This window comes from Trifolium pratense, linkage group LG4, assembly GCF_020283565.1.
Source record: "Trifolium pratense cultivar HEN17-A07 linkage group LG4, ARS_RC_1.1, whole genome shotgun sequence".
In the NCBI taxonomy this organism is placed as follows: domain Eukaryota; kingdom Viridiplantae; phylum Streptophyta; class Magnoliopsida; order Fabales; family Fabaceae; genus Trifolium; species Trifolium pratense.
Genome location: NC_060062.1, coordinates 48,042,977 through 48,115,065, shown reverse-complemented (window position 1 = coordinate 48,115,065; position 72,089 = coordinate 48,042,977). Strand labels below are relative to the sequence as shown.

Genomic DNA, 72,089 nt, shown 5'->3' with positions numbered 1-72,089 from the left:
ATCTTGAATTTCAGAAAGGCAAAAGCCGGCTTCTATAGCTAGTAGGGTTCCACAACTTAGGATCAGTTGGTAAGGATTTGATCCTTATTTTAATCAAAAACTTTTTTTTAATCTTAAGATTCTATTGGTGAGAAGATTTCATTTTATATAGTACTACTACTAGCATTTTTTAATTTTTTTTTCTTGAAAAAGAAAAGTAGTTTGGTGAAAGTGATAAAAATAAGACACGGCACTATACTTTGTTCGGATTCATATATAAGCAAAAATTTACTTTTAAATTATTCAACAACTAATGTATTTAGTTTATAGTATACACTAAATACATTAATTATATAAAAAAAAATTTTTTTACTTGTATATAAGACCAGAGGAGTACTGTTTCTCTAATCTAATCAACTACTATATGAGAATACGTCCATCAAGAAATGACGTTTCTTCTGATTATTAATTTTAAGACTGACCAAACAAAACAGAAAAGAAGGCACTCAGTCACCTCCCAATCATATGTAGTACTACGTAGCAAAGTTGTTAGAATTGCATTATCATCATCTCATATCCATAAACATCACATATTAATATTTCAAGTGATTGTCATTCTTAATATCTCATGTCACTAAATTGGGAGGTATCGGGAGAAATGTCTTTTCTTTACTTAAATGTTCTTAAATTTCATTTAAGAGAAATTAACACTAGCACATTCTTCACTCACATTCACATTTCACTGTTCATAGTAAAATTTACACATTCCTAAGTTTCCACTTTTTTATATTTTATTTATAATTTTTTAACAACATTACATCTTACATATAAATAAAGAAAATTCTACATATAATTAAGCTAGTAAAAAAAAAAAATACTATATGGTATAAAATTTGTTTGAGAATAGATAATCTCTCTTTCCACATATTTATACTTTTTCCTATCTCCTTTTTAATAATTAAATGTCTCACCAAATTCAAATACTTAAATGGTGGGAAGTTAAAAACAAATTTGTACATTACATGGATTAATTAGTCGGCATATAAAATCAGTGCAAATTTGTACATTTAAATGATTTTATTTCACAATTTGCATCATGTTTACTTTTTTTTTTTTTGTAGCATTGCATGGATTAATTAGTCGGCATATAAAATAATTAATTAAGTAGGTTGGTTGATCCATGTAGCTTTATTACAAACCACACGATGGGATGATGAGTAGTAAATGAGCACGTGCATGCGCCGAATTAATCTAAGTGAACATTTTAGTACACTAAATATATACCGATACACAGTTGAGATGAATAATTCTGATAGGTCTACAAATTAATAGATTAATATTTGTGAACTCATCAGAATTATTTATCTTAAAAATGTATCGGTCAATATTTAAATAAAATATGTATCGAAGAATTTATGATATTGATATGATATAATAATTAATAAAACATATATTTGTTTACAGGTGGACAGAAGATACAGTCATTACTGTGAACAAATGCAAATGGTAGTGAACTCATTTGACTTAGTAATGGGATATGGTGCTGCAGTTCCATACACAGCATTAGCACAAAAAGCAATGTCACGCCATTTTCGTTGTTTAAAGGATGCAATAACAGCACAGTTGAAACACAGTTGTGAGTTATTAGGAGAGAAAGATGGTGTGGGGACCTCAGGTTTGACTAAAGGAGAAACACCAAGACTTAAATTGCTTGAACAAAGTTTAAGACAACAAAGAGCGTTTCATCAAATGGGGATGATGGAACAAGAAGCTTGGAGACCACAAAGAGGTTTGCCTGAACGTTCTGTCAATATTTTGAGAGCTTGGCTTTTTGAGCATTTTCTTCACCCGTACGTTCTCTCTCTCTCTCTCTCTCTCTCTCTCTCTCTCTCTCTCTCTCTCTCTCTCTCTCTCTCTCTCTCTCTCTCTCTCTCTCTCTCTCTCTCTCTCTCTCTCTCACTCTCATTATTGTTATGGTTAGTTCATTAATACTACATTGCATACCAAACAAGTCATATCATATCTGATATATACCATGATTTGACTCACTTGACTTACGTATCGTGGGATGGATAGCTCAACTGATTGAGTTGGTTAAGATAAGAATTAAGGAATTGAAGATTCAGTGTCAAGTCCCGACAATGACAAAAAAAAAAAGCTAACATAAAAATTTGTCATTCAAAAACAATATATCTTCATATTATTTTAAATTTGTTTAACAATAAATACTCCTTAGAATAAAATGACAGTATGAAAAGAGATCGTAATTATAATCTGAACTACTTTAACAACACAACATTACTTATATTGATTGCGATTATATGCAATATCAAGTATAGTGAAACAATTGATACTTCTATCATAATTTAAAATCTCATTAAGAGTAAAGGATAAAAAAATTGGATGTTGCATCAGTGGTGCAACGATAGAGTTGACGGTTTGGACTTTCCTTTCCAAAGATTATATTTGATGTAATGGTTTTAAGTTGTTGGATTTGAGTGCAAACTGCACTCATATCCAACTACTCTACAACAACTACATTAGAGATTGAATTTGAGAATAAAATTCAATTGCACGCCTTAAATTTAGAGTGTGTTTTGTAATTTTATTTTTAGAAGATTTTGAAAGAATTTAGGAATTTAGATCTCCTATGGCTCCTGCGTCGTAGAGATGCAGGAGTAGAGATTATTAGATTTAATGAGATAAACTTTTTTTTTCTTTCCCTAAGGGTCTCTACAATTGTAGCACCACATAAATATAGGAGTCGAAGGATCCAAACACTCAAAAGCTAGGGTAAGATAACTGATAAGTTGCATGGGTGGAAACCTACTACTATTATAATTCAACAACTCATAATAATAATTGTGATTTATTAGACTTGAAAGAAGATGAAAAACAGTTAATGATTGCAAGATTATGACCAAGAAGTGTATATACATACCGTGACATAATATGATATATTTATTAATTTTATAATAAATTGCAATAAAGCTTAACACAAGGTACGATATAGAAAGATACCGTGATCAATATTTGGTGTAGTATAGAAAAGTAAAGTAGCACAGTTTCTGTTAATTAACGAATTAAGAGGAAAAAGGAGTTGCAGAGGGAAAAGCATCTCCCCCATCCCAAAGAGAGAATCTAAAAGTCATAATATAAGCAACAGTCATTAATATTGCAGACACCCTGGATGTTAATAACTCTCCAGTTAAAAGCTGTAAAGATATAATACTAGCATTTACTGTATACAGTATGTGCATTGCATTTGCATCAAGTCTTTTTTTAGACAAAGTTACTAACACTATTAAAATTCATATGCAACACTGAAATTTTGGGTTTAAACTCAGATAAAAATATTCATTGTTCAATCTAACAATATAGACATTATCAATTAACCTGAAACCCATTTGGGGCGAAACGTTTTTGGTCGGGTAGCCTGTTTTAACAGCTCTACTCACGACCAAGACACCTAGCTACCCAGGAAACAACCGAAGCCAAACTAGTTTGATATCACGGACACGGTCGATATGTCAGAATCACAATGATTCACCGTAATTTTTTCCAAAGTTACACTATGTACGTAGCTTATGGAAAATCATGGTAAGTCATCGTAGTAATTCTGACATATTCACCGTGATACCAAACATTGGCTAAACAAACGAAACCAGAAACATGCTCTATCGAGTAGGGCAACATAAACCACCCAACCTACAAACCAAGTACCACTCGATCCAATGAGCCAATCGTACACTACTCATCGGCCAAAATGCTGGACGGATTCCACCACCCACTCGTATTATATGTAGAGATAACCAGACGTCTTACCGAAAAACCATTACACTGCATGAACTCTTCGTTCACTTGTTTTAATTAATTGCAACTAATTTATTACTAACAACATGATAAAGTAGGAAAAGTGATTGCAGAAATTTACTATACTTGTGGTAAATAAATTGGCAGTTATTATGAGAATAGGATCTTTCTTTATTTGTTGTTAGTAGTAATGAATTCATTGAATATTGATTGATTCATAGATTCTCACGCCAGAGTAGACAGACAGAAAGAAAGGTTATGAAATTTTGATAGTAATATTAAGAGAAAGGTGAATATATGTTTATACAATTAAGGGAAAGGATTGTAATGTCATTTTCTGGTCTCTTTCCTCAGGTACCCTAGCGATGCAGATAAGCATCTCTTAGCAAGACAGACTGGCCTTTCCAGAAATCAGGTTCGTCCCCTCCACTCTTAGCTTTCCACAATCAAATTGAGAGAAGAAGAAGAATAAGACAATTATTTTTTTTGTTAAAATTATATATATATATAATTGATTGATTACATGCACGGACCACATGCATAATAATAAGATAAAATAAAGTAATGAAATATGATGGAAGAGATGTGATGAGAATTGAAATGAGAAGAGAAGGGACCATTTGCAACTTACTCCCTCCGTCCCAAAAAGAATGACCCATTTTGAATATATGCACTATTCATATATATTGTTTTGACCATATTTTTCTACTAATAAATAAAAATAAATATTAACATATAAGATGTTGTTAGATTCGTCTCGATGAGTATTTTCAAAATATCAATTTTTTATAATTTTTACTATTATACAATTAAAGATATTAGTCGCCAAAGTTATGCATTGGCATGCGTGTTTCGGTCAACTGGGTCATTCTTTTTGGGACGGAGGGAGTACATTGTTTTGTTGGGTTTTGTTTTTCTTTGGTTTTTTCCTCTCTTTATTATTTCTCTTCCTTTCATACAAACACAAAAACCAACATCCTCTTTATCATTTATTATTATGTTTCTTCCTTTTTCTTCTTTTTCAACTTTTTTTAAAAAATTTTTAGGTTTCTTGTCTTTTCTTTTGTTTCCTTTTTTACAAAAATTATAGAATTTCATATTTTGAAGTTATAGTCAATTTGGCAAAACAAATTGTAATTTTATTCAAACATTAAAATTATATTGGCATGTAATATAATTCTATCAAATTCACCGATCATTCAAACATACAATAATGCTTTCATCTGATACAGAACTCGTAAACAAATTATCGAAACTTTAGGTATTTTTGAGAGTATCTTTCAATTTTTCCTTATAACAAGCATTTTCTCTCTCATATATATTGGATTCACTTCCCCCCAACTATACAATAGGGACAATAAATAAGGAAAATAAATGATCATTTCTTGATTTTATTGTCTCGTCGTGGTAAATTCCTTTCATGTTTATACCCTCTCTAGTCACCCAATTAATGCAATATTAAGTATTCATATGCAACTTCGTTTTTCTTTTACTTTCACATAGTAGTAAATATTTTCTATCTGAATTATTAATAATTTATGTCTTCTTTAATTTGTACAAAAATTTGTCAGAGGCATAACTTCGCATAACAACTATACTCTATCTTTTTCTTTTTTTTTTATGACTTAACTATACTCTTTCTATTCTTAAATATAAACACCTGTTTGATAAAACATTTAAAATGTATTTGGTCAAAAAATATTTACCTTGGCAAGTGGAAACTATAGTGTACTCTAATTTAAAATATAAGTAGAAGTTAAAATATATTTTGGTTAAAATATACTACATGTTACAGTAATATCTTACCCCATATGTATATGCTTACACCTATAATAGTCAGTGATGATATATGAGGAAGGACAACACAGTGTACAATCCATAGGCACATACAAAACTTTGTCCCTATATCTTAAAATTCTAAGAAAAATTTGTTCATACGCATTCATATTTATTGTCATTTCTTTGTCATATATAACAAGTACTAGAGCTACTTCAACACAACAATTAAGAACAGATTTTAACATAATATCAATGATTATATATTTTTTAGAAAATAGGATACATTTACTATTTTCAATATATTTTAATAAAGTATTGTATCTATTATTCATCTTTTATTATTTTAAAATTTAAATTTGCTAAACATACTATCGGTATCTCTTTGACCGGTTTTTTAAGAGATTCATATTAGATTGACCTAGAAAATAAATAAGTTGCGACAAAATGTATGATAAAATTTGTATTCCTTAAGTATTTTCAAGAATCCACATGAATAATAAATTTAAAAAATTTAAAATATATTTTATATTTTGATAATGTAAGGATTCATATCATATACATGTTAATGTAAGGTTAATAAGATTTTACAATTTATTAATGAAATTGAGTAATTTTATCAATACCATATACATGTTGTAGAGGGACAAACTGAATTGAAAGAAAGTAGTCTTTTATGTTTCCTTTATACTTAAAGCGTACAACACAATTGAATTATTGAATGTACTTTCAACTTTGTTGAAAATTATAACTGGAGGTCAAAATCAATTGCATAGTTCGAGTTTTGCATGCCAAAATTGTGCCATTATTTTAAAGATCATGACTGTCACAGCCAAAAATTTCCTTATCAAACATTCAAATTTTTAGATTTAATTACCTTTTGAGGTGGATTTAAATTTCAAGATAAATTTTACCTTATAACTTGGCTAGAAGAGATTCTAGGTCTAGGTATTAGAAAGTGATTATTCTTTAGAAATGAAGAAGGACCTAGGCCTATGAATAACGGTTTGGGGTGAGATATTCTCGCCAAGATATGGAGATGACCGTTTTGCATTTTTAGGGAATATATATCTCACGTGATCTATAATTTTGGTACTCAGTCTCAAGGGGTTTGACAGAGTTTATCCTTACTCCTTTCTTATATATTTTGGAAAAATTTCTTGACCAGGCCCTCCATATCCTGATGGACCATTCATCGTCTGTGGGCGAACAGTCCACTTAAACAAGTTGGGCCTTAGGCGAATGATACCCCGTATTTTGTCCGGTCCACTACTTTTTCTCATGGATAATGAAATTCTTAGTTTACAATTTTCTTGAGTTAAATAAGATGAAATATATAAAAGTAAATGAGATGTAGACAATTAGACTGCATAGCTAGCTAGCTAGTACATTAAACATGTGTGTTGTTGTTTAAATGTTCAGGTATCAAACTGGTTCATTAATGCTAGAGTTCGTTTGTGGAAACCCATGGTAGAAGATATGTACCAACAAGAACTTAAAGAAGCTGAAGCATCATCAGAAAGAGATGAAGAAGATCATCAAGAAAATAATAACAAGAATCATCAAACCAGTACAAGCAACAACAACATCACTAGTGGTCACATATCTACAACTACAAATATTGCACAAACTCCAACACCACCTTCAACAACAACAACAACACAACCTACTAGTAACAACAAGAGATCCAACAACAATATTATTACTATCAATGCCAATGAAAATGACCCATCACTTACACCAATAATAAATAGTAATAGACAATTACCCTTCTCGGAAAACCAATCTGCCACCCAAAAAACCACCGTATCTGAGGTGGCGCCACCTATCTCCGATTCAATGAATATTGATGACACGTGTCGACATGGAAGCTTTGTTACAGGTGAATATGGGTCCACTTCAGCTGACACACTCATTAGATTTGGGACCACTACTTCTGGTGACGTGTCACTCACTTTAGGGCTACGTCATGCAGGAAATTTGCCAGACAAAACATCACCACCTTTCTCTCTTACAGACTTTGGAGGCATTTAATTTTTTATTTTTAATTTTTAATTTTTATTTTCATCTATTATAATTATTACTTCACATAAATAATAATAATAATACATATTTATTATTTATAGGTGGCTGTTTAATTATTATAAAATCAAAATTATGATATTATTATATACTAGATCATCAAAAGAAAACTTTTTTTTTTCTTTCTATTTTGGTTTCTCTATGATATTCCTTTTTTAGCTTCTTTAATTTGCATTTTATGGAAGGAAAAGAAGAAGGGGATATGGTTTGAGAAATTGTAGCATTATGTGTCATCATGATCTCATCAGCTGGCTGGCTAGCTAGGTGTAGTGATCTGTAAAATTGTATAATAGGGTTTTTTGTACTTAATTAATTAATGAAGGGTTTGTACCTAATTAATTAGATAACACTTGATCTAATTGATAACAGTTTTCTTGTATGTTTTGTAGATAGAATCAATTTGAACTCTGATAGTTTTGATCTTTTATATATATTATATTTATCATTCAAAAAATAAGAAATACATTCAATTTGAATTTGTTATAATGCAAATTGAATTTTTATTTTTAATTTCTTTGGCATATATACCATTTGCATTTTCTACAATGGGTAATGCAAACGTACATTTATCTATAGAGATAGTCTTTAGTTGGCTTGTCAGTTTTTATTAGGATTGTCATTTCTTAAGTCTGTTGGGTTGTCTACTAGGTTGAGGAGTTTTGCTCTTTTTATGGTTTGAATATGCGTGTTAGGTTTGGTTTTGTTTGGGGGGAGTTGACTCGTTCACTACAAAAAAAATTGGAATTTTTGGCCAAACTTTTTAAGGAGAGGAAATTCCTCGAAAATTTTCAAGGAATTGCTCGAGGAAATGTCCTCACAGTGTCATTTCGTGCTTGGATTCACAATTTTAATTTTTCTACAACATAGGGATAAATACTACGTACTAGCAATCATGCTTGGATTCATAAATTTGACAAGAATGATTGTAATTTTGTCAAATACTCAATTCTATTTAAATCATGGGTAAAAACTTCCTTTTGAATTATCCATGCATGTATGTGTCCCAATGTACTAGACTTCTTTTTTTTTTAAGATCCGTAACTATTAAACATTAGGTTCTTTTATTGGCTTATTGCTATTGATATCTTTGATTATCGATAATTTAGTTTTTGGGCTGGACCCAGCCTGCTGAAAATGTAGGTGAAAAAATAAATTAGAACATGGGCTAAACACGTCAGCTATGAATAAAAACCCACATGGTGGTACCAATTCTCTTTTTTTCTTTCCCAAATGATAATTATAAATTTATAATTATGATGATTGAATGTGATTATATAGATAGTGTAAAACAATTTTATACATATATTTAATAGTGGCGAGAATATCATTTTTTTTAAGGTAAAATAATGGGAATACAGGATTCAAATCTTTTACATGCATTATTTTTAACAATTAAGCTATGCTCACGTATGATTAAAAAGAAAATTAAAACTTAAAACACTGCTTTGTATGTTAGCCCATCCAGACTTTGGCAGCTGATGTGATGACTTTCTATTCTTCCTGACTTTCTATTCATGTGGTCCATTTTTGTCTAATATGCCAACCAATTAAATTGTGTCCAAATAAAAATATGCCAACCAATAATTATAATTAATTAATAACGAATATTACTGTATGATAGCGAAGGTTTACAGTATATGTTTTATTTAATTGATGTGACTTACTCAAAAAACAAAAATAATTGATGTGACATTGTGTGTGATATACATAAGAGTTTAATTGTTGTGTACCGTCGGTGTAATTTTTTTTTACACATGTATCAAATGACGCGTTGCCACATCATTTAATAAATGTGACACATCATGTATTTTTAATTACCATACATGATGTGTCGATATATTATTGGATGCATGTACAAAATAACATTAGACTGACGGTGCATATAAATTGAATTATATACATAATACTCCACCTGTCCCGTACTCTTTCAAAAAAAAAAGTCTCTAAATATATAAGTCCCTATTTAATTCTCTAAACATGTTTATTATTATTTTTTCAAACATAATCCTACTTTATATTGAAATATGTAAAATTAACTACAAATAGATCTTTTCACAAAGGACAATATAGTAATTGTAATACTCAAAAAGTACACATTTATTACACTACCAACTTTTCTTATTAAGCGTGAAATTTATAAAATGGGCTTATATTAAAGGACGAAGAGAGAGCAAAATTTAGATAAATACTTGTAAAAATAATTTAAGGCCATGTTAGTTATTTTCCTAGTTTTAAATGATTTGAATATGTTTTTAGTTGTTCTGTTCCATTTTCAGATGTATATCTATAGCTAGAGAGAAAAAGACAGGCCTTAAACTCAAAAAATCTAAATTCAAGTGCTAAGGTGTTTGAATCCTTTATTTTAACTTCTAAATTATTTTTTGGTCAAAAAAAAAAACTTCTAAATTATTTGAATTTTATAAATTTAAATTATAAGACTGAATTACTAGCATGACAAATGTAAATAGGAAGTATTAACGAGTGTTCATGAGCACTTTTTAAGACCTTAAATAGTAAGTTTTTTATATAATTTTTATGAAAATGTGTAAAATCACGCATTGAAAATTGTAGCGTTTAATTTTTTAAATAAATTTTATTTTAAAATAAAATGCTTAAAGAGTGTCACAGGAGCACTCGTAAGCAAGACCTAATAAATAATATCAACCGATTAATTAATAAAGTAAATTTTTTGATCTAATAGATAACTATTACTCACTTTACACTATATATGACAAAACTGCTCACGAACTTAAAATTTGAATGAATAAACTTTACAAAAAGTTTTTATATTTTATAAGGCAAATGTTAAATAGTGCCCCAGGGGCACTTGTTAAGGATTCAAATTTAGAAAATTTTACTTGGAAATTGTGTAGTCAATACAACAAAACTCTATATTTTGATGTTTTCCATGCACAACTTTTATTTTATTTCTTCTTTTGATTTCTTAACTAGTGCCCTGGGGGCACTGGTTAGCAATACCCATTTTATAAATAAAGATTAAGAAAATATGAATTAAACGGGTCGGTAGAGTTAGTAAGGTATATATGATTAATTTTTTTTAAAAAAAAAGGCGGGATGAGGTTGGAGTTAAAAGGGCCTACAAAGAGCACATTCACATAGAGTCAGTCCAGGACCACTAAACATTTATTTAAGTCTCTTTGTTGATGAAATTGAGGTTTTCACAATTTCATATGCCTCAGCTAAATACAGTTTGTGTATAATTTTAGTTTTTTCTAGAAAAAGTATTACTATAAATTAATTTAAGTGTATAAATTCAAAAATCATTAAATTTTTTATTCAAGTAGGTGAAAGTTTTCGGATCACTAAAATTTTTTAAACACTTAAATAAACTCTTGATAACAATTTATCAAATTTGTTCTTGATCAAGGCTTATGCTCGCCAATCCATTCGCCCCAAAAACCCAAAGATCCAACATATCCACTTCTGAAGCCCTTCGAAAACATAGACACAACGGTCAAATTCATTCGGCTTCATAATGCTTGCGGCCAATCATCTACCTATATTATAAAAGAGTATACATAAGAAATTCTCAGTTTGCCTCTTTTTAATTTTTTGCCACATCATTTAATTAAGGTTATTTTGTGTCTTTATTCAAAAGTTAGTAGAATATTAAAATGCTAAAAAAATTCTCAACAAGATTCAAACCTCTGACATTTTAGTTACATTTCTTATTATATTTACTACTAAGTCATATCAATTAATTTAATATATTTTTGTAACCAACATATAATCAATATGAGTTAAATGTTCAATTGCAATTTGCAACCACAAAACCCACTTTATTTGTTACTTCTCCCACTTTTTTTTTCTTCTTTTTATCTAAAAACTCCCACAATTTTTTTTCTTTTTATCTACAAATCCAATTTTTTGTATGTAACCCAAATTCAAATGAGTTTAATTGTTGTGCACCGTCGGTGTAATTTTTTTTTACACATACATTCAATGACGCGTTGTCACATCATTTAATGAATGTGACACATCATGTGTTTTTAATGACCATACATGATGTGTTGATATATTATTGGACGCATGTGCAAAATAACTTTACACTGACGGTGCATATAAATTAAATTCAATTCAAATTACCTCACTTTATACAAATTCAATTTTTATTAAATAAAAATAATTATTAACTGGGCATCGATACATCCTATACATATTTATTAACTGGACATCAACCATCTGCCATGTTTTTTTTGATATAGATAGATTACACTTTTTTTTTTATCTACAAATCCAATTTTTTGTATGAAACCGAAATTCAAATTATCTCACTTTATTTTTTTATTTTTTAATCTAAATTACCTCACTTTATTTGTTACTTCTCCCATATTTTTTTTTCTTTTTATCTACAAATCCATTTTTTTAATTACCTAAAAAAATAAAATATTAATGCTATATTTGTCTACACATATTTTTTTTAATCTTACTTAAAACAAAAATATTTGTCCTTTTATTTTATATTTTAGTTTTTTTTATATTCTGAAAATTTTTATATGGAAAGTTTTCATCTATAAGCCAGCAATACTAATTACTAAAAAAATAAAATATTAATGCTATATTTGTCCGTTTATTTTATATTTGTCTACACATATTTTTTTTGAATTTTTTTTTATATTTTTTGGTAATATCAACTTGATTTATGGACTTCAAGCCAATATTCAATTAAGTTAATTTTTAATTTAACTAAATATATTTAAGAACAAAACTTAGAAACTGTTCCATAGAAACTGTTTTTTTTTTGTACAACCATAGAAACAGTTTTTACTGTGACCAATTAAAACATGACACATAGATTAATTTATTTCATATCACTAATTTCAATTTTAATAAAATTCACGTTGTCAATTCGAATTTCGTCGAGCAAGTGTACTAAAAGAGTAAAGCGATGGAGATCAACAGTACCTATGGAACTGTTTCTAAATTTTGTCCTATACTTAATTAATTTAATATCACAATATGGCGGGAGAAAAACAAAACTGTTTCTAAGTTTTGTCCTATATTTAATATGAGAATATGGTGGGAGAAAAACTGAAAAACTCCTGAATAAATGATGAGATTAAAACAACAAGAATTCTCAGTCATCTCGAGGGAATTGGTCTCTGCAGGGTTGCCCATACGATACTTTTAGTTTAAAAAAAAAAGAAATAAATACAAAGTTGAAAATAGTTGAAAAATAAATGACATTTTTTAGAAGATTGTTTTTTTGGAAGATATTTTGTTGTTGATATAAGGACTAATTAATTTTTTGAGAATTAAATACCCATTTATTTTACCGGAACAAAAAATTCACTTGTCATCAATACATTGGTCATTCTTTTGGAATAGATTGATCATCGATACATTATGCAGAATCTATATTTAGTCTCACGGAACTTGTATTTTACTAATATATTATGTTGTCTATTTTTTTTTTTAATAATTTACGAGTTATATTCATATTAATATGAGAACCTAATTTTTTTGGTTATATCTACGGACCTTATATTTTTACTGATATATTAATAAAGTTGTATATATTTTTATTAATTTTACGAGTTATACTCATAAAATACAGTTTGTGTATAATTTTAGTTTTTTCTAGAAAAAGTATTACTATAAATTAATTTAAGTGTATAAATTCATAAATCATTAAATTTTTTATTCAAGTAGGTGAAAGTTTTCGGATCACTAAAATTTTTTAAACACTTAAATAAACTCTTTATAACAATTTATCAAATTTGTTCTTGATCAAGGCTTATGCTCGCCAATCCAGAAAATTTCTCAACGCACCCACCCACTTTCTCCCCCACTCCCCAAAAAATTCGGAATACGTTTTTCGAATTTTTTATAGTGTAAATTTTACACTAAAAAACAGTTCGGAATGTATTTTCCGAATTTTTTTAGGTGCGCTAGGGAGTGGGGGAGAAATGTTGAGGTGCGTTGAGAAATTTTCGCCAATCCATTCGCCCCAAAAACGCAAAGATCCAACATATCCACTTCTGAAGCCCTTCGAAAACATAGACACAACGTTCAAATTCTTTCGGCTTCATAATGCCTACGGCCAATAATCTACCTATATTTGAAAAGAATATACATAAGAAATTCTCGGTTTGTCCCTTTTTAATTTTTTGTCACATCATTCAATTAAGGTTATTTTGTGTCTTTATTCAAAAGTTAATAGAATATTAAAATGCTAAACAAATTCTCCCAAGATTCAAACCTCTGACATTTTAGTTACACTTCTTATTACATTTACTACTAAGTCATATCAATTAATTTAATATATTTTTGTAACCAACACATAATCAATATGAGTTAAATGCTTAATTGCAATTTGCAACCACAAAACCCCACTTTATTTGTTACTTCTCCCACTTTTTTTTCTTTTTATCTAAAAATTTCCACGATTTTTTTTTTTTTATCTACAAATTCAATTTTTTGTATGTAACCCAAATTCAAATTACCTCACTTTATACAAATTCAATTTTTATTAAATAAAAATCAATTATTAACTGGACATCGATATATCCTATACATATTTATTAACTGGACATCGACCATCTGCCACGTTTTTTTTTAATATAGATAGATTACACTTTTTTTTTTCTTTTTATCTACAAATCCAATTTTTTTGTATGAAACCGAAATTCAAATTATCTCACTTTATTTTTTTATTTTTTAATCTAAATTACCTCACTTTATTTGTTACTTCTCCCACTTTTTTTTTTATCTACAAATCCATTTTTTTAATTACCTAAAAAAATAAAATATTAATGCTATATTTGTCTACACATATTTTTTTTAATCTTACTTAAAACAAAAATATTTGTCCTTTTATTTTATGTTTTTCGTTTTTTTTATATTCTGAAAATTTTTATATGGAAAGTTTTCATCTATAAGCCAGCAATACTAATTACCTAAAAAAAATATATTAATGCTATATTTGTCCGTTTATTTTATATTTGTCTACACATATTTTTTTTAATCTTACTTAAAACAAAAATACTTGTCCTTTTATTTTATGTTTTCGTTTTTTTTATATTCTGAAAATTTTTATATGAAAAGTTTTCATCTATAAGGCAGCAATACTAATTACCTAAAAAAAATAAAATATTAATGCTATATTTGTCCGTTTATTTTGTATTTGTCTACACATATTTTTTTTATATTTTTTGGTAATATCAACTTGATTTATGGACTTCAAGCCAATATTCAATTAAGTTAATTTTTAATTTAACTAAATATATTTAAGAACAAAACTTAGAAACAGTTCCATATAGAAACTGTTTTTTTTTTTTGTACAACCATAGAAACGGTTTTTACCGTGACCAATTAAAACATGACACATAGATTAATTTATTTCATATCACTAATTTCAATTTTAATAAAATTCACGTTGTCAATTCGAATTTCGTCGAGCAAGTGGAATAGAAGAGTAAAGCGATGGAGATCAACAGTACCTATGGAACTGTTTCTAAGTTTTGTCCTATATTTAATTAATTTATTATCACAATATGGTGGGAGAAAAACAAAACTGTTTCTAAGTTTTGTCCTATATTTAATATGAGAATATGGTGGGAGAAAAACTGAAAAACTCCTGAATAAATGATGAGATTAAAACAACAAGAATTCTCAGTCATCTCGAGGGAATTGGTCTCTGCAGGGTTGCACATACGATACTTTTAGTTTAAAAAAAAAAGAATTAAATACAAAGTTGAAAATAGTTGAAAAATAAATGACATTTTTTTAGAAGATTGTTTTTTTGGAAGATATTTTGTTGTTGATATAAGGACTAATTAATACATTGGTCATTCTTTTTAGACCTATATTTTCACTAACATATTAATAAGGTTGCCTATTTTCTAATAATTTTTACGGGACTATATTTATACTCATATATTGAATACATGTACATAAGTTTTGGGTGATTTTTACAAGACCTGTGTATTGTTTTTACTAATATATCAATAAGGTAGCCTATTTTTTCATAATTTCTACATTATCTATATTTATATATATTTTTTGAACAAAATTTATATTATATTAATACGAATACCTAAGATTTTTTGGTGATAATTTTACCCTTATTCTTTTTCTATTTTTTTTTACCAAATATTATATCCTTTCTGATTTTTTTTTCCTGTGCGGACGCATGGGTGTCCTGCTAGTAGCTATAATAGCCACAATTCGTATCATTGATGGGCCACCGTAGGTAATTGTCTTGTCTATCAAATATCAATGCTAGACGACTCCTATCATGGGTCTGCATAAATTCCTTCTCAAGAAGAGCCAAGGTAGAAAATTGTTATCCTAAAACATCTCATTCTTATATTAACTTGAGCATTATAATGTTTGCAAGTATACTCTTATTATCTTTTTTCAACTTTAGCTTGACGATTCTCTGTTTGACGCAGACCGCCAATTATAAATACTTCTATTCAAAATCAATACTTAATTAATTAATCTATTTATATCCAAACACAAATTTAATTAGTTCATTAATCACAAGTTTCTCTAGGCACACTTTTACAGTGTATTCTATATAGCTGGCTAGTGAGAAAATATCTTATTTTTTCATCTCATCTCATCTCATCTCATCATGGTATGACAACATTATTAATAACATAAAAAGTACTACTAGATATAGGAAATTTTGAATGTCTTGATCATATATATGTCCCTTTTCTATGAAATTTCAAATGTGAACGTGTGTGTGTCATCATAATATTTCATGCATGGTATCTAATGAATTTTGAATTTTCCATTTTCTAATAAGGAAATAAAATATATTTCATTAAGTGTATTGTTAACTGTCATATTCTGTATTGTATATTGATTAGGTATATTAATTAGGTGATTTGTTATACCTTTGACCAAGCTATTGTAGGCATAGTTTAAGGAGATAAACTAGGCAATTGTTTAGCAATTCTGATATGAAACAGAAGCTGTACCGTGTATATATTGAGCATTCTGCTACATGAAATAAACACAGAATTCTTCTATAATTTATTATGGCATCAGAGCTAGGTTCTGATGGTAAAGGTTCTGATGGAAAAATATCTACGGAAAGAACAGAGGTGGTAAGAAAGACACCATCTCCGTATGATCTGAATTCGAATGACAACCCAGGCAGCATAATCACCCAAGTCCAACTTCGGGGTGCAAATTATGACGAATGGGCAAAGGCTATGAGGACCTCGTTACGTGCACGACGTAAATGGGGGTTCGTCGATGGAACCATAAAGAAGCCAAAAGAAGATTCATCAGAAATAGAGGATTGGTGGACAGTCCAATCGATGGTGGTGTCTTGGATCTTAAACACCATTGAAGCTTCTCTGCGTTCTACTATTTCCTATATGGAAAACGCAAAGGAACTTTGGGACGACATTAAAGAGCGATTATCTATTGCAAACGGGCCAAGGATTCAACAACTGAAATCAGAACTTGCTGAATGTAAACAAGAAGGAATGTCCATGGTGAACTACTATGGAAAACTCAAGGCGCTGTGGGATGAATTGGGAAATTACCAACAGATACCAACATGCACATGTGAAGGGTGCAAATGTAACATCAGGGCAAAGTTAGAGAAACAAAGGGAAGAAGAGAAAGTACATCAGTTCTTGATGGGACTAGACGATGTATTGTATGGTACGACTCGCTCTAGCCTTCTTGCAACTGATCCGCTGCCACCGTTGAATCGAGTATATGCCACTTTGGTACAAGAAGAACGCGTAAAGGCCGTATCCAGGAGCAAGGAAGAGAGAACTGAGATTGTAGGTCTAGCTGTGCAGACCAGTGGAAGGGCGAGAGGACGCACAGACACAAAAGACAAAGGCACAGTTTGTTCAAACTGCAATCTTACAGGGCATGATACCATGGGATGTTTTGAAATTATCGGATATCCAGATTGGTGGGGGGATAGGCCACGCCATGGAACCAAAGCAGTTGCTCGAATGAAAGGGCAACAACAGGGACGCAGTGCAAGTTCTGGACGCGGCAAGGGCATGGGTGTACGAGCAAACGCTGCCCAAGCAATTACTGGAAAAACAGTTGAGGCTACAACAGAGGTAGACAAGGGAGGATTGGCCGGATTGAGCACAGAACAATGGCAAATTCTTGTGAATATGCTGGATAGTCAGAAGGGAAATTCTAATGAAAGAATGACAGGTAAAGAAGCTTGGATTATTGATACAGGGGCTTCAAATCACATGACAGGAAATTTAAGATCGCTTCAGGAATTGAAGGATGTACAAGGATGTCTTGTAGGAATGCCTGATGGACAGAAAGTTGTTGCAACAAAGGAGGGAACAACAACTCTTGATGGAGGGCTGAAATTAAGCAATGTGTTATATGTGCCTAAATTGAATTGTAGCTTGATATCTGTGACACAATTAATAGATGAGACAAACTGCATAGTGCAATTTACTAATTCTTTGTGTGTGATGCAGGACCGCACTTCGAGGATGCTGATTGGATTGGGTGAACGAATAGATGGGCTCTATTACTTCAGAAGGATACGACATGAGAAAGCTTTTAAAGTTGATAGTGAACAGTCACTTGATCTTTGGCATAGGCGAATGGGGCATCCTTCTTTGAAGATTACTGAATTAGTTTCAAATATTAGTTGTAGAAATAATGACTATGAAAATAAGGCATGTGATGTTTGCCAAAGGGCTAAGCAAACTAGATATAGCTTTCCTTTAAGTAATCATAAAGCAGCTAGTGCATTTGAGTTAGTTCATTGTGACATGTGGGGGCCTTATAAGACCCCATCTTCTTGTGGTGCTTATTATTTTTTAACTATAGTGGATGATTATTCTCGAGCAATTTGGATTTTCTTGTTGTTAGATAAAAAGGAAGCACCTCATGCTTTGTTGAATTTTATTGCATTAGTAGAAAAACAATATGAAAGGCATGTTAAAATGATTCGAAGTGATAATGGAACTGAATTTACATGTTTGCGAACACAATTCAATGAACGTGGAATTATGTTTCAAACATCGTGCACCGGAACTCCTCAACAAAATGGACGAGTTGAAAGGAAACATAGACACATACTTAATGTGGCTCGAGCATTGAGATTTCAAGGTAATCTTCCCATTTCTTTTTGGGGTGAATGTATTTTAACGGCTGGATATTTGATAAATAGAACGCCGACACCATTGTTAAATGGAAAATGTCCTTATGAGGTGTTGAATGGGAAGCCACCTACCTATGAACATCTTAGAGTCTTTGGATCTCTTTGTTATGCACATAATCAAAGAAGAAATGGTGACAAATTTGCTAGCAGAAGTAGAAAGTGTGTGTTTGTAGGCTACCCGCATGGAAAGAAAGGATGGAAACTATTTGACTTGGATACCAACTCTTATTTTGTATCAAGAGATGTTGATTTTTTTGAAGATGAATTTCCCTTTGGACAAGAACCTGTAATCTCAAGTAGTGAGTTAATGACACACATCCAAGATGGAGAGGTTGTTGTTGATGATGAAAATGTTGACAAAGAGGAAATTATAAATGCTGAGTTGCCAATAGAAGAGAGTCATGATGACGTAAGGTGGGGCAATAACTTAGAAACTGAACAGGCTGAAACTAATGAAGAAAATGAGGAGCAGCTTGGTCGAGGCAAGCGTGTTAAAATTCCTTCTATAAGGCTGCGAGATCATGTGACCAATACAGTGCAAACATCAAAGAGCCCATCTACTAGTTCTTCCACATCACAGCATCAATCGAAGGTAAGGTATCCTATTGCTCATTACACTGACTGTGAAAAATTCTCACTGCAGCATCGCAAGTTTCTTGCAGCCGTGACAGCCGACAGAGAGCCTGTGTCATTTGCAGAAGCAATAAAAGACAGCAGATGGCGATCAGCAATGCAACAAGAAATACAAGCTCTTGAAGATAATAACACATGGAAAGTGTGCACCTTGCCAACGAATAAAAAGGCGTTGGGATGCAAATGGGTATATAAAATCAAGTATCATTCCGATGGAACCGTTGAACGATTTAAAGCTCGGCTGGTTATACTTGGAAATCATCAAGTTGAAGGCATCGACTACACTGAAACCTTTGCACCAGTGGCAAAAATGGTCACCGTGCGAATTGTTCTAGCAGTCGCTGCAGCGAAAAGATGGGAGCTCCACCAAATGGACGTACACAATGCGTTCCTTCATGGTGATTTACAAGAAGAGGTCTTCATGAAATTCCCCCCCGGCTTTCACTCCTCTCAGCCAGGTATGGTTTGTAAGCTTCAAAAATCATTGTATGGGTTGAAGCAAGCCCCACGTTGTTGGTTTGCAAAGTTGTCTTCAGCTCTCGAAGATTATGGATTTGTGCGGTCCTACGCAGACTATTCTTTGTTTACATTACAAGATAAAGACATTCAGCTGGTAGTACTAGTGTACGTTGATGATTTAATTATATGTGGGAATGATCGTGACTCGATACAATGTTTCAAAGATTATTTGAGAAGATGCTTTCATATGAAAGATTTGGGAAAGTTAAAATATTTCTTAGGGGTGGAAGTTGCAAGATCCCCTGAAGGTGTGTTTCTTTGTCAGAGAAAATATGCTATAGATATTATTAGTGAAGTTGGTTTACTTGGTGCAAAACCTGCAAGTACTCCACTGGAACAAAATCATCATCTTAGCCTTTCCAGTAGCGAGCTTCTTGTTGATCCTGATCGCTATCGTAGGTTGGTTGGTCGTCTCATTTATCTATGTTTTACACGACCTGAGTTATCATATTGTGTCCATGTGCTCTCACAGTTCATGCAGCAACCGCGAACAGAGCATTGGGATGCTGCTTTGCGAGTCGTTAGATACCTCAAAGGAAATCCCGGACAAGGAGTCCTCTTGGACAGTAATTGTGATCTGCAACTGTATGGATGGTGCGACTCTGACTGGGCCACTTGTCCCCTTACTCGTAGGTCTCTTACCGGATGGATAGTTTTCTTGGGCAACTCCCCCATCTCTTGGAAAACCAAAAAACAACATACAGTAGCACGTTCATCTGCTGAAGCTGAGTATCGTTCGATGGCTAGTACCACATGTGAACTGAAGTGGATCAAGGGTGTTCTTTCCAGCCTTGGGATCAGTCATTCAATGCCCATACAACTCTATTGCGACAGTCAAGCTGCGCTGCACATTGCAAAGAATCCCGTCTTTCATGAGCGTACTAAGCATATCGACGTGGATTGTCACTTCATCCGCGATGAAATTGTGCGTCGCAATCTGCAACCGTCTTATGTTCCTACTCATGCACAACTTGCAGATACATTTACTAAAGCTTTGGGTCGCGTTCAGTTTCATGCCTTGCTTAGCAAGTTGGGCATTTGGAGTCCTCATGCACCAACTTGAGGGGGGGTAATAAGGAAATAAAATATATTTCATTAAGTGTATTGTTAACTGTCATATTCTGTATTGTATATTGATTAGGTATATTAATTAGGTGATTTGTTATACCTTTGACCAAGCTATTGTAGGCATAGTTTAAGGAGATAAACTAGGCAATTGTTTAGCAATTCTGATATGAAACAGAAGCTGTACCGTGTATATATTGAGCATTCTGCTACATGAAATAAACACAGAATTCTTCTATAATTTATTATTTTCAGCTTAGATTCCTTTTGAAACTATTGCACACATTTGTACTAATAGGGTAAGACTATAGTAAGCAACAATTTTTTTCACATATCAAAAAATCAAAATATATAGTATGAGAAAGAGACTGCTTTAGGCCAGGGGAGAGGACCCCAAATATTTAAATTTCTGCATGCGTGAAAAAATAACCGCGAATTGATTTTCCCTAACATATTTTGTTCCTATCCCACCAAATTAATGTCACAAAATAAAACTTTTTAAAGGTATCTTTTGCAATTCCAATGAGATAGTACTATACTATACTCAATTTGATTTTAAATTTTTCACATAGAGTAATAAAAAGCAATTGTAATTTTTCTGCTAGCTACATGTGTGATGTTGACTTGAAATAAATGAAAGAGACTGAAGGAATGTCCCTTACTTTTTTGTTTTTACTTTTGAATTTGTGTTAGAGACAGATTCGGTTTCTAGTAGGACACATGAAATTAAATCAAGTGTCACACTAAAAACAATTTAATTTACAATATATTATGTGATTTATTTTATAAAAAAAAATAAATTATTATTACGTGATTGAAAATTGAAATGACGTACCATAAAATTACTGCAACAGTTACAATAGGACAATGATAATGTTGTAGTTGTACTATGCCTCACTTTTTTCAGATCCAAACGAAAGCCAAAAAAAAATAAGAGCATCTTTAATTTGGCAGAAATATTTCTGCTTTTTTACTTGTACCGGGAGATTGTAGATGCCATCAAATGTACGGTCACTATCATATTAATGGATCATATGAAATTTTGGTTTGAAATTGCATGCCATGTTGTACAATGGTGCGTATTTTGTTTTGCGGTAACAAATTTTTTTTTTTACTGTATTAATTTTATAAAATTGATTTTGGTTTTTTAGAATTTGGAGTTGTTCTTACTAAACTCTATAAAATCGGTTGCTCGTAAGGTAAAGATTGTCTCTACTCTATTAATACATATCTATGCTATCTCATATCCGGTGTGAAACTTCTTAACACACCCTCTTACGCACAATGCTATTGAGATTAGGGCGCAAATATAAATAGTGAATAATCCGATCAGAAACTTGATAATAGATGGCCTAGCGGATCGTGGAAGAGACTTGATACCATTTCAGAATTTGGATTTGGATCTAACTCAACCCGACAAAACTGGCTTGTAAGGTGATGATTGTCTCTACTTTATAAACACATCTTCATACTATCTCACATCGGATACGAGACTTCTTAACATATATTATAGACTAAATACATCAATTATTGAGTTATATCTAAAAACTGTCTCTTATAAAAAAGATCGAAGGGAGTAGTTGTTTACGAGGTTATTCATATGATTATGGATAATTCACTTTATTATGAAGTTTGAATTGTTTGGATAGTGTTTAATTAATAGCTGCCGGCAAAATCTGGGTTGTTGTACGAAGTTTTTCCATTTAGCTATGGGAGATGAGAAAAGAGTGAAGGAGACAAAATATTTGATTTTATAAGATTCGCTACTTAAGTAGCAAACTATTTTTTCTCTGTTATTGCTACTTTATACACTCGTTACTTAATCTACAAGAGAGTAAGAATGGAAGTTTGGAGGGCGCTTGAGGAGCTCATAAGGTGCAAAAAGAAATACTTTTATCAAATTAGACTATGGGCAGCCAAGTGATCAAGGTCCAAGGCCCAAAGCTTTATTCATCCACTTTATCAAAACAAAGTAATTTTTTAAAAATTGTATTTGTCCAAAATTTTGGACTAAAATATAAACACAATTTTTTACAGTTAGTCTTGTTTCTCTAACTTCTTGAAAGAACCAATTCTAAATTCCTAAATTCTAATACATTTTTATTCTTATAGTGGATTACAATTAATTTTATCATTTAGCATGAATATGATATTGAGATTTATCATGGAGTTAAAAGTTTTGGTTAGAAGAATTGAGATTGAACACTTTATAAGTGAGATGATTAATAAACTTAATGCTTTAAGATTTTAGGTAAAAATGTGATGTCAAATTCACTTGTGTGGTTAATTAATACTCGATGTGCCCATCTAATCTAGTGATGATCCCCTTCGTGGCCCAACACATGACAATTGTTTTTTCTAACTTCTTATCTCAATCTCATTCCATCTTGTTTATTTTCTTTCTATTATTAGTTTATTTCATTTTCTTAGATTTTATTTCATTTTCTATCTTACATTTACGGTAAGGTCAAACATCATTGTAGTTGAATCCTATAGGATCCACATCATGTCCTCATCATAGAAAATTTTTAGAAGGATTTTGTCACCTTTCGACCTTCTCGCATATCCTATTAGTTTTCTATTTTATCCTTTTATTAGTTAAGTAACATACGTGTAAAGAAGAGTGTTGCTTTCAATTTTTTATTTTTATAACATCCGCTATTTAAGTAGGAGACAAAAATCATTTTAGTAATTTTATAAGACGTATAAGAAAATTGGTACGATGCCAAAAGAAATTCTCAATTTCTAGATCCACCAAGATACACAGTCAACTAAACAGATGGGCCAGTCTCAAACAAATAAAAGCCCAAGCGCCTATTTAGCCCATTTGTATCACCCACCAACACTTCATGACCAAATTAAAATTCGAGGAACAGTTTATCTGCTAATGCTAAGTGGTCCACTGTGGACATGTGATCTACCGAATACGAATTTTAAAAAATTTACTGTTAGATTGAAAGTTTATATCATATAGATCATCCATAGAAAAATTTAGAAAAATAGAAAATCGTTTGATATGTTATTGAGACCCATCAAGATTAACGGTTTATTACCGTTAATCTTGATAGGTCTCAATAACATATCAAACGATTTTCAATTTTTCTAAATTTTTCTATGGATGACCTATATAATATAAACTTTCAATCCGGCAGTGAATTTTGTAAAATTCGTATTCCATGTTATTTAGTTTATCATGTTATAATTCATCAAAAAGATCAGATGTCATAAAATATTTGATAAAATTGTGTAGTTAATTAAAATTTGATATATAACTTTTATTTTTATTGGGTACAGGTACAAAATATATGATTGATATAATGTAGAATAAATATAATCCTCGTGAGTTTAACTCAATTAGTACTCGCTCTGTCCCAAAACTTTAGTCTTTTTGGCATTTTGCACGGAGATTAAGAAATGATAAGTAAAGTCATTTTTACCCTTACTTTATTAAGAAAGAGAAAATATATTTAATTAATGTTTTAACTTTTGTAAGGGTACAAATGGTAAAGTATCACTAAATGTACATTGGTTTCTTAAAAGGACTAAAGTTTTGGGAAAAAATTAAAAAACTAAAAAGACTAAAGATTTGTGACGGAGGGAGTATAATAATAGAAACTAGTATAACCGACCCGTGCAATGCACGGGTTAATATTCAATGAAAAATATGAATTATTAAAAGTTTATATTTAATTGTACAAAATTAGATTAGTGTATATGATTAAGTTTAAAGTCAATTAGTTAAAATATTAGTTTTTTAAGTTTAATTATGGTTTTTTATTGTTATTTTTGTAAGTATTTTTTATTTTATTTTTTTAGTGATGCCAACTTAGTTTGGACTATCTAGTTGCTCCTTAATGTCAGGATCCTTTTGATTAGGCTAAAATTAAAAAATTTCAACTTTTGAAGGTGATCTCCCGCTCCCCGTGTCAAACAATATGTATTTTCTCTCCCGTTGCCGTAGAAATTACAAAAAAAAAAAAAAACAGGACTCTGTATTCATATATGAGTATAATTGGTCCACGTAAATTACAAAAAAAAAATTAGGCATCTGTATTTTTATGTATGTAGCCTCTTCTAAAAAGAGAGCAATACAAAACTCTTATTTTTCTCTTCATTTTGTTATTACTTCTCATTTGATTTTTAAAATTTAGATTTGGATCTTGCTAACATGTGTTTCATGTGTCCTAAGAACACATGTTAAAAAACTTAAAGGCTAAAATGCACTTTTGGTCCCCTATGTTTCGGAAACTTGCAATTTTGGCCCCCTATGTTTCAAAATAGCAATTCTAGCCCCCTATATTTACTCCCTTTTGCAAAAGGTCGATTTTGACCAAGTCAATGCTGATGTGGCAAGTCACTTAGGTGACTCAGCTGCCACATCACCTTTTTTTTGGCATGTTATTATTTTAAAAAAAATAATGAGAAAATCTTCTTTGTATCAAAAAAACAAAAAAAACTTAATGCTATATATTATATCCAAAAATAGGAAACACAGTACAAAATATATGATTGATATAATGTAGAATAAATATAATCCTCGTGAGTTTAACTCAATTAGTACTCGCTCTGTCCCAAAACTTTAGTCTTTTTGGCATTTTGCACGGAGATTAAGAAATGATAAGTAAAGTCATTTTTACCCTTACTTTATTAAGAAAGAGAAAATATATTTAATTAATGTTTTAACTTTTGTAAGGGTACAAATGGTAAAGTATCACTAAATGTACATTGGTTTCTTAAAAGGACTAAAGTTTTGGGAAAAAATTAAAAAACTAAAAAGACTAAAGATTTGTGACGGAGGGAGTATAATAATAGAAATTCAACCCAAATATTTTCATTATTCACTTTAAAGTGGAATTTTAGTAAAAAAAAATTCTTGTGGAGACTTTAGTAAGTACTATTTAAGGCCATATATGATCTCTTTTCATGAGATTTATTTTTAGTGGAGATCGAATCATGAAAAAGAAAATTGTGTTTTCTTGATTTTCACTTAAAATTTGAATGAATTTCTATCTTAAACCCTTTAACCAAAAAAATTAAGAATCAGATTAACATGCAAACTATCTTTACATTCAGATTAGTTAAACACTAAGAATTCCATTCCACTCCTTTGAAAGAGTAATACAAAAAACCAAAAAAAGAAATTCATCAATTCAGTAGTGATGTTTCCACATAGAAAACCACAATCAACTCATAAAATCACAAATAAGACGTTTCAATACTAAACTTTTTTGTCAGCTGCTGTAGGTTAACACATTTTCTGCTGTCAACTTAATCTCTACAATCCCTTAAACTCAGTTATATAAAATGCAATTCCACTACCATAATACCATCAAAAGTATATTCATGAGTTTCGTTCGATCATATACTTCTTTATTCATCTTTCTTTGACACCGTTGAACTATCTGACACGGCATTACCTTGATTTTCGACATACGGCCTAATGAAAGTTCTACGCCACCACACCTCAAAAGCTCTTTGAAGATTAGGACAGCTATCGCCTGTTTTCAAGAAACTTCCAACCCAAGAAAGCAAAATACTTTGTTGATCTTCCAAAGGTAAGGTGAGAATTGTCCTTCCGATTCCTTCCTCTACAAGTTTCCTATCAAATGACCTGCATCCATGCTGTAACCAATTGTAGTCGTTCATTAGCGGCTGCAACCATGTCTGTAACAACAATTGTCGTGTTTCCTTTGATGGTAACAACTCCCCTCTACCGATGCAGACAAATAGTCTTCCGGAAATGCAGCTAACGTGATAACGAGACACAATCGGCAGATTTGCATGTAAGACGGCTAATTCCTGCTGGTTTGCCCATAATAGCGCAAACTCATCAGCTCCTTGTTTGTCAACCAAAATATCGAGCAACCATGAAAGGTTATCGGCTTCTAGAGCTATATGCTTTACTACGAGATCTCTTTCATTACTTGGTTTCTCTGCAAAGGTTGGTTCTGCGGCCTGCTTGAAGAGAGATAATAATGAATCTAAGCAGCTTCTGCATGATCTATATATCATGTCATTACAGGTGTCAGTGGAACGGGCGTAACTCGGAAGACTGTTGTTCTCTCTGAGGAGCTTTAGAACTATGGATTTCATCTCTCGGCGACCTTTTTCCTCATTGCTTTTTAGAACAAGTTCGATAATGTGGGAAAGTGTGTCTTTCGGGACATTGGAAACATCAGAAGAAACTCGTTTCAATACAGGGTTGATTCCGATTCCTTCCCCTTGGAGTTGTAGTACAGTTGAGACCACTTTTTCTTCTTCTTCATCTCCAACCCATGGGACAGCCTCCAAATACTCTAAGCATGATTGGACACACGAGCTGAAGCCAAGGAATTCTGCAACCTGAGAGATTCCGTATGAAGTTAAAAATCTATCAACGCATTTACTCGTAGATTCTGTATTTCATTATGTAGTGACAGATTAAACATAATTACATCAAAGATGTACATGAAGAAATGGGGATTAAACATTAACATATTCCATTCAGTGGGATCGCCTTAACTTAGACGATATCTTTGTTCATTCCGAACTTAATGCTTAAAGTTTTTGGAAACAGATCTAGTAGCATTTTTAAGAAATTCTGAAAAAGACCAAAACATTGTTTTTCGTTGTTTCAAAAAGTACATTTTCACTAGCTTGTCTTCCATCTCTTCTCCGTCACAATTGTTCAATAGACGAGTCTTTTATCTTCATGTAAGAAAAAGCAATTTAAAATAAACATCAATAATAGAAAATGTTTTAACAAAACGAGCCTAGCTTTCTTTCCACTAAGATATGTGCTTTTGTTACATCCATCCTTTCTTTGGGCAAGTACTTCTTTGATTTTGCTAAAAAGAATGTATTTAACAATGAACACCAATAAATTTGTCAGTACCTCAGTAGTTTACAGATTTTTTTTGGGAAAATAAAAACTCATGCGACAACATGATTATATTTATGGGCATGTTTGGATTGGTTTGTTTGAGCTTAACTACTGACATAAACACTTGTGAGACTATTTGGGAGAACTTATGACATGTTCATACGTTGTTTTCAGCTTATTTCCATAGGTTCTCCAAGATAGCTTATGAATGCAACTCATAGCTTATACAAAAATAATTTGACTTTATTTCTTCTTGTCTAATAGAAATAGCTTATTCATAATAGCTTATATGATAAGCACTTATTATATAAGCTTCAAATTAAGTTGTTTATCCAAACGAAACCTATATCATGATAGTCACTACAGTATTAATACATGGAACACTTAACTCTTCAATGCAACTGTTGATCTCTATGTGTCATCAGTAATAAGTAAATAACATAGAAGTATGTAATACAAGTCAGTTTTGAAGACTACACAAGTGTTTTTTGTCTTAATTCTCCGGTTCTCGGGAGAAGGGGGCCCTAGTAATTTGGGGTTTGGTTGGGAGATGAGTAAGTCTAGCCAAGCATTGCTTCAGTCAAGATTCAAACTTAGGTTCTCTCAAACGAGTTGTCCTTAACTAGAGTATTCAAGTATTTTACTAATTAACCATAGCTTAAAAATAAATTATCCCATTCCAAGTGAATATTCAACAAAAGCTTTATTGTATCATCATATATATACTCCCTCCGTACCACAATATATGTCACTTTGGAAAAAAAAATTGTACCACAATATATGTCGCTTTATATTACCAATGAAGCATTTAATGCTATTTTTCCTATTATACCCTTAACTATTTATTACTCTCTCTTCTTTCAATTCTTCAATTTATTTTTTTGATACCATAAATGAAGGACAATTTTGTAAATCAACTCATAATCTCTCTTTTCCATACAACATTAATTATCTTTCTTAATATGTGTAAAAGTGCCAAAGCGACATATATTGTGGTACGGAGGGAGTAATTGATATTCACATCACAAATTAACTTCATATGCAACTCTTTATAGAAACACTTCCACCCTTAAGACTAGAGTGGAGAAGAGATCATGTGGCCAAAATAATCAAGGCCTCCCAAAAAATATGCATCAAAAAATTGCCTTAAAAGTAATTATTCTTGAAACAACTATAATGCACATTTACTCATTCCGCCGCATAAGCTTCCATTTCATAATCATAATGTTTTTACTGCACTCGATTACAGTGAAAATATAAAAAATAGTACAAAATATTCATATTTCCTAAATTCAAACTTATATATGTTCCATAACAAATGAATATGCAGTTGCTAGTGGCATTGGGTAAGTAAATGCGACGAAAACTAAATCATACAAGCTGAAGAGCATGTATTAAACCATATATCAAAGGAAACAACGATAAGGGAGCATGAATTAATTAACTCAACAAAAAGAAGCGTTAAAATAAATTAGAGTATAGAAAATTACCTTAAGAATCCGAAGAATGCGAGAAACATTCTGTTTCATGAGCCGCTGTTTCATCTCCTTGCAATACATCAAACCAACAGCTTCAACATATATCTCAACATCCTCACAATCTCCGATTTGTAGAGAAGACAAATCTGATTGTTCCGAAAACTTTTCTGAAAAGAAACTACTCTTCTCTATCAGAACATCCCGATGCACACTCAATTTAACAGAAAAACCCTGCTTCCCTAATAAAACCACCTTCATATCACAAGTTCCCGGTTCACCGAACTCAATAGCTACCTTTCTCGGCATGGTTTCGATTTTAGGTCTAGAAGATACCCTCTCACCAGCCAAAGATGTCCCAGCTGAAGCCCTTTCCAAACCAATACTACATTGTTGATCATCAGAAACAACCAATCTAGACGATGCAGATACAGATGCAGAACCTCTTCTCTCAGTCACTTGCACTGGAACCGGCTTTTTCTGAACACTATTTTTCGGTTGCGGTTGTGGTGGTGACGAAGACGGTTTAGTTTTATTCAAAGGATTTTGAGGCTTATGACTTTTCTGAAACACAACAGGTGAAGGACAACACCAAAACCCTTCAGGAGTAACAGCTATTGGAACATTCTTAATCTTGGTTTGTCCTTGATCTACCCTATTAAGCCTAATATCCCCCATGTTTATGAAAATCGAAAAGAAACGATTTTTAACCAACTTAGAACAAGATACTAAGATTGCATCAGTGAGAAAATGATGCTGTTGAAAAACCAGAAATAACCAAACAAGTTTCAATTTCCTATGTAACAAACATTAATTGAACTAACTATAAAGTCAAGTCAAAAGGGTAAGAGAGAATATTTAGCCAAATGTTGTTCCTTTATTTCCGAAAGAAGAATTCTTCCCTTGAATAAAGTGATTTTCCTTCATAAAAATCAACACTTGTATAATCTCTGAAGCTGAATCTGCTTAATCACTGTAATATTTCATAAAAACATTAGCAACATTAATTTTTTATTTTATTTTCTCAAAAGGGTCAATCAAAAAAGAATCAAATCTCATTCAAAATAGCAGAAAAATAAGCAGAAATTAATTAAACACAACCCAACTTTAATTAAAGCATTTATTTTCAAAAGCATAACCAGAGTTATGAAACTAAACTACTAGTACCCTTTATTTAACTATAGATCAGAAGCATAGAAAAACTAAATATAGGAAATAACAGAACAAAAAAACACAGAAAAAATTGTTCTTTTTATAGAAACTAGTAACCACAAAACAAAAAGATTGAAACTTTACCAATGAATGGTGTGGTTTGAGCCATTGAACAAACTGAATAATTGTTCTGAAACCCTTTCAGTGATGAAAATGATTGAAGAAAAGCATGAAAACAATGAGTGAATTGTTGTTTGTTTAATTTGAAAAGTAGTGAAAAGAAAAACACCACGAGACCCGAAAAAGTAAAAAGGGAATGGATTATGATAGCTCATGAACTGTGTTTTCTACTTTAACAGTTCCATGCTTTTGATTTTTGATGATTATTTTTTCCATTTGTTGTACCTTTTGTGGGTCTATGAAAATTTTCTAGTATTGAATTGGACCACAGAATTATTTCACTACTACATCATTTGTCTTCTGTTTTTTGATTTTTTCTTTTTTCAAAGGTTTTTCTTTTGTTTTGGGAACAAAAACAAAATAAAAAATATATAATGTCCTTTTTATTTTTTATTTCTTGTTTTTGTGTTTTTTTTTTTTTGTCTAGTTAGAAATTCACCCTCAATATATAAGTGAGAATTCAAATTTTGCTAACGAATATTTCTCATCAACCGAGTTATGTTCACGAATATTACTCTCGTGGCTGTTAATATTTTATGTAGAGTAGGCACAAATTTTTTTTGAACATATATGACACAACACAGCACACATAATAATAGTGGTGGGTAATTGACAGTGAGCATGCCTTCAAATTTATTCCATTGATTGAATTTTATATTTATTTATTTATTTATTTTGTATTAATGTTTATGAGATTCTTTGTGTCTCAGTTGCTTTAGGAGACAGTCGTTGGATTTTCTAGGCTGGGAGTTATGATCATGAGTAAAGATGAAGTATGCTATAATGTGCAATGACTAATAACACCCTCTTGTGAAGGGAAGTGAATTGCAAGCTGTTACCGTGTTCAGTAGTTAATTGTTATTGACTGTTCTATAACTCCTTAGAAAAAAAAACACAAAAGACTGTTCTTTAAAAAATACAATAAACTCTTAGAGATTAAAATTGAGAGACAGAAATAGGGAATAGAGAAAAATACGAAAATTGATGAATGAATTTGAACAAATTTTAGTCTAAATTTATTCATTGGTTTTCGTGTTTTTCTCTCTTCCATATTTCTCTCTCTCAATCTAAACACACCCTTAGAGATTAAAATTGTAAAATTAGTCAAGTAATACTGTGTAAATTAGAACTGTCTGATATTTTTTTATGGTTACTATCATTTACTCCGTTCTTTCCAAATTATCTAAACGCAAATGAGCTAAATAAGCTGCAGAAAGGAGTGTCGCGCTCTGAAACCACCTGATGAGTGAGTAAACTGAATAAAATGGTCTGCAAGATGTTGAGGAGGCACTGAAGACACGCCAATTCACTATCTAACTGACGACCAAAGAGAATCAAAGATGCTACAAGAAATGAATAAGTTTTGAGCCGATTCTAAGCCCCCCCGCATCCAGCCACATAGAACTAAACATTTGGAGAGATAATTCATCGACTTGCCAAATTAACTCTAGTCAGCAACCTGTCTCGCAACAATCTCCAAGCAAGAATAGACACCTTCAATGGGACCTGTTTGTGCCAAATATGATCTCCAGCGATGTCTACAGGCATAAGCGAATGATAAGTTAGGATCTGATTATAAGCCCACCGGACTGAATACCGTCTGGAAGGATCAGGCTGCCATTGCCACAAATCTGGAGATTGAACCTGCAAAATCAAGTTTTGAAGTAGAGCTTGACACTCCTCCAACATCTCCTCCTTCCACGCCCACAAATGTCTTCGCTAAACCCACGGAGCCCCTCCACCCCCCTCCTAACGAAAACAAATCGGCCATCGTACTCAACTTATGAACCGCCAAATCAAAAAGACGCAGAAAACTTACGAAAACGTCTCAAACTCCCATCTAACCAAGTATTTGTCCAGAAAAACGTCTCCAACCCATCCCTCACTATCTCCCTTCACCAGGATGACTGACTCCTCTCCCCGCTCTCAAACACCTTATCTCCATCCCATAACGAGTTGTCAGAACCCTGAACCACAAATCCCCTCTATCCACCAACACCCTCCAACACCATTTACCTAAGAGTGTAATATTGAACTCCCTCAATTGCATAACCCCCAACCCGTCATACTCCTTATGTAAGTCTTGGATTTCTCACTACCATCCCAAAAATTTATTCAAAAAGAATCAATAGAAGAGATAGTACCTGATGAAGCTTTGAAAAAGGAAAATGCATAGACAGACAAAGAGGTCCGTACAGACTTTAGGAGAATCGGGCTACCACCCAAGGAAAGGAAGCGACTCTTCCACCCTGACAATCTATTGCGAATACGAGTCAACATCGGTTTCCAAAAATCCAGACATCTCTGATCACCATCAATTCAGTACGAGTGAAATCTTTATTATATATTATTTTAATCAAATTAATGTCAATTAAATTATTATTTTAATCATAAACATACATGGTTGAAAATGAAAACATAGTACTCCCTCCGGTCCTTATTATAAGGAACAATTTGGAAAAAACACACATACCAAGAAACCTTATCTTTCTTAATAAAAATTCTAAAATTTTACAATCTATTCCAAAACTAACCTTGGTGTATTAATTTATCCTTAGAGAATATATCACTCTAATTAATGCATAACTTTGGAATGGATACAATTTAATAAGGGTAAAAATGGAATTGTAAAAATAAATTTAATGATTGTTTCTTATAAAAAGGACCAATTTTTTTTTCCAAATTGTTCCTTATAAAAAGGACCGGAGGGAGTAATATCTTAATTTTTTAACGACCAATCTGATTTTCATTTTCCCGTCAAACAGATCGCAGCCCGACCTGGACACATTCCGATTTTCCACGCAAACGTGTTTTGTTTTTTTTTACTTGCAATCCTCTCTTTTGCTCTCACGGGTTTCCATCATCCTTATCTGTAAGTCCTTTTAATCTTCAATTTTGGATCCATCTTTCACATTCTTCATATCATAGATTCTAATATTATACTAAGAATTTTGGATCCATCTTTTCATCTTTGTACAACTGTGCTAGATTAGATTAGATTCAATGTTCATATTGGAAAATCTCTTTAGATGAGTAAGAATGCAGCAATCAAATTCCAAGAGTTTAAGGAACTTAGCTCCAGCTCTGAATCTGTTTCCAAACTTGAAACCCCCTCACAAAACCCTACTTTTCCACCAAATATGTGTTCTTGTTATCACATTTCTTGCATATGCTTCTTTCCATGCCTCTAGGAAGCCTCCAAGTATTGTCAAGAGTGTTCTAGGACCCACTGTTCCAACCAATTTAACTCAACTTCAACTTTTGAATAATTCTGGTTGGCCCCCTTTTAATGGAACTCGTGGTACTCACCGCCTTGGCGAGGTTGATCTTGCATTCCTTACTTCCTACTCCATTGGAATGTATTTGGCAGGTCATGTTGGAGATAGGATTGATTTGAGGTTGTTCCTTGTGTTTGGGATGATGGGTAGTGGTATTCTTACCATACTTTTTGGGTTAGGGTATTGGTTAGAGGTTCATGTGTTAGGGTTTTTCGTCGGTGTTCAGATTGTTTGTGGAGTTTTTCAGTCAATTGGGTGGCCTTGTGTTGTTGCAGTTGTGGGGAATTGGCTTGGGGAATCAAAGAGGGGTTTGATAATGGGGATATGGAATTCGCATACCTCGGTAGGGAATATCATTGGTTCAGTTGTTGCTTCCGGAGCTTTGGAATTTGGATGGGGTTGGTCTTTTGTTGTGCCTGGAGTTTTGATCATTTTAGTTGGAGTTTTGGTGTTTTTGTTTCTTGTTGTGAGTCCGGAGGATATAGGATTTGCGCGGTCTGGAATGGACATTGAAATGAGTGTTGAAACAAACAGTGCAGAGGATCTGCAGAAAGTTGAATCAGAGGAAGCAAAACTTATTGATCCTGAAAATAATTCAATTTTAGATTCTTCATCTGCTATTGGATTTTTAGAGGCATGGAAGATACCTGGAGTCGCTCCGTTTGCTTTTTGTCTCTTTTTCTCAAAATTTGTTGCTTACACTTTCCTGTATTGGTTACCCTTCTACATAAGGCATACAGGTAATTATTCTTTGATGCAACTATATGATATGAGATAGAGTTATTACCTTTACATTATTTTTCATGAATCATGATGTTCTTTCCTGAATTCGTTATTTGGCGATGGTTGCAGCGGTTGCTGGTGTAAATCTATCTCACAAAACGGCTGGATTACTTTCAACGATATTTGACATTGGAGGAGTCCTAGGAGGAATCACAGCCGGTTTCATTTCTGATATGATTGAAGCTCGCGCTGTTACTTCAATTCTGTTCTTGTTTCTATCGATTCCAGCTCTTCTTTTGTATCGTGCTTTTGGGAGCATCTCTATGTTTACAAACATCACATTGATGTTTCTTTCGGGATTTTTGGTGAATGGTCCATACTCACTAATCACAACTGCTGTGGCTGCCGATCTTGGTACGCATAGTGGTGGGAATTCTCGGGCATTGGCTACAGTTACAGCAATCATTGATGGTACTGGTTCTGTTGGAGCTGCCCTTGGACCACTTTTAGCTGGTTATGTTTCAACTAGGGGTTGGAATAGTGTATTTTTTATGCTTGTTTTATCTATTTTCTTTGCTGGTTTATTCTTGATTCGAGTTGCAAGAACTGAGTTACGAGAGAAGCTTTCAGGAAAGTGATTTTAGTCTAGTCCCTTTATTGACGTTACACACATATTTTGCACAGAATATAACTTATTAGCTATTGATGAAGAAATTTTGGGAATGCTTCATTAATGTTTGTAACTTTGTATCATGCTGTCATTCTTTATTCCCTGATTATAAAACTATATGAATGTATATGGTGAGATAGTTCAATACCACACTGTTCAAGGCAAGCCGTAGTTTTGTTCCTTACGACTTCTCTTGTCCATAGAATTTTATCACAATAGAGCACTTGATAATTGGTTTCTGGATACATTTTTTTGCCAGAACAAGTAAGAATATGTTGGAAAATATGCATGAGTAGAAGAGTGAAACAAGTTGCTTATTTGATTTTTATGCTCTTCATTCAACCCTCCAAATAATAGAAGAATGAAACCATTTTCAGCTGCATGCTACCTTTTTCCTTCTTTGTGATCCTAAAAAATAATATGAAGTTATAGTTCCAATCCAAATTGTAATTTTTTTGTTGTCATAAAAAGTGAATATACTCTGCACCTAACTGCAAACACTATATATACATGAATATATGTTGCATATATATATATATATATATATATATATATATATATATATATATATATATATGGGGGCTGCTAACTTAGACCCAGTTGGGTCTAAGTTAGCAAGGTGCACCTTTTCAGTTGGACCAAAATACCCATTCTTTTTAATTAATTAACCAAATTACCATCAATGGACGCGGATCCAGTGTCGCGCGCGTACCGCAGTACCATGGTTACAGGCCGTTGATTTCCATCAGACAGCCAAGATCTGATCTCATCAAGACTGTCTGATCAATCAGACAACCCAGATCATCCGAATCCATCAGATTCCAGCGTGTGCACCACACTGGATTACAGCCTGGAGAGAGAAGAATCTACTTTTTAAAAGCAGGACACGTGTCGCTGTCTGATTGGCTGGGCGTGATTTTTTTTCATTTAATACTTTGAACTCAATTATTTCGTTGTAAATTAATTTTTTATTTATTTTTTTTATACCAAAATTCATAATTTTTTTTTCTCTACAAATAGAGACTTGGTTCGTTTGATTTGGACACAGAAAAAAAAACCCAATTTTTCACTACCTTAATCTCATTTTTCACTACCTTACATCAACTCACTGAAACCATTCTACCAGCAAAATGGTTTCATGGTTTCAGATTACAACTCTCTGAAACCATTGTACCAGATAAATGGTTTCAGAAGCAAACACAATTAATAAATTACTCACTGAAACCATTCTACCAGTAAAATAGTTTCAGAATACAACTATGTGCAACCATTCTACAAGCTAAATGGTTTCAGAAGCAAATAACTAATAATCAACTTACTGAAACCATTCTACCAGCAAAATGGTTTCAGATTACAACTCTCTGAAACCATTGTACCAGATAAATGGTTTCAGAAGCAAACACAATTAATAAATTACTCATTGAAACCATTCTACCAGTAAAATGGTTTCAGAATACAACTATGTGCAACCATTCTACCAGTAAAATGGTTTCAGAAGCAAACATTAGTTTTTAATTACCGTTTTATCTCATTTAATTAACTAAAAATAGTTTCAGGTCTCCAAAAATTTCATAAAATATACCAAAAGTTCCAGGATATTATCTACTATTTTCCTGGTATAATGGTTTCAGTGAGTTGGTTGAGTGGTGCGTGTTAAATTACAACACACAAGTAACGTATTTAGTAGACATAAAATGAGATTAAGGTAGTGAAAAATTGCGTTTTTTTTTCGGTGTCCAAATCAAACGAACCAAGTCTCTATTTGTAGACAAAAAAAAATTATGAATTTTGGTATAAAAATAAAAAATTAATTTACAACGAAATAATTGAGTTCAAAGTATTAAATGAACAAAAATCACGCCCAGCCAACCATTGTGTGACACATGTCCTACTTTTAAAAAGCAAATTTTTCTCTCTCCAGGTTGTAATCCAGTGTGGCGCAGGCGCTGGAATCTGATGGATCAGGATGATCTGGGCTGTCTGATTGATCAGATAGTCTTGATGAGATTAGATCTTGGCTGTCTGATGGAAATCAACGGTCTGTACCCATGGTCCTTCGGTACGCGCGCGACAATGGATCTGGGTCTACTAATGGGTATTTTGGTTAATTAATTAAAAAGAATGGGTATTTTGGTCTAATTGAAAAGGTGCACCTTGCTAACTTAAACCTAACTAGGGTTTAAGTTAGAAAACCCCTATATATATATATATATATATATATATATATATATATATATATATATATATATATATATATATATATATATATATATATATATACTGTAAGTGTAACCTATCACATGGTCAGAACAAGAATACAGTGTCGTCTTCTTCAGGTTTTTTGGTCTATTTAGAGATCTATTCTTAATTGGTTAGGTGTGTATTGCATACTCCCGTCCCGAATAATGTGATTTCTCATATTGTTCGATTTGGTGGGGCACATTTGTTTCGTAAAGAAGTTCATGTTTGCTTTCAAACAATTTGGATGCTACTCGTTGGTTGATTTAGGAGAGAAATAATGAGGTTTTTGGTCAAAAGGTGGTGGCTAAGATAGGTTGATCGATAAAGTCGGTTAAAGGCAAGAAAGAAAGACTTTAGTTATGATTTGAATCTTTGGTTGTGTAATCCGTCTGCTTGTCTCTTGGAACGAGAACTAGGAATGAAGCTGCATTTTACGATGTTAAATGTGGAACAAGAACTTGGATGTCAACACGGTTCCCAGTCTGCTGCCGCTGATCACTTCATACTTCATAGCCACCATGGCTAGACCAAAATTGCAGGAAAAAAAAAAGATTGAAGTTGCAGACTTACTTAAATAGGATCAAAGCAACATTTAAACATTTCGGAGTGAATTATCCTGACAGCATGTCATACATTGTGGCAATTCAACACAATTAACTACAAAATGAATCCTAGTTGGTCAGTTTTCAGTGTTGAAAATATACAAACAGAAGCTGAAATAAATAACTAAGAAAATATACCAGTTAGCTTATAATTTTAGTACACATACATATCAAAGAAACAATTAGTATAATTATGTTTAATTATGAAAAGCCAAAGAAGTAATATGGTAAAAAGTACACACTTTTTTCAAAGCAATTTTGAACTGTGAATTTGTACCCCTCAATTTGAACATATAACAGGAAAATAGTTGCAAATGAAACTCAGAAACAAGATATACTAAGGTAAACAATCATAATTTTGGAGCAGATCATTATTCATTTCATAACTCAAAAGCAGTCACAAATCCAATCATCACAATACAGTAACATACAACAGTCGCAAGTTTTCATATGCATATATTAAAAGTGACTACAACAATGGAAGAAATAACTATACACATTCTCAAATGGACTCATCCTGATACCAATTCACGGCAAAGTTTATAGCCTTCAAATACAGCCTTTCTGGCAAATATCCATACCTCTCTTTGAGCGAGGCCTCAAGATTGTCTTGGCAGCATTCAGCACAAGCGGCGGTCGAGGATAAAATATCAAGATTATTAGGCTGAGGTTCAATCTTCTTTGCATGACTTCTTCTATTCAAATTAGATCTCGCACTTCTTCTGAACCTATTTGATGCTAAAATCAAAATTCTCATCTTAGTAGTCTACGAAGCTCTCGTTGATTTTCATTTGATTGTGTGTAACTTTAATGAATCTGGTCAAATCAGCTTGCTACCGTCCCATGAGTTTAGCTAGGTTGGTAAGAGTTCCGCCGGTTTAGCTTGATTGATAGGCAGTGACGAAGCCATAAAATTTTCGTAGTGGGGGCAATATCAGTATTACCGTTTGAATTATAATTGATAGATGTGTTCACTCTCATTACAATAATAAAAACAAGGTTAAATTCATTCATGTATCTTTTAAGTTTTTATGTAACAAATATATCTTTACGTTTCTAATTTATTGCACCGTTACCCTTCTAGTTAACCTTTGTTACCTTGTTGTACACTTGTACTGTGTCCGTTAATATTGACTTCCACCACGGTGTGTATTTTGATGAAAAAAACACATATGTTGGAGGATATTAACTAGAAGGGTAACGATCAAACAAATTTTTGAAACGGAAGATAATTGGAAGAATAACAGTGCAACAAATTAGAAACTTAAAATACCTATTTTTTTTACCTAAAAACTTAAAGAACCTAATTATTACAAACGTGAAACTTAAAAACCCTTACATGCATAATAAATTTATACGATGAAAAAATAATTACAATAAGAGAAAGACAATTGTGATGTGTGTAGTTGTTCTTTGAGTGGTCTATATAACATTTGATCAAAGTACATGTATAGTAGTACTAAGTATTTATCCAAAATTTAATGAAGGCACCAGCCCCCACAAGCTACAAGTAGCTCCGTCCCGGGACATTGGTTATGTATATAAGGGCCGGGATTCAACCCCGAAACACCCCATATATTCAGTTAATGGTAGAATTTCTAGTCAATAGATCAATTGACCCAAAAAAAATAAGTTTGCTACCCTCACTACAATAGATCGTTGACTATTGACTAGTATTTTAGTAGTTATGCACTTTGTTTTATACGGTCTCTGATTCATCACCATTTGGAAAATTAGTTGCGATCTAAAGTAGACCCTAGTTTGAACTTTGAAATCTCAGAGAGAGAGAGAGAGAGAGAGAATGACAACATCAAGAAGAAGGTTATTCAATTTGTGTTCTTTCATAATGTCTACACTTTTTGCATACTCAGCATCTGTTCAGTTAAATGACCATGGTAATACACTAATACTAGTACTTTATAATTTATATAATTAATTTGTCACCAAAATCTTTGAAATCTGGCACGCAGTGAACACAATGCTGCACAAGATGCTATAGCACACGTTGCAGCAAGACAGTCGCAAAACACAGTAAATAAATAAATAAATTGCAGAACAATAAATAAGACAGGTAATTGTTAACCCAGTTCAGTGCAACGTCACCTACTCTGGGGGATACCAATCCAGGAATGAATCCACTATAATAGCTCTAGTTCAAAGCCCTCGACCAACACCCGGTACTTGACTTATCACCTAGACACTACCCGTGCAATCCTACCTAAGAACCTCTTAGATAATGAGACCCCGTCCCAAATTCCCTCTAACAACACGTACCATGTTGCTGTCAATAATAATAATCAGGATGGAGACACTCTCCTAGAAACTAGAACACACTCTTGCTTAAAAGCTTATGAGTGAATCACACACACTAACTCCGTGCTTAAAAGCTTAGGAGCAGCTTACAAATAACAACACAAACACAGTCCTAAACTTGCATCAACACGATACAAGAAAGGCTCACAAAAAGAACACACTAAACCTTAAAAAAACTCACGCTTTAGTAATACACGGTTTAGAAAATACATGAAAATAATAGCTTGAGGCTTCACATATTTATAGTCTTCAATGTCTTGATGGGCAAGCTAGGGTTGCAGACAGAAACCCTTGCAACAGCTGCGGCCAAACCTAGATTAAAATTGAAAATATGTTTTGTGTTGTACCAAACAAAAAAAAACGAACAAAAATATAATATAATTATATTTTTGTTTTTAATAACTTTCCTTAGGCCGACTTGGACAATTCTTGTGCAGTAAGTCTCGTCTTGCATATACACACGTGCTGGAATTAATATTTGAAGCAAATCTTGAACGAGATTGACAGAAAAAATTCTGCACTTTAAAACAGAGCATCAGGATGCTGTACGAGGATGCTGCAGCATCTTTGTCCAGCATCTGGCAAAGTTGGCTTTTACAAAATGTAGCCAAACACAAAACCCAACAATCTCCCCCTTTGGCAAATTTTGGCTAAAACAACTTTGGCCCAGTGCATGGAGAGATACTGTCTAGACTTTCCTTCGAGTCAACATAAACACACAACTAGGAAAGAAAGTAGAACAATGCTAGGCTATTTAAACTTTCCTTCAAGTCAACATGAGCACACAACTAGGAAAGAAAGTAAAATTTCATCAGATGAAAAGGTAGCTAGCATGTAAGCATCAGAGGCATGCAACAGCGGAACATAACACATCTTAGCCTCAAAGTACAGACAGAGAGAAATAAACTCTCACATAGTGGATTCAAGATAGGAGAAATAAACTCCTTCATATTTAAGCAATGCCACAGAGGATAGGAAAAATAAATTCCTATATAAACATGCATATCATAAGTAGTAGAAAAATAAATTCTACCTACTATAAATTCTACCTACTCCCCCTCAACATATGCATAAACTTCACTCCCCCTCAAAACTTGCATATCACATAGAACAGACATGCTATACTAGATGCTATAGCATTATGCATCACATCATGCACAACATATTACTCCCCCTTTTTAGCCATAAATTCTGACAAATAAAGTCAGTATCACATAGTAGGAGCAAAATACATATTTCCACAGAGTTATCAGATCATAGAGAACATAGAGTGCAGAGAGAATCAGAGCATATGAACTCATAAAGTGCATATGACAGACCATCAGGGCATAGAAAACCTGGAGTATCGGAGCCAAAAGACATGGATTGTAAATGTTACAAACCAGAGAGCATCAGGGCGTAGCCCACAAAATTAAAATCCAAAGGGACATGCAAATAAAGCATAAGCAGGTCACATAGAAGGACTTGCGTCAGAGTCCTCCTCCTCTACCTTAGTATCACCACCTGCATTATCATCAAGAACACCAGGATTGACATTGGAAAACACCTTGAGGTCAACAGTCATTTGCTTCCTAGGCAAAACATCAGTTTGACTGGTTGACAGATGATGCAGCACAGTCTTCAACATATGTACCCTCAGACAGTCTAAAATCAAAAGACAGATCACAACCTCTCTTATCAGCCTCAGTACATATGCCAGGATGTTGAGCCAGAACAATATCACACATCAGTGTAGGGAAGGCTATAGGCATCTTCACAGCACATGACTTACCATGCAGAACAGTTTCATCATGAATATAAGAACCAAAGGCAAAAGGTGATTTGGTCCCTACAACATATATAAACCTAGCCAAACCTGTAGCCACAATATTGGAATGAGTAGTTGGAGCCCATTTGCAGTTTTCATCAATCTAGCTGCATTAATCAAATCAACAAGCTTTTGACATTGTAAAAAAAACTTCACTTAAATTCCTTTCCACAGCAAGCCTTCTTTTTAACACAAATTTCCACCTGTCAACATTTTCAAAACGATGAAAGGAAATGTTATCAATGGGTACAGGGGATACATCTTGAGGAATCCTCTTTTTCTTCACAGACTTCTTTGAGGATGCTGCAAGAGATGTTGTAGCATGTTGGTCTTCCTCAAACTATGAATTACTAGAGGAAACAGTCTTCCTCTTCAAAATCTTCTTCTTTGGCTCAGAGGGCCCAGTAATCTTACTCCACTATCTTTTAAGACCATAGATTTTCTTTTCCTTGGTAGTCTTGACAGGAACATTAGAAACAACTACATCTTTACCAGCATTGCTCCTTAACCTCCTAGTACTAGGAGCAGGAGTCCTCTCTGTAAAAGTGAAATTGTCCACATCAATAACATTGGAATCTGCATTATTATCTTTCTTAGCAGATTCATCATGCACAGACAAAGTATTCAAACTCTCATCAGACTGAGAGATCACAGCAGTGTTACTATCAGAATACTTCCCTTTATCAGGGATAATAACATTATCTGGAGATTGAGGTACAATTATGTTCTCCAAATTTTCCTGTGCTGCAGATGTTGTAGCATCATGTGCAGCATCCTTCTCAGGAACACTCTTCTTTACATGTTCCAACATAAAGTCAATATCATCACCAATAGTAACATCTTCTTCTTTTCCATCTCCTTCCTTAGAATTTGTTAAATACAGCAGGGGAGAACACCACATAACTTCTACTAACAAACACTTTCTCACCACAAGAAACACCTTTATCATCAACAGACACAAAATTGTTACCAAATTTTCAGATGTTTCAACATTACCCATAATAGCGTGCATTACTAAATAAATTGAAAAGAAAACTGCACGCCACACTTGCAATAATTGCTATAACTCTTCAGATAGGCAAATCCCAAGTTTGCCTCGCAATTTTTCAAATTGGACCGCATCTAGAGCCTTGGTAAAAATATCAGCCAGTTGTTCTTCAGTGGCAATATGCTCAAGAGTTATAATACCTTCTTCAACAAGATCTCTGATAAAATGGTGCCTAATATCAATATGCTTCGTCCTACTATGTTGGATAGGATTCTTTGAAATATTGATTGCACTAAGGTTATCACAGTACAATGCCATAGCATCTTGTACCACATTGTACTCCAACAACATTTGTTTCATCCATAATAGTTGAGAACAGCTACTACCAGCAGCTATGTACTCTGCTTCAGCTGTAGATAAAGATACACACTTTTGTTTCTTACTGAACCAGGATATAAGATTGTTGCCTAAAAAGAAACAAGCTCCTGAGGTGCCTTTTCTATCATCTGCACAACCTGCCCAATCAGCATTACAATACCCCTCTAGCATAGACTTGTTCTTGTAGACCCACTTGGTACCAATCACATTAGTATTTTCTGGTCTAGGAACTAAGTCTCAAACTTCATTCTTCTTGAACTGATTTAGCTCTTCTTGCATAGCATTTATCCAAAACTCATCAGTGAGGGCTTCCATCACATTTCTGGGTTCAAACTTAGAAACAAAACAAGCATTAGGAACTAAGTCAAGTGTCCTTCTAGTAGTAATTCCATGACTAGGATTACCAATAATCAGATCTGTAGGATGATTCTTTTGAGTACAAATGGATGACCCTTTCTTTGAAGTAGCAAAGATTGGTTCAGGTGTAGTAATCTCTGTATCATTCTTGAATTCCTCAATAGTTTCAGAATCTATACTACCTGGGATAGATGCTGTAGCATCTTTTGTATCATCTTTCACAACTTCACTTGAAATATCATCTATTACTAAATTTATAGATTCCATCATGGTTTTGGTTCTGTAGTTATATACTCTGTAGGCTCTGCTATTTGTTGAGTATCCCAAGAATATGCCTTCATCACTTTTAGGATCCATTTTAGTTCTTGGTTCTCTATCAGACAAGATATAACATTTACTTCCAAACACATGAAAGTACTTAACAGTAGGTTTTCTACCTTTCCACAATTCATACAGAGTAGATGTAGTTCCAGATCTCAAGGTGACACGATTATGAATATGACAAGCAGTGTTCATAGCTTCTGCCCAAAAACCATGAGAGAGTTTCTTTGCATGTAACATTACTCTTGCAGACTCTTGTATAATTCTATTCTTTCTTTCTACTACACCATTTTGTTGTGGTGTAATGAGAGATGAAAATTCATGGATGATGCCTTCAGAGGCATAAAAGTCAGAGAATCTAGAGTTTTCAAACTCCTTTCCATGATCACTTCTGATCCTTAACACAACATTGTTTTTCTCTCTTTGAAGTAGAATACATAGATCTTTGAATACGTCAAAGGTCTCTGATTTCTTTCCAATAAAATTTATCCAGGTATATCTAGAGAAATCATTTACAACAACATAGGCATACCTTTTTCCTCCTAAGCTTTCAGTTTGCATAGGTTCCATCAAATCCATGTGTAGAAGCTCAAGAACTCTGGTAGTGGTAAGATGCTGCAGCTTTGGATGTGGCTTCTTGGTTTGTTTTCCAATTTGACATTCACCACAAATGCTTCCTTCTTCGATCTTGAGATTTGGCAAGCCCTTGATGGCTTCTTCAGGTATAGCTTTCTTCATGCTTCTTAGGTTGAGATGACCAAGTTTTTGGTGCCACAATTTTATTTCATCTTCTTTCGTGATTAAGCATGTCGACACATTTGCCTCTTCTTGGGGAACCCATAAGTAGCAGTTGTCTTTTGATCTGACGCCCCTCATCAAAATTTCACCCTCATAATTTGTAACCAAACATTCAGACTTGGTGAAGTTTACCTTCATCCCTTGGTCGCATAATTGACTGATGCTTATTAAATTTGCAGTCAATCCTTTTACTAACAACACATTGCTTAGTTTAGGCAAGCTATTACTGTTGAGCTCCCCTATACCAACAATTTCTCCTTGTACCATTACCACAAGTTACAAAACTAGTTGAGTAAGACTTTAAATCAACAAGAAATTTTCCAATTCCGGTCATGTGTCTTGAACAACCACTATCGAAATACCAGTCTTCCCTTGATGAAGCTCTAAGTGATGTGTGAGCAACCAGAGCAGTAATCTTCTTCTCAAGTTGAGTACCATCACTGGTCTTCACATTCTTACCTTTAGGTTTCCATTCTTGTTGAGTGGAGGCAGTTGTGGAAACTGGTTTAGGCTGATGATGCCTGTTAAGGTATCCAAACAATTTGTAACAAAAAGGTCTTATATGCCCTTTTCTACCACAGTAGTGACATATCCAAGAGTGATGTTTTCTTTTGTTCTTTGACAAGGGATGCTGCTTATGATGCTGTAGCATCTGTTGAGGCATCTTTCGCTTATGAGTTTCTTTTGGATGCATGTACGTGAGATCTGAGCTGTAACCTTTGTGTTTGTTGACATTCTCATAACTAAGCCCAATATGTTTAGGCTTTAGAACATTTTTCTCTAAGATTTCTTCTAGTTGACCATCAGCTTTATGAAGTTTATCAAGATGATCATCATCTTTATACAGCATGTCAGAGAATTTTCTCAAACGCCAAATGTCAGCATTTAATTTTTCAATGACTTCCTTAGCTTCATCAAGATCAGAGGATAGATAATTTACCTTCTTCTGGAGCTCATCCATCTTTGATATATTTTCAAATTTTTCTGCCTTCAATTGATTGATGGTTACCTTTTGTTTCTCAATGACTCTGCATATTTCTCTACTCTTGAGGCAGAGTTCTCTGTAAGAATCAGCAAGTTCTTCGTAGGTTACCTCTCCATCACAAGATTCTGTATCAGATGTAATAGTACCTGTTAAGACTGAGATATGTTTGGCGGTCACAGATGCTGTATCATCTTCTGAGTCATCATCATCAGACCAACTGACAGTTAGTCCTTTCTTCGTTCTTTTCTGATATGTTGGACATTCTGGTCTGATGTGACCATATCCCTCGCATTCATGACATTGAATATTCTTGTTTAAGCTTGACTTTTCATCACTCTTAGGTTTTCCTTGATTCACAATACTGCGCATAGTGCCTGGAGCATCATTCTTAGAATTTGGTCTGGGTCTTTTGTCCATTTGTTTTAGAACTTTGTTGAACTGTTTTCCCAGCAACTCCATAGCTTCAGAGATACTTTCATTAGATTCTTCATCCTCCTCCAGATCTTCTTCATTATTTTTAGATGAGAAGGCAATGCTCTTATTTTTCTTTTCACTTCTTCCATTTGCAGCACTTTCATAAGTTTGGAGTGATCCAACAAGTTCATCCAGCTTCATCTGAGATATGTTTTTGGCTTCTTCCATAGCTGTGACTTTCATATCAAATTTCTTTGGAAGAGATCTGAGCATTTTTCTTACTAACTTTTCTTCGGGAATTTTCTCCCCCAAAGAATCAAATTGATTATCATAATCTAGAATAGTCATATGAAAATCTTGGATTGTTTCCTCATCCTTCATACGTAAATTTTCAAACTGAGTAGTAAGGATCTGTAATTTAGACATCTTTACCTGAGGAGTACCTTCATGAACAGTTTCAAGAATCTTCCAAGCTTCCTTTGCTGAGACACATTTTTTGATCAGCTTGAAGATGTGTTTGTCTACCCCATTGTATAATGCATATAATGCTTTTGAGTTTCCCAAAGCAAGCTCATCTTCTTCTTTAGACCAGTCCTCCTCAGCTTTTAGTTCAAGTGTTGGCTTTCCATCTTTGTCCATGACCACAGGGGGGTCCCATCCTTTCAGAACAGCTTTCCAAGTTTTGCTATCCATAGATTTTAGGAAAGCAATCATGCGTGATTTCCAATAATCATAGTTGGAGACACCAACGAGAAGCGGTGGTCTGCTTACAAGCCCTCCTTCCTTTTCAATGTTGCCAGACATTTTCCCTGGAGCTCACCCTATAACCAGAAAGGGTGCCTGCTCTGATGCCAATTGAAATCTGGCACGCAGTGAACACAATGCTGCACAAGATGCTATAGCACACGTTGCAGCAAGACAGTCGCAAAACACAGTAAATAAATAAATAAATTGCAGAACAATAAATAAGACAGGTAATTGTTAACCCAGTTCAGTGCAACGTCACCTACTCTGGGGGATACCAATCCAGGAATGAATCCACTATAATAGCTCTAGTTCAAAGCCCTCGACCAACACCCGGTACTTGACTTATCACCTAGACACTACCCGTGCAATCCTACCTAAGAACCTCTTAGATAATGAGACCCCGTCCCAAATTCCCTCTAACAACACGTACCATGTTGCTGTCAATAATAATAATCAGGATGGAGACACTCTCCTAGAAACTAGAACACACTCTTGCTTAAAAGCTTATGAGTGAATCACACACACTAACTCCGTGCTTAAAAGCTTAGGAGCAGCTTACAAATAACAACACAAACACAGTCCTAAACTTGCATCAACACGATACAAGAAAGGCTCACAAAAAGAACACACTAAACCTTAAAAAAACTCACGCTTTAGTAATACACGGTTTAGAAAATACATGAAAATAATAGCTTGAGGCTTCACATATTTATAGTCTTCAATGTCTTGATGGGCAAGCTAGGGTTGCAGACAGAAACCCTTGCAACAGCTGCGGCCAAACCTAGATTAAAATTGAAAATATGTTTTGTGTTGTACCAAACAAAAAAAAACGAACAAAAATATAATATAATTATATTTTTGTTTTTAATAACTTTCCTTAGGCCGACTTGGACAATTCTTGTGCAGTAAGTCTCGTCTTGCATATACACACGTGCTGGAATTAATATTTGAAGCAAATCTTGAACGAGATTGACAGAAAAAATTCTGCACTTTAAAACAGAGCATCAGGATGCTGTACGAGGATGCTGCAGCATCTTTGTCCAGCATCTGGCAAAGTTGGCTTTTACAAAATGTAGCCAAACACAAAACCCAACAATCTTATTAATTTTAATTTTATGATGTATGCTTTATTTTTCTTCTTAATTTTCATAGATTGGTATTTTTGGTTTCCACTCTATTCAAGTGCCTGCCTCATAAATCTAACAAACTGCATCAAAACAACCAAACTGAACAAACCAATTGCAACAATTACTCTATGGGTTGGAATATTATTGTATATCAAAGTTGTGCTTGAAGATTTTATATATGAAATAGCAGGGTTTTGGTCACTAGATCTAAGTGAGAGAGTTGTTAGGGAGAAAATTGGAAGCATATTAGTTATTATATCTACAATTTTGCAGATGAAAGCTGCATCTAATGTTCAAAAGAATATTTCAAATATAGTAAAATATGGTGAGTTTTAAGAGGTTGAATTTTTTTGGTTGAATCTCAATTAGTTAAATTAATTAACTATTTGAATGCAGGGATGCTGATCTTGGTGTGTTTCAGCTACATGCTACTTTTTGTCTTCTTTGTGATTCTAAGAGGAGAAATTAAGTTATAGTTCCAATCCAAATTGTATACTTTTTGTATATAAACTTGGTATCTTTTGTGCACAACTGTAAATATTCGTTTGTCGCTTAATGGAATCAACCACAAAGTTTGAGTGAAAAGACATGATGTTTTTAATCTTACAAATTAAAGAGCTAAATTCAGACACACCACTACGTAAACTATGAATTTCATCCGCAACATTCTTCGAGTCGGTTTAAAAAATGACGTTTGTGAATCCTCTACGCGTCACCTCCTTCATAGCTGTCAGCAAAGCAATTGCTTCTCCCTCTATTATAGAGCAATTTCCTTGTACCCATGAGGTTCCGGCCATCACAAACTTTCCGGTATGATCTCGTATACACCATCCTACTGTGGAATGCTGCATCGACGTTGCATTTATGCCACCCTGTTGCGGTTTCAGCCACTGAGTTGCAAACTGTTGTTGATGTGATCGGTGAGCAGTACTGCTGTTCCGCGTGAGCTGGACTGTTCAACTCATTCCAAATGTTCAATGCTTTCGATCCTAAAACCTATCCCGGGTCCTTTGAACTATTCCACACTCTATTGTTCCTATTATTCCATAAAACCCACATCAAGACTGCAAATTTTCCAGCCACTTCTTTATCCCCATAATGACAAATATCCATAATAATGTCCTTCACCGTGTTAAATTGTTGACAGCGGTTAGCTATTATTCTATCCATACCAGCTGTTTGTCGCGCTACTAAGCTGTCAGTACAGTGAAACAAAGCATGCAAATCATCCTCATTACAATGCGCACAAGTAGGACATATCAACGGACACGATACACACCTTTCTTGAAGACAAAGACGGGTTGGAAGACAACCTTTGCATATGCGCCACAACAGATGCTTTGTCTTCGGTCGAGCATTCTCCTTCCATAACCATTGCCATTCCTCTTGGCCAAGGCTCACTCCTTGTAATTGTGGTGATTTCATCCATAATCCATCCTCAATTCTTAGCCAAGGCTCACTCATGACTTTGATTTTGGTACCATTAAATGAGAGAAAGAAGCTCACCATTAAATGTTGAGTTCTCGTAGTCGTAGGTATACCGAAATACCTCTTTCTGATTTATATCAATTGTCATGAATATCTAATTAATTTTCTGATTTATGCTTTTTTTTTTCTTCTTAATTTTTGTAGTTTGGTACTTTTGGTTTCCACTCTATTCATGTAGCTGCACCATTCATCTCACAAACTGCATCTTATCAACAAAACTGAAAAATTATTCTATGGATTGGAATATTATTGTATAGCAAAGCTGTGCTTGGAGATTTTGTATATGAAATAGCAGGGTTTTGGTCAATGGATCTAAGTGAGAGAGTTGTTAGGGAGAAAATTGGAAGCATCAGTTGTTATATTATATCTACAATTTTGCAGATAGAAGATGCATTTTATGAAGTAAAATTTGGAACAAAAACTTGGATGTAATCGCGGTTCTTAGCAAGCAACCCCAGTTTTGCTGCCATCGATCACTTCAGTGCCACCAATGAAGACCGGAGGCTCTCTGAAGTTTTTAAAATGCCGAGACCAAAATTGTGAAAAAAAGATGATTAAAGTTGCAGAGTTACTTAAATACCAAAAGTGCATTTAAACATTTTGGAATGAAAATAACATATTGAGTCCAGATCAGATCTCAGTACAATTTGAACAAATAACATAAAAACAGTTGCAAATGAAACTAAAGGAACAGATAATAAGGTAACATACAGATCATTATTATGAAGTAACATACAGAACCAAATAAACTCATCCTGATGCTAATTCAATGCAAAGTTTTGTAGCTTTCAAATTGAGCCTTGCTGGCAAATATCCATATTTTTCTTTCAGGGAAGCCTCCAGATTGTCTTGGCAGCATTCAGCGCAAGCAGTCGATGATAAAATATCAAGACTATTATTAGGCTGAGGTTCAGTCTTCTTTGCATGACTTCTTCTATTTGAATTAGATCTAGCCCTTCTTCCGAACCTATTTGATGCTTCGACCCAACTAGGTAGATTGTGCTCCATATGAACAGCTTCACGATGGCGATTGAGATCAGAAATTAAATCAAATTTCAAACCACAAAACCTACAGACTAGCTTCTGTGAACCACTTGGAATAATGGAATTATTGTTTAAAGAAGCTTCATTTCCCTGCTCAATCATTTTAAGAGAATCCTCGCCGGTAGAGAAAGTAAGTTGAGCAGGAGCTTTCGGCAGTTTCAGTTCAGCAGGGTGAGCCGACATAACATGTAGCCACAATTCGTCCATATTTTCAAAATCTCTACCACAAGGGATACATATTAAAAGTATGTAATGGTCGAAAAACTGCACACGGTGCCTCTCCCGAACATGTGATTCTAATATCTGCTTGTTGGTGAAGGTGTCAAGGCAAATTGCACAAGCATAGCTTCTGAATAACCATTGTGCTTCTTTTTCATGATTTTCCATCCAATGGTTGCCAAGTGTTTTATCATTAGAAAATTCTTCAAAGCAAATCTTACACTGAATACCATTCTCATTATCGAAACAAGAGTCTTCGGTGTGATCATTACCGTGGCTAGGAGAGCCTATCCACTGAAGAGCCTTAATTTCATTCCGATCAGTACCAGAAAGCATAAGAGTTTCACCTATGATGTTCCTTGCGGAGAAAGAATCATCCCTGTTGATGACAGACACCGGGTTGATTTCCAATGGAATTTCCGGATGTACTAAGACCATGTCAGTGCAGTTTTCTTCAAATTTCCTTTTAAGAGTGCGAGTGCGAGTGCGAATGCGACACTTTGAATTTGATGTTTGGCCCTTCTCTACATTGTGGAGATGTTTCTTGCAGAATGCACGTCCATAAAGGGAACGGTGCTTACATCTAGCACCGGCAATAGTTATACCTCCACAAATTGGGGTACGAACGTGAACAGATTTCCCTTTTTTACTTGAGAAATGCGAACAACAGTATATATTATTCCTAATTGCCTTTCTCGCACACTGCCTTCCCTTGGCTTCGATGTAGGCTCTGCATTGTCGATCTGTAGTATCAGGCTCTTCAAATATTTGAATAGCCAATCCATTAACATTATCATTATCATTGTCATTCTCATTCTCTTGCAGTTGAACTTGATTTTCTACCTGAGCTGGTACTTGCATTACAAGTAATGAATCGTCACTAGATTCATCGTCAAGTTTCATTATATCATATTGAGAATTTTCCATACAAATCAGTTTTTCCATGTCTTCTTCACTGTTTCATTAAAGATCATTCCATAAAAAGTTAGATAATGCAGTTTCTATTATTACATAGTAATTAACAAAAGAGACTGAAAATGAAACACAAATGAACTTCAGATTTTAATCGATCGCTATAATACATTGATTTTATGTCAAACATTTAACACAATTTTGTGACATTGTTAGTTAGCTTATATATCAGCTATAAGTTAGTTTATCAGATATAAACTATCTTATAGATTAATTTTACCAAAGAGAGTCAAAATGAACAAGTTTAAATCATTAGGAAGAATAAATACATAGTCACAATGTTGCAAATGCAGATCAAGAAAAAATAACAGTTTGTTTAAATTTTTCTATGTTAGTGTTGTTATACAAGCATTTTTCTCCACTAGTTACTGATAAATTGCAATATTTATGTAACATTTGAATAAATTTTAATAATAATAATATGATTACTGTTGTACCAAAAAAATAAATAATATGATTTCTGAAAAAACAAAATCTTATTACGTTCGTCTAACTTCATAATAAAAATTTATTCCCAAATAAAATTTTAATAGTATGGACTCGCAACCAAACCAAATCTACATTATCAAAAGTTGTCTGTTCGGTAAAAATAAGCTATAAGCTAGCTGATAGCTGATAAGCTAGCTGATAACTGAAAAGCTAGCTTATAGCTGATAGCTGAAAAACTAGCTTATTTAAATTAAAGTGTTTGGTAAAATTAGCTTTTAAAGTGGTTATTAAATATAAAATTACATAATTGATAGTGGGTAGTTTATTTTTTAGAGTGGATAGTTATTAAATTAAAGGGTAAAAATGGAATAAAGTGTAAAAAGCTATAAGCTATAAGCTCAAATGCTACTTGAAATAACATCTGAAAAAAAGCTATAAGCTAGTACAAAAAGCTTGTTACCAAACACCTCTAATTTTTTGAAACAAGCTTATAAACTCATATAATAAACTATAAGCTAGCTTATTTGTATTACCAAACAGAGCCTAACTAGGTGCAAAGATAGGTACAGGTAAAACTCGAATTTTAAATACCGGGTGGGGTGAACCTGCCTTGCACCCACCCCCGACCGCCTCTGTCCTACTTAAATTACCGTATCACTCTTATATTTAACATAGTAAAATATACATAAAATGAAAGTGAGCTTTGAAACATGACTTTTTTTCATTTTATTTAAAGAAGAAGCTTTGAAATAGGATCTTTTTTTTTAGAAAAACTTCTTTTTAAAATGATAGTTTCTACGGGGGCGGGGCTGGAACACGTTCCCTGCTGGGGGCGGGGGTGAGTGGTCAATAGTTAACCACGACAGAGTTTGGGGGCGGGGGTGGTATCGGGAGGCGGGTGCGGGGATGGTTCAACCCGACCCCGCTCCGTTGTCATGCTAATTTAGTCTTTCAATTGTTAAAGATTATAATCAGGGAAGGATTCGAATACGTGTCATACTGAGGATTGAAAAATAGTAAAATAATAAAATTAATGTATTTATTTATATAGATTATTTTTGTTTACACTGTCAATGCAAATTTTTTTTTGTTACTATGTTATAAGTACGAAATTTTCACTGTCGTTTAACAATGACTGATCTCCGTTGAAGAATTTGTAAAGTACATAACAAATTTTTTTTGGTCAAGTAACCTAGTGGCTAGAAATTTCACCTTGTGAATAAGTGATGTCGGAGTTCAAACCCCGGCTCTTGCACATATAATGTGACGTCCCTAATTATAAATTAGTAGTATTAGTTTTTTAAATAATGTGTGATGATTCCAAAAAATATCTAATAGTTCCAATTAACATTAGACATGAAGATTATATTAACATCCAATTTAATAAGCGTACTCCCTCTAGTCTCATATATAAGCAACTTTTCATTTTTTTGATTCATTCAATAATTGATGTATCTGGACCAAAAACTGACCAGATACATCAATTATTCAATGAATCTAAAAAGTAAAAAATTGTTTATATATGAGAGTAGAGGGTGTATCTCTTTGAATAAGTGGATTCTAAAACCCAAATCTAATCCTCTTTATGAATCAATGATCTTAAAATGAGTAATAAAAATGAGATATTTTTCTTTTAACAGGATTAAAAATGAGATCTTAAAAAGGGTTATTTAGGTCAAAAAAGAAAATTATCTTAAAAAGCATCATGAAAAAAATTTACCTTTAATCTTTTGCACATCCAAAACGGCACAGTACTGTTTACAAAAAAAAAAAAAAAAAAACGGCACAGTACTCAGCTAGATCGTGCTCAACCTGTAACACAGTGTGATAAACCCTAATTACATCCACAATATATCAAATTGAACAAAAAATAATTAAAATAAACTTTGTAATTAGATCAATATAAACATTGGGTATGAATTATATCATTAATATTTATGTAATCAATTACATCATCATGAAAACTACTTATAAAATATAAATTATTGTTTTTTTTTTTTGTTTTTTTTAATTTGATAATAATAAGGATAAAGTATACAAAATATCTTAGGGTGAGATAATTTCACCATTACTATTGAAAGAAATATAATTGTAACATAGTTTAGATAGAAATTGACTAAGTGTATGTTTAGTATCACAGTGAGTATGTTAGAATTACGGTAGCTCACTTTAATTACGGTAGCTCACTTTAATTTTGCAAAAACTAGTAGCATCTGCAAAATTACAGTAGGTCACTGTGATTCTGACATACTTTCATAGAATTAATATATGGAACTTGAAAAGAGGGCAATTGTAAAGAATGTACCTCAAAATATTATTTATGCAGAGATTAATTGGAACTTGGAAGTGTATATGTAGCTAATTTGATGAAATATGAGTTTGGATGGATTAGGCTTTGGCTATAAATCATTCACCTAAGCGCATAGGTAACAAAAAATAATCTAAGCTTGAGAGTATAGAATACTATAGATGTAAAATTTTGAGAATGGAAATGGAAAAGATTTGGTTGATTGAGATTGGAACTTGGAAGTGTATATGTAACTGAAATGATGAATGATGAAATATGAATAGAGAATTTGGATGGATTAGGCTTTCTCCAGGAGGAGATTCTTGGATCGTAACAAAAAATATATATTGTTGATAGATTTATTTTGCAAATGAAATGAGGAGATTTTTGGATTGTAACTAGCTACTATGCATTACCCTCTATGATATTTTTTTTTAAAATAAAGATATATATATTATTAGTAAAAGAATATATATTATTAATACATATTTATTATTAGTCAAAAAAATATATTATATAGTCAAACAATATTATTAATACAGTCAGGGACGGATTCAAGGGGTGGCAATGGTGGACTTCGGCCCCTCCCTCCCACCCCTAATGTTGTATAGACTATATATATAAAGTTCTTATTTTATAAATAATTATTATTAATAGACTATAATTTCTATGTATAATCATAGTGTAAATTAATTCTGATAAATAAATCAATGTAAAATAGTTTTATATCGGTATAATTTGATCCCTATTTATATAAATTACAATTAAATTTTATGTAATATTTATTAAAAATCCGTCCCTGAATACAGTGACACTAATGTTCGATAAGAATAATTAGTTCAACTTGTAGCGGAACAAAAAAAAAACAAATAGTAGCCGCACTTATATACAGTGGCTTGAGTTTGAACTCGAGACTTTACATTTATAATATGTAAGTCTTGCCAATAGGCTATTAAACAAAAAAAAAAAAAATACAGTGACGATAATGATTCAATATATAATTTGAATTAAAGTGAAAAAGTCAAAATATTTACCACGAAATAATTGCCCATCTGATCTCAATTATAAATTACAAGAATAAAAAAATTTATAAGAAAATATATAACTTTTGAGATGTCAATATTAATTTATTATTTAAATAATTTTTATCTTTCATTTAAAAAGTTTGTATTTTTAATAATAATGGGTGTATTTCATAATTTACAATATTTTCTCTATGACGTGCCAACTAAATATATTTTCTTTATCAAAGGTGTCAACTCAATAGTAAAATTTTGACTTTGTATTCACAAAAACTTGAGTTCATATCTCCTATGAATTATAAAATGATTATTTGGGTCATTGTTATTGATGAATAATTTCTCCTTGCTCAATTGTTCTTTTGTAAAAATGTCTCATAAATTTTTATAGAGATATATTTAGAAAAAAGTTGAGAAAGTTTTTCAAAACAAAAAAAGGAAAAAGTTGAGAAAGCTATAAAATTAAATAATTTCACTAATTTTGATGATTTTGAGATAGAGATAACATTATGAATAACATAGACAATTAATTGTTTTCTAATTATCAAATCTGGATGAAATACGTTAGAATATTTTTTTCCCATCTTTAGTCACTGTTTTCACACACTAGGTATTTCTTTCACCACCGATTTAATCCGATCCAGTGGTCAATTCTGGTATCAAGTATGAGTATAGTAAATTTTGGTTCACATAAAGAAGTCGTAAATATTTCTCAAATATTCTTTCCTTGTACAACCGTTTCATGGCTCTGCTAGGGTTTTGAGATTGCACTCATCTTCTTCCTTATGCCAACTCTTTCTATCATTTGGATTCTTGTTAAGCGAGAGTTTAAAGTCCTAGTACGGTTCCTTCGACAACGGAGGGCCTATTTGTCTAGGGACCGGTCTTGACGAGGATACCGACGGTAGGCTGAGAGCACTAAGCTCTAACAATGGGGGATGAGGATGATCAACAATGGCAGCCTGTGAAAGGACGTTACAGAAGGAGAGACAATAAAAAACCAGAATTGACATTGCGACTGCAAAGAGACTGAATTGGGAGAAATATACGCGATCCTTACAACGTATTTTTTTACAAATTTCCAGGATAGTTTTGGTGCCAAGGCGATGTTCAATGCTTTTCAACACTATGGGGACATCATGGAAGTTGCTATCCCAACAATAAAAAGATTTGGCTTCACCCGTTTTGATCGGGTTGCAGATTTGCGACGATTTGAATATGAGTTGGACAATATTATTATTGGGAGAGACAAGTTATCTGTTAACCTATCGTGAAGGTACTAGGAGGTATGAAGATAGAGGCGATGAAAGGAATGATGCAGGAGGTCATCGAAGAACAGAAGCAAAAAAGGATGGGCAGAACAATATCGATCAAAATCTCGGAGCGAGCAGCATCGTGACAAAAGCTTAGGAAGGATTGAAAATTGTGACAACAGCAGATCTAGACTCACAGCAAGAAACATACATCATCACCCCCATTATTAGGCATGGCAACGGAACCCGTACCCGCGGGTACCTGCCCGAACCCACCCCGAGTTTGACGGGGAAAAACCGATTTGACTGGGTTTGAGTTTGGGTTTGGGTTTTCCCCGATTTCAAAACATGGGGATGGGGCGGGTAACGGAGATATTGGTACCCACCCCGAACCCGTCCCCGAACCCGCCCGTTTATATAAAATTACTATATTACCCCTATTTATTTATTTATAATGTCACAGATCATATAATTTATCTACTTGAGTTAGGATTTTTAATGAACAATGGTTCTTAGTTATTTGTTTTTTTAGCAATTTCAGTGAACAATGATGTAGAACATTCTTGGTTATGTGGTTGTTTTGACGGTATTTTGGAATATTGGTTTGTACCGGTACTCTTTATGGTTTTGATAATTTTGGTTTGATATTTTGGAATATCATTTCATTTGTATGTTTAATGCATTGAAATTTTGGTTTGTACTTTATTATTTGAATTTTTTTGTATTGTATGTATGTCAGTGTTCGGGAAAATTTTGGGTTTGGGTAAGGTTCAGCAGGGCAGGGCAAGGTTCGGGGATACCCGAACCCATTTGGGCATACCCGAACCCATTTGGGACGGGGATTGGGTTCAATTTATCATCCCCGTCGGGTAATGGGCGGGGAACGGGTATTTATCAATGATTCGGGTATGGGGAACGGGGAAGGTAAAAACCGTACCCGCGGGTACCCATTGCCATGCCTACCCATTATCAACAATCTCGTGAGGTAGTGGAAGACACATATGCACAGGCGGTAAGGAACGGTAATACCAATAGGCAAGCAGGAAGACCGACACGGGCTGTATTATCATATGAGGTAGAGGTGAATGATATGATGAGTTTACATAAGGCTTTTGTTGGAGAAGTAGCGAAACCGGGAATGACGTATAACATCCAAAATGCTTTCCACTCACAGGGGTATTTTGGTGTTAAGGTAACTCCGCTAGGATCCAATTTGGCGTTATTACAAGGACAAGAGGATGGAGAGGTTCAAGCACTGTTGGAAGATGCGAAAGATTGGTTGAACCAATGGTTTAGGGAGATTCGCCCGTGGAAACCAAAGGAGGTTGATTTGGACAGAATTGTATGGTTACGAGTCTAAGGAATTCCTGCAGATGATGCAACGAGCAAGAAACTGTCCATGGATGTTGCCCGACTCTTAATCCGTACTTCATACCAAAAAGCGGTGGATGAATTTATTGACGTGAAGATCAACAATGAGATTTTTCATCTCCGTGTTCTTTAGGATTCTTATAGTCCTATGAGATTAATGGTACCTCAACCCCAAGTCCACGATGAGAGACTTTTTTCGGAGGAGGAGGAGGAGGAGGAGGAGGAGGAAGAGATGATATTGATGGCGGCGCGCGGTGGAGGAACCGGAGAGAGAATCATAGGGGGAGGGTGAAAATTTTATGGCATTAAATTCCTTCATTAATGATAATAATTCTCCGACAAGGTTGTCTTTTCACAGCGCAACGACAACGATGCAGTTGTAACTAAGAGAAGCTCACCTTCCAATTTTTGTGTAGACAAGAAACAAGCATGTTCCATCTCGTCAGCCGGCGACATACTCTGTTGTAGTTCTATCAATTCTTCGGACATTAGAAATTGTAACAAAAAATTTCGGGCGAAGTTTAAGCAGGAAGTAGCGTCTAAAGTTTGGCATGGAGCTTTAGAATTGGGGGTGGAGGTGAGTACGGCGGCAGGGAAGAGCAGAAAAAAGAATGGTATTGTTGGCAATACGGAGGAAGAATGCATAAAAGAAATAAAAGGATAATGAAAAAAGAGACGAGGACGAGAGAATTAGAAGGGAGCATCAACAATTTTTCCATTAATGAAGATTGTGTCTTTGAATTTAAGAGGATGGGGAGGAAGTGCAAAGATGAGATGGTTGAGTTTATTTCTTCAAAAAGGAGCATTTGATGTTTGTCTTCTTCAGGAAACAAAAAAAGCAACTTTTGAGGATTATCTCATTCATAGTTTATGGGGGCATAAGGATGTTAGATGGGTGGTTAAAGAACCGGAAGGTCTTTCAGGGGGCATGCTAGTTATATGGAACTCTGATTCTTTCATACTGCGCAGTTTTGATGGAAATGGTTTTTTAGGTATTAAGGTGGAACTGGATGGAGTTGTTATGTATATTGTTAATATTTATTCATTGTGCAGCCTTTGTGGCAAGTAGAAACTTTGGGAAGACCTCTTGGTTTTCAAGCAACAAAGTGGAGGTGGGGAGTGGTGCATAAGAGGAGATTTTAATGTAGTTTTACACTCGTCGGAGAGACAAGGGAGTAGTGCAGACAGTAGACAAAGCAAAAGAATTCTATTTAACCACTTTGTGGAAGAGCTGGAGGTGATAGATGTTCCGGTGCTAGGAAAAAAATTCTCATGGTTAAGTTTCGATGGTAAATCTATGAGCCGAACAGATAGATTCTTGTTGTCAGACGATTTCATCACCATACCTGGTATATCAGGCCAATGGATAGATTTTAATTATTCATATTGTTTGGTTTTAGTTAATAGGTCGTTTTGGGAGCAATATTAATGTAGCTTTCATGATTGGTGTAACAATCCCTTAATATGCTATCATAGCATTTAAGGTGACCTCTTTTGAATTGTAAGGGTTGAGTACTTCTTGTACTCTTTATAATTTAAATTTTGTTTATAAAAAAAAAAACCGTAAATATTAATGGTTGCTAGGTCATTTAGAAAATTAAATTCATAGTTCTAAAAGGAAATTGGTTGTGTAGTTATTTCTATTCAAATTTTGGATTATGTTTCCTTTTTTTTTTTGGTACAATGGATTATGTTTCCTTAGATCACAAAAATACTCCCTCCGTCTCAAAATATAAGCAAAAAGTGGTCAACCAAAGTGGATGTATTTGGTTAAATTTTTTTTTTTTTGAAGAATTTTAGTTTATATATAAAGGAAAAATAGATATATAGTTCACTCAAAATATAAAGGTGAAAGTATAATTGTTGGAGTAGTGGATAAAATTTTCTAAACGGTGAATGAGCACCAAAACACATGTTTTTAAATTAGGGACCAAAAGTTCATATGACAATCTTTAGTTCCTAGAATATTCTCTCTACATTAATGACTCGTGCCTATACTATGACCATGGGTGTGAGAAATGATTCAACCATAATAATTTTAGGTTTTAGCAACAACAATGCTAGGCAGATCGAGTTTCTCTCGATGCAGCATTGGGTCTTCTGATGGTCCTCTTTAATGCTTTTGGCCAATTAGCTAGGCAGATCGAGCTCTCCATATCAACTTGATAATGGCGACTGAGATTAGGTAATAAATCAAATTTTTAAACTTCCAAACTTGCCGACTAACTTATGTAAACCACTCGGATTCTCGGAGTTATTGTTTACATATGCTTTTATTAACAATACAATCAATCAAAGGAGAAATATAAAACAAAAGGAGGCTAGGTTTCCATTAGAATAAGCAAAAACATATGAGTACAATATAGTTTTTTTTTTGAAATTTATGAGTACAATATAGTTACTCTTACAATATATAGTAAATATAAAATACTAAATTATCCTAAGCCCAATTATAACAAAAGGCCGAATGATATAATCTCAAACTATTCTCTAACAGCTTCTTCATTTCCTTGCTCAATCAATTTCTGAGAATCATCGTCGGTAGACAAAGTTACATGCTCAGGAGCTATCGACAACTTAAATTCTGCAGGGTGAGCCGACATAAAATGTAATTGTAATTCCTCAGTCTTGTCAAAATGTATACCACAAGGGATACATAATAAAAGAAATAAGTGTTCCTCAAAATGCACATGATGTCTCGCGTGAACATGTCTCTCCAGTAGTTGCTTGCTTGTGAAGGAATCAAAACAAAGAGCACAACAATAACCTCTAAATAATTCTTGTGCTTCTTTTGTATGATTCTCCATCCAATGGTTAACAAGTATTTGTTCATCCGAAAAATTCTCTAAGCAGATCTTACACTTAATAGAATGCGTATTTGCATGACGAACCTTAAGTTTAGGCCTTTGTGTGCCAAACTGAAGGCTTGCTTGTCGCAAACTATTAGAACTCGAAGCATGCTCCGGCTGTGTGCCATTGTTGCTAGAAAATGAATGAAATGTAGCAAAACTTTTCATCACATCATGCTTCCATGTTTCCCATTCAGAACTCAATTTTAGTTGCACAGGTGCATTCCAGAGAGCTCTGACATCTTTCCATAAAATTGAACCATTCAATTCCTGAACAAGAGGATCCATTGAATATTCATTTAAACATGAAAAACAATTCATTGTTTTTTCAATTATTAAATTAGATGCCAAAATTATATATTAATTACCTCCTCAAGCAATTCTATTGTCTCTGCACTATTTGCATTCTTGCATCTTTCAGCCCAAGACTCATAAGAATGTAGTTTCCAATTAGCCTTTATATATTGCTGCATTATGTTCTGTCAAGGGTAAAAAATGTTAATAGTATTACAATTTTTTAGTCACTTAATATGGAAGTTAAATATTAATTGAAACCATGATAATTGTATTTATGTAATGAAAATTTAAAATATATATTTAAAAAAGAAAAAATATAGCACAAATTACGTGTTAATCACTTAGATTGTTGTCGTAAAAGTTGTCAGATTTTAGTTGTTCAAATAACATAACTGAAAGGAAAGAAGAAGAAAATACTTAGGAATTGGAACTTACATTTTGTAGCTTCTTAACCATTTTTCCAAGTTCTGAATATGTGTGACACTTATATGCTTCCATACCAAATTGCTTCCAAACAATCACATTTCGAGCAGATTCTATCAAAGCCTATATATATGTAATGTAAGAAAATAAATTAGAAAATATGGAGATTAAAAAAAATAGGAAATTAAGAGGAAAATATCAGCACCAAAAAACTTACATTATAATGAATTAAATGCACAAGATGAAGCATGTCGCCGGCAAGCTTTTGCATTATAAATTGTCGCGCAATAGTGAAGTCTTGTACAAATTTCAATCCATCTTGATGAGTTTCATATGCTATAGGTTGAGGAAACTCATGAATTGATTGAACAAGAAGCATATCAACCCAGAAATAATTCTTTGTTTTTGGAGAAAAAATGACAAATTTTTTGTTCTGATTATTATTAGTTGGTTTGTCTCTTATAATTGTTAGTGGACAATCAGCCCTTGCACATTTGATGCCTGCATGCCACTTCTCTTCACACTACACAGAACAAAGAAACAAAATTAATGTATTGCATTTTAATTTTCCTTATTTTCTAATTGCTCAATGAAATATGCAGGAGAGAAATTTGATTCTTGACAGCGCATTTGTTTGTTAAAAGTCGTTTGGTAGTTTTGCCAACGACTCGTAACGAAAAAAAGCGCTGGCAAAAATCAATTTTCTTGTAGTGAGGAGATCTAGTCTATAATACTAACAAGATATATCAATTATAAAAAGAATCGGAGGGAATAATAAATATATACCTCAAGCTTGAACCACACAGCCATAGGCTCATCCACCTCCAACCATTCATAAAATGACAATGCTAATTCTTCTTTGTTGTTGTTTCTTGATGCTTCACCATGAAAATATTGGTTAGTAAGAACGTTAACATTCTCTTGCACTTGAACGTGATTTTCTACTTGAGATGGTACTTGAGAAATTGGAGTACGAACGTCAACACATTTGCGCTTTTTACTTGAGAAATGTGCACAACAGTATATATCATTACTAATTGCCGTTCCCGCGCATTGCCTTCCCTTGGCTACAATATACGCTTTGCATCGTCGATCTGTAGTCACATGAGCTGGAACTTGCATTACAAGTAATGAATTGTCACTTGATTCACCATCAAGTTTCACTATATCATCTTGAGAATTTTCAAAGCAAATCCGTTTTTCCATGTCTTCACTGTTTCATCAAAGATGGTTCCATAAAAAAATTAAGATAATGCATTTTTTTTTATTACAATGTAATTAACAAAATGAAACACAAAATGTCATAAAACTTTAAATTTTAATAGAATGCTATAATAATATATTGATTTTATGTCAAACATTTAAATAGTTTTATCACACAATTTCGTGTCATGATAGTTAGACCGTTGCAATGTCAATTTACTTATAGATCAAAATAACTGTTTGTATGACTTATAGATCAAAATTATATACATGCATTTTCACCAGTAAATTATATACTGATAAATTTCAATAATAACTTAGGTATCATCTGAATAATTTTTAAAATAATAATTAGAATTATGAAAAAACAAAATAGTAAAATTTATATATATAACTTCATAGTAAAATTTTAACAAAATAGTAAAATTTATATATATAACTTCATAGTAAAATTTTATTCACAAATAAAATTTTAACAGCATAGACATGCAACCAAACCAAATCTACATTATCAAAAGTTGGAAGATCGTGCATTAAAAGTTACTTGACCGTGATAAAAAAACATATAGTTTTAAATCTTATAAATTACAGTATTTACTAGTCTCTCAATTGTTAAATTTATATTTTGTTTAGGCAACATATATAGTTTTGTAATTTTTATCATCTCCTGAGGTACTTCTTGTGCTTATAAATTAGTTTTTTAAATAAAGTTTGCTGATTTTAAAAAAAAAAAATTTATAGTTGAGATTTTCAATTAACATCAGACATAAAATAATTAACCAATCTAATAATTGAATCTCTGTGGATAAGTGGATTGTTTTTCAAATCCCAAATCTAATCCTCTTTTGACGTCCTTAATAAAAAATGAGTAATAATAAAAGTGAGATCTTTTTTCTCCTAACAGGATTAAAAATGAGATCTTAAACTTCACCAAAAAAAAAAAAGAGATCTTAAAGAAAAGGGTTATTTAGGTCACACAAAAAATTATCTTAAAAAGCTTCTTGGAAAAATCATTCCATGGAAAGTAATACCTGAGAAACTTATTTCTGGAATTCAATTTTGATACCTTGAAATAAACGCCCTCTTAATCTTTTGCACATTCAAAACAGCACAAAATTCAACCAGGTCATGCTCAACCTGTAACACAATTATAAACCCTAATTAAATCCACAACATCTGTAAAGCTATAAAAAAAATCTAAAATTGAATTTCATTTGTATTATTAATATTTATGCAATCAATTCCATCATTGATACATGAAAACTACTCATAAAATATACTTACTGTTGTTTTTTAATTTGACTATAAGATTTTTTATTATAAGGATAAAGTATACAAATTAGCTTAGGGGTGAGATAGATTCACCATTAAAATTGAATGAAAATTTATACCCAAAATAATTGGGAAGGCTATTAGCACAACCCTAGACCCTGAAACCCTAATTACTTCAATTCAATTGGGAAGTAGTTGTTTATCACTCTTACCTGAAGTCAACCGGTGTACAGATGGTTATGGTTGTAAAATGAGATCTGGGTATTAATTTTTTTTTAGTGTTTTGTCTGAGTGCTTTTAGTCACTTGCTGGCTATACTAATGTACTGGGAATATCTTCCCCTCGTTTAATTCGGTTGTAATCTCTTCTGAGTGTTAGCCCCTTTTTATATTAAAAAAATAAAATCAGAGAATTAATATATATGGAACTTGAAAAAGGGAGTAGTTGTAAATAATGTACATACCTCATTGAAATAATTTAAGCAGAGAAATGAATTGGAGGGCTTGAGAGTAAAATTTTGAGAATGGCAATGGAAAAGATTTGACTAGGATTGGAGCTTGGAAGTGTATATTTAACTGAAATGAGGAATGATGAAATATTTGAATAGAGAGTTTGGATGGATTAGACTTTTGCCATAAATCATTCACCAAAGTGCGGATGAGATTCTTGGATCGTACAAAAAAAATATTTTGCTGGCAACTTTTTTTTATAGATTTATATTTTGTAAATGAAAGGAGGATTCTTGTATTGAACTTGACATTCTATGTATTACTCTATTAAATAAAATAATAATAAAAGATAGAGAAAGATATTTATTATTACTCAAAAAAAGTATTTGGTCAACAAATAATAATTATTAATACAGTGACACTATTCCATATGTACCAATTCAATCGGTAGCTACAAGAACACTAATATGAAATGGCTCTAGTTTGAATCTAAGACTCTATATTTAAAGTGAGAAAAAAATATTGTGACACTTATAATTCGATATATCATTTGAATTGTCTTTAAAGTTACCACAAATTGACCATTTGATCTCAATTATAAAATAGAAGAATAAAAAAATTAACTAATAAAAAAAATTATTGTAATTTTTTCATTTATTTCAAAATATCAAATCATATAAAACTGTAAAATATTAACCATATGCATTAAAATTAATAAAAAAATATTAAATGCTGTATTATTTTTAATTTTTTATAATGAGACCAAAAAATATTTGATAAATTTAATTTTAGGTTTAATTAGTCTATTGATCCCTTAAAGATATTTTAGATTTCACAATGGTCCCTTAAAGAAAAAAAGTCCAGATTGGTCCCTTAAAGACACATATGTTTCTCACATTGGTCATTTCCGTCAATTTTTTTACAAAAAACGTTAGTTTTAGTTGACTGAATATTGTGGATGTCATTAAGTGTAATTGGTCCACCAAAAACCTTATTAATTTTTAAAATTTTAATCATTTGAATTTTTTGTTATATTTGGAGTTAAAATTTGACGGAAATGACCAATATGACAAACATTATGTCTTTAAGAGACCAATCCGGACCTTTATTTTTTCTTTAAGGGACCAAGCCGGGCCTTTTTTTCATTAAGGGACCATTGTAAAACCTAAAATGATTTTGAGGGACCAATAAACTAATTAAACTTTAATTTTATCACGAGAGGAGATAATAGTACTTGTACTTTTTACACTTTTTTTTTTACGGTTTTACAACTCTTACCTATTAGATATTACCTATAAATAATCCTTATTATAAAAATAAGGGTAAATTCTAATATGGTGGATCAGTCGTGAATAACATTATAACGAATACGAATTTTACAAAATTCATCGTTGGATTGAAAGTTTATATCATATAGATCATCCATAGAAAAATTTAGAAAAATTAAAAATCATTTGATATGTTATTGAGACACATCAAGATTAACGGTTTATTAAATAACGTAAATCTTGATGGGTCTCAATAACATATCAAATGATTTTCAAAAAATTTTAAAAAATTTATGGATGATCTATGCGTTATAAACTTTCAATCCAACAGTGAATTTCGTAAAATTCATATTCCGTAGATCACTTGTCCACGGTGGATCACTTGTGAAGGTGATCCATCGTAGCATTAGCTTAAAAATAAGGCAAATGCTAAATGAGTCCCACTTGTTTTGTCTTGAATATTGATTGAAAAGAGATAAATGAATCTGTTAATTAAAATATAACAGCATATCAAATGATTTTGGATTTGTCTGAAATTTTACACAAATGATCTATATGATATAAATTTTCAATCCAACAGTGAATTTTATAAAATTTATATCGGTTAAAACGTTATTGAGAGGTGTAACATTTGGTGTCAAATTAGTTTATTTAATTTGTTCCTGACCCTATTAATAAAAGTTAAGAATATGAAACGCTCATCTCTCACGCTCATGTCTCCCCTTAGATTTCTCTACTATTTTCTCCACTTTTCATACCAACAACCATGAGTTGGAATCACAGTAAAAAAAAAAAAAAAAGAGCAGAAACTATGATTTTGAAGCATTCCAAGTGGAGTTTCGAGTTTCCAGCAACTCATCAAATCGTTTATTTCTCCAATTTTTCAGTCATACTATCCGGCGCGGTGGTTCTACACTTTTCGGTGATTAGTTTTTTCTTTTTGCAGATAAGCTCCGACTGACAACGGATCTAGGTAATTCATTGTTTGTGCAAGCTGTCGACAACGTTGCTTGTCGGCCGGAATTTTTATTGTCGTCTCCCCACCTTCATTCCGATCTCTTTTGTCAACAGAAAAGGAACAATTTTTCTGCGAAGAGTCAACAAATCTCAGTCGTATTTACTGTTAAGAAAAAAAGTGTGCTATAATCTTTTTTATTTAATTTGTAGCTTTTTTTTTTATAAGCAAATTTGAATTATAAAGGAGTACAAGGGGTACTCAAACTCTTACAATTCAGTATGAAACAATTATATACTTTGTAAACATGCAATAGGATTAGAACACCAATCCGAAAAAGAATAGATAGACTTACGTCCTGCTCTTCCGCTAAACCATATTCATGAAATCGTCGTAATATTATCAACCAACCTAGGAACAACCGTCACCTCCCCTCGAAATATAATATTGTTCCGCAATTTTCATATGCACCAATTAGTGGTCATCCAAATCAAATGTCGAATTCACCCACCTTTTTTTGACTTGACAAGATCCCCACACTTATGAAAATGGTTCAACCCTTCCTCACCAATAGGAAAACCACAACCCATCCATTTGAAAATTGCATTCCACACCATTTGAGTGAATTTACATCTATAGAAAAGATGAGAACAAGTTTCTACATATTGAAAACAGAACACACATATAAATTCATGAGGATTTGTAATAATACCATTAGATGCTAAAGCATCCCGCGTTGATAATTTCTCCAATAATAATCTCCACCTGAATATACTCACTTTTGAGGGCACATCAGTTTTCCACATCTTTTGAATGGCCTCCAGCAACCTTGGATTAGTTGTTTCAGCCGTACCAATTTGTGCGAGTAAATTATAACAAGAATTGACCGAAAACATACCTTAAGGTCCAAAAATCCACCGCCATCTGTCAGCACAAATTGGATTCAGATTAACATCCATAAGTAGCTCTTTCAGCATAACCAGATCATGTTCTTCCGATTGCGTTAAAGCATCACGTCATTCCTATTGCCATATCATTCCCTCCCTGCCACTTAACAATCTGTCTGCAACCATAGCATGCTTCCTCAATTCTTTTACAAAAAGATTAGAAAATAAGTCTCCAAACGGAGTATTACCGCACCACTTTGCATTCCAAAAACTGATCTCAGTGCCATTACCCACCACACAGCTAGTACTTGAGCGAAACCAACCGGGCATGATGGACTCTCCCACACTTATCACGTCCCTCCACCATAACGAGTCCTTTGAACCATTAGAAATTGGTACTCTACTCAACAAAATAGAAGACAAAGAACCGTAACGGTGATACAGCAAAGCAGACCAAATTGCCTCTTTTTCGTTGATACCCCTCCATTTCCACTTACTAAGGAGTGCTATATTGAAAAGTTCCAAATTTTTTACCCCTAATCCACCATGATCTTTAGCGCGACACACTTGCTCCCATTTTACCCAACAAAACTTTTTATCTTCTAGTCCGCCACCCCATAAAAAATTTCTTTGAATCCGCACCAATTGTTGGAGGACACATTTTGGAGCTTTGAAAAAAGAGAGAAAAATACAGTGGTATACTTGCCAACACCGAATTAATTAACGTAATTCTACCACCATATGACAATTGTCGACCGCTCCAACTACTTAATCTCTTCGACATAGCATCCACCACCGGTCTCCAAGTCTCTCTACGCCGAGGATTAGCGCCCACTGGAATGCCCATGAATTTGAAAGGGATACTTTCTGAGCTGCAAGTTAAGAAAGAGGCACCAGCCAATAGAAACCGTTCATCGACGTTTATACCGTATAACTTACTCTTAACAAAATTGATCTTCAAACCTGACACCATTTCCAAACCTCTCAAAACATATTTAATAGTCCATAAATTGTTCCAAGAGCCTTCCCCCACCAAGATCGTATTATCCGCGAATTGAAGTATCTGGAATTGAATCGAATCACTTACTTTGTAACCTTGAAATTTACCAATTTCTACCACTCTTTTAACCATGTCTGTTAAACCTTCAGCGACAATAAGAAAAAGAAAGGTGATAACGGATCACCTTGACGTAAGCCTTTGTAGCCTTATTTTTTACTTCTACCAAGGTTAAGCAAGTGGGACCTATTTAATCTATTGTTCCTTAAACATTGCCCTAGAAATAATTTTGGTATTGTTTTAGTTTCATTTAAAAGAAAATATACAACTTTTGAGATGTCATTATTAATTTATTATTATTTAAACAATGTGTTTACTTTCATTTGAAATGTTTGTAATCGGTGTATTTAATATTGTACAATATTGTCTATGAGGTGCCAACTCAATATATTTTCATTTCCGAAAGGTATATTAATTATAAAATGGTCATTTGTGTCAAAATAATTTTCGTAGTTGCTTTTTTTAAAAAATTTCATAATTTTCTATAAAGATAAGTTTAGAAAAAAGTTGAGAATGTTATAACAATAAAAATAATTTCACTAATTTTGAGATTTTCTTTTATTATTACTCAACTAACTTTTTTAACATTGATAATAAAAGTAAATTATTGTTGATGTTATATTTTTGCCAATGAATGTCTGTCACCAGATATAATAATATGATTTCTAAAAAAACAAAATTTTATTACTCAACTAACTTTTTTAACGTTGAAAAAAAAAAACTTTTTTAACGTTGATAATAAAAGTAAATTATTGTTGATTTTGCTTTCCATGTGCTATATTTTTGCCAATGAATGTCTGTCACCGGATATAATAATATGATTTCTAAAAAAACAAATTTTTTTTTTGGTACATAAACAAAATTTTATTACGTTAATTTAATTTCATAGTAAAATTTTATTACCAAGTTGAATCATAATATCATTAGATACGGTTCCAGAGTAAAAAAGAAAGAGAGATTTTTATCATTAACTTAGTGCGTGTTTAGAAAATAAGTTTTTAATGATATAGATGATCATAAACCAAACCAAATCTACACTATCAAAAGTTGGGTGATCGAAACCAAGATATTGGTTTTCAGTGGTTAATGAATTTTTCTTGAAATGAATCGTTCGAAAAACCCGAGTTTCATTCTTGGTGTGAACAATTTTTGTTCAGACTTTACTTACTTTGCAGCGAACTTTAGATTATGAGAGTCACTTTCCCTAAAAAAAAAAAGTTAATCTTATAGCTTCCGGCATTTAATCTTTCAATTGTTAGATTTAGGTACCGTTTGGTCCAGCTGGTTTTAGGTGTTAAAGCTCTTTTAAAACTAAAATTAAAGTTGTTTGGTAAATCTTACTTATTTTTTTGTTTTAAAAAAGTTAAAAGTTAGTTTTTATTTTTATTTTTTATTATTATACCACAATATTCACACAAACTAAAATATTAAAAAGAGACTAAACTGGTAAAGCAAAGTAATATATATGATTTGGAAACCACCTTGCAACTTTTCATCATAGCCAAGAAGGAAGAACACACCATCCTAAAACTCGAAATAAAAAATATACTATATTAAAAATGAAACATTAAAATGATGAACACAAAAAAATTGCACTGCTATAGAAATATAAAGTTTGGAAAATGAATTCTATTCAAGAGCTCCATAGCAGTGTTATTTTGGGAAAAAAAAAATCAAAAGAAAGCAAAAGTGTAAAATTTAGGTTTTAGGATGAGATCTTAGAAGAATAAATGTGACAAATATGAGAATGTAGTGTAGGCAATACTAATTAAAAGGATATTTATAAATGATACATAAGAACCATAGGTAAAAGATTGGCAACTACGATATATCTTTTAGCATTCAACATGATAGTTAATGGTATCTTTTAATTTTTTTTATAAATAAGTTAGTGATAATTTTGCAAGGAAAATGAGTAAGCACTAATTCTTACATTGATGCATTAAATGGTTAGTTACCATTGAAAACTCATTACATCCACAACCTCATGATTACTTGCAGGACCAACTAGTAAATCATAGGACATGTTTTGTGTATAGATTTTAATGTTCATCACTGAAATAAACATTTGGTAAACTAGTTTGAAAGAACAATTTACAAAAGAAAATTTAAATTAAACAAGATTCACTCGAATGAGAGAATTTGAAACGATAAATAGCAAAAGAAAGATTAAAATTGCATAAAAATGTAAAAGTTTTACAAAGAAAGTAAATGGTTCACGAATTCATACATTTTCTTCACTTCACCCTTTTCTCTCGAACGCATGGATACTTTAGGTTTGTGAATTTTGTATATGAATTGTGACCCTTATTCCAACTAAAGGAACTACTATTTATAGGCACAAGAATAAACAACTGCTTGTGCAAACGTGCTTCGCCAGCTTTCCAAACCCATGAACCCACGATCTCTTGGTCAAGTTTGAAGAAAATAACCGCTTCTTTAGCTTTAACTGTCGCTCGAACCCTGTCTTCAAAACTCATGTCATTTCCTACTGAAAATAATGAAAATAATTCTAAGTCCAGAACATCTTCGAATACCAAGACTCGAAACCCCATTCGATTCGAAGACAATTTTGCCATCTTGTTATAATAAAATATTTTATGAAATTAAGACTTTAAATAGACTTAATTAGGTAATTTAATCACCTTTTCATATCTTTTATTAATTTATTTAATGTGTTCATTTTGGACCTCCATGGATATACATTCCATTTATTATTTCCGTCCATTCTATTTTGTTGCATATTTAAGATGACGCACCAAATTGACATTAAATGCATATGGTCAAAAATTCGAGGTAACACATCCATATTTTGAGGCTTTTGGTTATTGCATTTGCTTTGTTTGAAGCTTCATTTTATACTCCAAAAAATTTTAAGTTTAGGGTTTGATGTTCTTACTAAGCTTTTTCCTTTATAGC

At 32.9% G+C, this 72,089-nt stretch overlaps 5 protein-coding genes across 5 annotated transcripts in view; 3 read left to right on the top strand and 2 right to left on the bottom strand.

The window, feature by feature from the left end:
* LOC123881659 (BEL1-like homeodomain protein 2) overlaps window positions 1–8,077 on the top strand; it is a 10,378-nt gene extending 2,301 nt beyond the window's left edge. The window contains exons 4-6 of the mRNA XM_045930379.1: window positions 1,444–1,829; window positions 4,147–4,207; window positions 6,991–8,077. Of these exons, the coding sequence (XP_045786335.1) occupies window positions 1,444–1,829; window positions 4,147–4,207; window positions 6,991–7,602 (1,059 nt within the window). The 3' untranslated portion in view covers window positions 7,603–8,077. The remainder of the gene's footprint in view (window positions 1–1,443; window positions 1,830–4,146; window positions 4,208–6,990) is intronic.
* Window positions 8,078–26,084: 18,007 nt separating this feature from the next.
* LOC123881657 (BTB/POZ domain-containing protein At3g50780) lies at window positions 26,085–31,019 on the bottom strand. The gene is made up of 3 exons (XM_045930377.1): window positions 30,644–31,019; window positions 29,363–30,320; window positions 26,085–27,352 (listed from the first exon to the last, which is right to left on the bottom strand). The coding sequence occupies exons 2-3, from the start codon at window positions 30,023–30,025 to the stop codon at window positions 26,381–26,383; spliced, it is 1,635 nt and encodes a 544-aa protein (XP_045786333.1). The 5' UTR covers window positions 30,026–30,320; window positions 30,644–31,019; the 3' UTR covers window positions 26,085–26,380.
* A 2,376-nt stretch (window positions 31,020–33,395) lies between these two features.
* On the top strand, window positions 33,396–35,346 carry LOC123881658 (putative glycerol-3-phosphate transporter 5). The gene is made up of 2 exons (XM_045930378.1): window positions 33,396–34,697; window positions 34,810–35,346. The coding sequence occupies exons 1-2, from the start codon at window positions 33,719–33,721 to the stop codon at window positions 35,316–35,318; spliced, it is 1,488 nt and encodes a 495-aa protein (XP_045786334.1). The 5' UTR covers window positions 33,396–33,718; the 3' UTR covers window positions 35,319–35,346.
* Window positions 35,347–39,917: 4,571 nt separating this feature from the next.
* Window positions 39,918–50,438, top strand: LOC123881656. Its single transcript, XM_045930375.1, has 4 exons — window positions 39,918–40,088; window positions 48,454–48,753; window positions 48,825–49,963; window positions 50,061–50,438. Exons 1-3 carry the CDS (start codon window positions 39,995–39,997, stop codon window positions 48,902–48,904), a joined length of 474 nt encoding a protein of 157 aa, XP_045786331.1. The 5' UTR covers window positions 39,918–39,994; the 3' UTR covers window positions 48,905–49,963; window positions 50,061–50,438.
* A 228-nt stretch (window positions 50,439–50,666) lies between these two features.
* Window positions 50,667–71,749, bottom strand: LOC123922793 (histone-lysine N-methyltransferase SUVR5-like). Its single transcript, XM_045975482.1, has 12 exons — window positions 71,539–71,749; window positions 68,816–69,256; window positions 68,125–68,150; window positions 67,795–67,884; window positions 64,349–64,419; window positions 62,866–63,292; window positions 62,297–62,602; window positions 62,092–62,202; window positions 61,728–61,838; window positions 61,371–61,629; window positions 56,089–56,095; window positions 50,667–52,059 (listed from the first exon to the last, which is right to left on the bottom strand). Exons 1-12 carry the CDS (start codon window positions 71,747–71,749, stop codon window positions 50,667–50,669), a joined length of 3,453 nt encoding a protein of 1,150 aa, XP_045831438.1.
* Window positions 71,750–72,089: the final 340 nt, after the last annotated feature.

Bases quoted from the DNA above. Each gene is read 5' to 3' on its own strand.
- LOC123881657 (XM_045930377.1), bottom strand. From the start codon at position 30,025: ATGGGGGATATTAGGCTTAATAGGGTAGATCAAGGACAAACCAAGATT. The intron at 27,353-29,362 runs GTAATTTTCTAT...GGAATCTCTCAG, and splicing joins GCATTCTTCGGATTCTTAAG to GTTGCAGAATTCCTTGGCTT.
- LOC123881658 (XM_045930378.1), top strand. From the start codon at position 33,719: ATGCAGCAATCAAATTCCAAGAGTTTAAGGAACTTAGCTCCAGCTCTG. The intron at 34,698-34,809 runs GTAATTATTCTT...CGATGGTTGCAG, and splicing joins CTTCTACATAAGGCATACAG to CGGTTGCTGGTGTAAATCTA.
- LOC123881656 (XM_045930375.1), top strand. From the start codon at position 39,995: ATGACAACATCAAGAAGAAGGTTATTCAATTTGTGTTCTTTCATAATG. The intron at 40,089-48,453 runs GTAATACACTAA...TAATTTTCATAG, and splicing joins TGTTCAGTTAAATGACCATG to ATTGGTATTTTTGGTTTCCA. The intron at 48,754-48,824 runs GTGAGTTTTAAG...ATTTGAATGCAG, and splicing joins TTCAAATATAGTAAAATATG to GGATGCTGATCTTGGTGTGT.
- LOC123922793 (XM_045975482.1), bottom strand. From the start codon at position 71,749: ATGGCAAAATTGTCTTCGAATCGAATGGGGTTTCGAGTCTTGGTATTC. The intron at 62,203-62,296 runs GTAAGTTTTTTG...ACATATATATAG, and splicing joins TGCATTTAATTCATTATAAT to GCTTTGATAGAATCTGCTCG. The intron at 61,630-61,727 runs GTAATTAATATA...CCTCTTGTTCAG, and splicing joins CAATAGAATTGCTTGAGGAG to GAATTGAATGGTTCAATTTT.